General features: G+C 38.4%; 1 protein-coding gene across 3 annotated transcripts; it reads right to left on the bottom strand.

Moving 5' to 3' along the window:
- Positions 1–19,965: 19,965 nt before the first annotated feature.
- LOC115221768 (serine/threonine-protein kinase Chk1) lies at positions 19,966–54,681 on the bottom strand. Of its 3 annotated transcripts, none has more exons than XM_036510846.1 (14): positions 54,298–54,681; positions 48,805–48,873; positions 45,119–45,218; positions 43,108–43,231; positions 40,909–40,973; positions 40,213–40,282; positions 39,470–39,658; positions 37,569–37,673; positions 27,358–27,453; positions 26,218–26,314; positions 24,749–24,908; positions 24,003–24,134; positions 21,917–22,018; positions 19,966–20,094 (listed from the first exon to the last, which is right to left on the bottom strand). In XM_036510846.1, the coding sequence occupies exons 2-14, from the start codon at positions 48,867–48,869 to the stop codon at positions 19,969–19,971; spliced, it is 1,431 nt and encodes a 476-aa protein (XP_036366739.1). In that variant the 5' UTR covers positions 48,870–48,873; positions 54,298–54,681; the 3' UTR covers positions 19,966–19,968. The 3 variants fall into 3 exon arrangements, with proteins under 3 accessions (XP_036366739.1, XP_029647848.1, XP_029647849.1); XM_029791988.2 differs by having other exon boundaries at positions 54,380–54,679; XM_029791989.2 differs by lacking the exon at positions 54,298–54,681 and adding an exon at positions 51,980–51,998.
- Between the last annotated feature and the right edge of the window lie 6,267 nt (positions 54,682–60,948).

Below are 60,948 nucleotides of genomic sequence, written 5' to 3' on the forward strand. Positions count from 1 at the left end.
GCCTCTCACACCTATCCTACGATGTCAGTCTGATAATAAGCAATCACATCATGAAAATCTCTTAGCTACAACTTAATGCATGGTAAATTCAAAATGACCCTTCCTTCTATAGGCACAAGGCCTGAAATTTGGGGTAGAGGGCTAGTCAATTACATTGACTCCAGTGCTCAACTGGTACTTATTTTATCAACCCCGAAAGGATGAAAAGTAAAGTTGACCTCAGCGGAATTTGAACACAGAAGAGAAGACAAACAAAATACCAGCATGCTAATAATTCTGCCAGCTTGCCTCCTTGATTTAAAATACTGTTACTAAATAAACTTTACATTTGAGAGGGTAATCCAAATACTAAAGGGTTAAAAAACAGAGGGATACATTAAATAATGTAACCCATGATAGACTGTGTCCCCAATATAAAAAGGCAGCATGGTTATGGTGAGAATGCCTTTGACCATAGGCCTGCATGAACAAGGCTAAGCTTGGACCAAACAGCAGCAAGCAACCCCATCAGGTAATATACTTGAAGGGCTCTGGCCAGACTGAAAACAATTTCACCAGGATGTTGTTCTACTTTGACCATCATTCATCGAGTTACCAATACATGTTGCTGTTCTTTTACTCCCAAAGTTGGTTCTGATCAAATAGATCTATGATCAAAATACTCCAGCCAGAATTATCCCATTTTATTTTCATATAATTTATCTCAATTTAAGGCAGTTAAGTGTATTTGATGGGAAATTGGCTGCTATTTCAACCAGGTTAAGTGGCCACGTTGATACACATACACAATAACCAGTCACACAAAACACTTTAGTTTGTACTATAAGTTGTTGTTGTTGTTCTTGCTGCTGCTGTCCCTGCTGCCGCCACTACCAACACTGCTGTTGTTGTTGTTAAGCAACAAGATGGGTAAGGGTGATTAGGTGATGGTCTAGACCTTAGAAGCAGGAGACCCCAGACCTTGGAAAAAAAAAAACTTTGGTCGTCTTGTTGTAGCTGAAGGGCTCTTCATTGACACCCAACACCACTGGGAGGTCGCCTTCGAAGTCGCTGTAAATGGAGATCTCCAGGTCCAAATTCTTGAACGGCTGCCGATGATGATGATGATGATGATGATGTTGCTGCTGTTGCTGCTGCTGCTGTTGTTGTTGTTGTTGTCGTCGTCGTCGTCGTCGTCATTGTTATTGTTGTTATTGCTTAGCTCAAAGTCAGCCTTAATTGAATAGGTTTATAATCAAAAGCATACAAGCTAAGACCATCCCATATACCTAGAACAATATTTTCCAGTGTGTCTGCTTTTTTTTATGATAGATGGACATGCAAAGGTCAGCATGTTCTGCTGGATGGGTATTGTCAGCGAGCAGGTAAGACAGAATGTAAATGATTTAAGAATAAAATTGGGTATAAGAGGCATCAGATGTGTGCTAGAGAGAAAACTGCACTGGTATGGTCATGTGATGCATATGGATGAGGACAGTTTCATTAAGAAGTACCAATCTCTAATTATGGAGGGAACCTGTTTAAGGGGTAGACCCAGGAAGATGCAAGCTGAAGTGGTGAGAATGGTCTTCAGATATTGAACCTAAGAGAAGCTATGATAAGGGACATGACTTCTGGTGATTTTCTATATATGGGGGTGGTGTGTCTGTGTGTTTGTCCCCTACCACTACTTGATTACTTGAGAATTGATGTTTGTTGGTTTGTTTACATTACTATAATTTAGTGGATCAGCAAAAGAGATTGATAGAATAAGTACCAACCTTTAAAAAAGTAAGTGCTGGGGTCAATTTGTCATTCTAAAGTCATTCAAAGTCATTCAAAGTCATTCAAAGCAGCCCCAATGTGGTCACAGTCCAATGACTGAAACAAGTAACAGTTTAAAGGTAGAGTTACCTGTATATTTGTAAAATAAAAGATTCATTATTTTTATCAGCACTAATGTGCTTCCATAGAATCTTATGCACTCACAATTTGCCCTTGGCAATGAAAAAGTTTTTCACACTTAATATCAAGGGCTCCCCACCTCACCATGACAGGGCCATTAGGGAAAAGAAACAGGCATGGAAGGACTTGAAGTGTGGTGGTAGCAGGGTATTGTATCAGATTGCCAGAAGGGAAGCTAGGAGACAGGTTTACTTAGCCAGAGGAGAAGCAGATAAAAAAAATTGCCCATGTTCTGCGTCGTGAAGACCAGAGACTTGAAGTATTTTGTATTGTAAGACAGTGTGTGAGATAGAATCGTGTTGTCATAAGAGAGAAATGTGTCTGCATGGATGATGGTTCATTTGCATTTAATGATGCTGCAAAGAGACTTAGAGATGTCACAATGAAAGGTTTCTGAATGAAGAGAATGAATGGGAGAAAGAGAGTCTGCCAAATGTTGACCCAACAGAGGGACCAGCTATCCAAATTGACAGTATCTTGGTAGATAAAGCAATTAGGGGTATGAAGACAGGAAAAGCCCCCAGTCCATCAGGAGTTACTGCAAAGATGCTCCTCTGGGAGTGCCTCTATGCTGATAACCTTGCTCTAATAGCTGAGTCACTACCAGAACTAGAGAGGAAGTTTCAGGTGTGGAACCAAGGTCCAGAATTGAAGGGCCTTAGAGTGAATCTAACAAAAAAAAAAGTCTTCGTAAGTAGGAAGGCAGACAAATCCCTTCAGTTAGATGGCCTCACTTGATCTGCAGAAAAGGCATACATAGAAATTCCATAAGGTGTACCCACTGTACACTATGAACACATTAGAGGTGCAGCAATATCAAAGGAAGGTTAACTGGGAAGATAGTTTTTGTGTGTGGTAGATGCACTGGGACAATAAACACCAAAGATGTACAGAAAACAGATTCCATCATATGCCAAGGGGAAAAACTAGAAGTAGTTGATAGCTTTCATTACCTAAATGACCAAGTGAGTAGGAGGGGCGGAGACTCTGAGAGCATAGCTGCTAGAATAAGAACAGCCTGGGCAAAGTACAGAAAGCTCCTACCTCTGCTGGTAACAAAGGGCCTCTCACTCAGAGTGAAAGGTAGACTGTATGATGCATGTGTGCGAGCAGCTATGTTGCACAGCAGTGAAACGTGGGCAGTGTCTGCTGAGGACATGCGTAGGCTTGAGAGAAATGAAGTTAGTATGCTCCACTGGATATGTAATGTGAGTGTGCATGGTCGATGCAGTGCTGCCTGACTGGCTCCCATGCTGGTGACACGTGGAAAGCTCCATTTGAGTGTGGTTGATGCCAGTGCTGCCTGACTGGCTCCCGTGCTGGTGGCATATAAAAAGCACCATTCCAGTGTGGTTGTTGCCAATGCGCCTGACTAGCCCCCATGTCGGTGGCATGAAAAAAGCACCCACTACACTCTCAGAGTGGTAAACATTAGGAAGGGCATCCAGCTGTAGAAACCTAGCCAAAACAGATTGGAGCCTGGTGCAGCTACATTCTCTAAGGTCAAGCATTTTGGTTCATAATAGATGAATTTGATTTTCAGGGTCCTGGTTTGGGGTTTGGATATGGTTTTTGATGCTTTTTCTTTTTGTTTTATTTGTTTCATGTTAATCATATTTTGTAGACTACTTGTAGGGGTGGTGATGGTGGTGATAATGATAATTACCATATCAATTCTTTTCTACTTGTTTCAGTGATTTGTCTGTGGCCATGCTGGAGTACCACCTTGAAGGGTTTTAGTAGAACAAATCAACTCCAGGACTTATACTTATACTTATTCTATCAGTGTCTTTTGCTGAACTGCTAAGCTATGGGACATAAGCACGCCAACACTGGTTGTGAAATGGTGGTGGGGGATAAACACAAACTCAAAGACACACAAACACAATGGGCTTCTTTCAGTTTCTGTCTACCAAATCCACTCACAAGGCTTTGGTTGGCCTGAGGCTACAGGAGAAGGCACTTGCTCAAGGTGCCAAGCTATGGGACTGAATCCAGAACCATGTGTTGGAAAGAAAGCTTCTTACCACACAGCCAAGGATATATAATATGCAATTTTTTCTTAAGCATTTTTAAAACTAAGAGTGATGTACACTATACTTGAGAACTAAATGTTACCCATTTTGTTCCCATCCATACTTGGAATATCTAAGCTGCATGTAAATTATATCTATTGTCCAAGCTTATCACTATGTAACAAAGAGTTTAAATCACTATGATGATGTTTCTTTTTTCTGTGATAGTGATAATATCTTCCTTTCTTTTTAATCTTTTACTTTTTTCAATCATTGGACGGTAGCCATGCTGGGGTACAGCCTTGAAGGATTTTAGTCAAATAAATCAACCCAAGTACTTATTTTTTCTTCTGAGATTGGTTACTTGTTTTGTCAGTCTCTTTGCAAAACTTTTTTTTGTCCCTGAATACAAGCTTTAATCCTGCAGTCAGTTATTCAACAGGTCACATTTTAAATTAAAACATTTAAATACAAAGAAACATCCTTCAAAACTTCCATGCTTCCTGAGATTCGCCAACACTACACTTGATACACACACAAGCATGTTCACTTTCCAGACATTTCTACACTACTGCATGTACTTTATATGCACTTTCTGACAAGTTGTGGTGCACCTGAGCACTGTATACAATAATTTCATTATTATTATTATTATAAAAAAGTTTTTCAGAGTATTTTTCACAATCACTCTAAGAAACATGACTAAATATTTCTTTTCTCATAAGTATAACACTAAAGAAAAGTCAGTGCATATTAAATGCAAGAGATATTTTTTTCCAGAATTTCATAACCCATAATTAATGGTGTGCATTACATAAAAGTGTATATTATAGACATGAATTAACATGGTTAGCATAGTGATCATAAAATGAAGGTTCTGAGTCGACAATATGCATTGACATGGTAATAATAATGTTCTCTTAGACCAGTGATTTTCAACAACTTATTGTGAAGCATGTACTATATTTAGCTATTTTTTTTCTTTTGATGATAACCTTGGTTTTCAATAATTCAAATATTTAGGGATTTTGACTGAAAATAAGTGATTTCTGAGCAGCTTCTTGTGGTAGCCTAAGATGTTATTATTATTCATTATGTTTATTTAGCTCCAAATCAGCCCTGAGCAAGTAGATTTTTAGTTAAAGACATTCTAGCCATGATAGTCCCTTTAATATTTTTCCATCGACTTTGTATTTCATCCTTTCGGGGTCAATAAATTAAGTACCAGTTGTGTACTGGGGTCGATCTAATTGACTGGCCTCCTCTCCCAAAATTTTGGGCCTTGTGCCTAGAGTAAAAAAGAATATTTTTCCATACAAAGATTAACGAGGACTACATTATCTAATGCATTTTTTTAAAGATAAGGTTGTGAATGATATAAGTAAGATGTGGCTGTCATGTCTCGTAGATCAAGTGACCATGAAGAAACTTCCTCAACGGTTTGACAACTTAAGTATTTTGATACCAGGTGGCCTCAGTCAACTAAATTAGGGGGAAAAAAAGAAAAAAAGATACCAGATTAAATTTATGGCTAGGCAGTTAGTATTAGAAACTTTATCTAGCTTTAAATTCTTGCTCCAACAAACCAACATTACAGTCACTATCTCCTCCTTATAAAAGTCCTTGAAGAGGATATCTTTTTTCTTTTATCTTTCATTTTTTTTCTTGCTTCAGTCATTTGATTGTGGTCATGCTGTAGCATGCCTTGAAACAAATCAACCCCAAGACTTACTTTTTTAAAAAAAATCCTAGTACTTCTTTTGGTCTCTTTTGCCGAACTGCTAGGTTACAGGGATGTAAACATACTAACACTGGTTGTCAAGTAGTGGTGGGGGACAGACACAGCCACAAAGACACACATACATGTAGAGGTGCAGAGAAATGGATGCCTAGTAAGAAGCTGGCTTCCCAACCACATGGTTCTTGGTTCAGTCCCACAGTGTGGCACCTTGGACAAGTGGATTCTACTAGAGCAACAGGCCAACTAAAGCTTTGTGAATGACTTTGACAAACAGAAACTGAAAGAAACCCATAGTGTATAAGTGTGTGTGAGTGTGTTTGTTCCCTCATCCTTGCTTGACAAACAATGTTGGCTTCTTTATGTCTGCAACTAAACAGTTTGGCATAAAAGACTGACAGTAAGTGCCAGGCTTAACAAAATATGTATAGGTGCTGGTTTGTTCAACTAAAACCATTCAAGGCAGTGCCCCAGCATGGCCACAGTCCAGTGACTGAAATAAGTAAAAGATACGACACACACACACACACACACACACATATATAAGTATATTATTTATTTAAAGGTCACAATACATGTATTCAAGTGCTACTAGTAGTTTCATATGTTGAGAAAACTCAAACATATTCTTCAGGCACAAACCTGTTGAATTTTCTATTATGGATCATTATATATATACATACACTTGGAAATGGATGCGTGGCATTCACTCATATAATGATATAAATAAAATATATATATAGGCATATATACATACTGACATATATATGTATATATATATATATGCATATATGGGTACAGGACGTCACAAAATGTAGACAACATGAAAGATGAAAACATGAAGTCTGAAATACGAAAAAGAACATGAAATATGAAGACAAACCTTTTTTTGCAAACGAGAGACACAAATGGAAAACAAGACAAGTAACATAAAGAATGACCCTTCATTAGTTGTCAGCTGTTTATCTACATTTTGAGCAATTCATGATAATATGTGCCTTCGAGAAAACAGTTACTCCCACAAACCAAACTAAATTTTGGGATTTTGCAAAAGGTCAAAGTGGCTAACAAAAACAGGACAGTGAAACAAATAGTGAGGGCTGCTAAGTCAGATAGGGTAAGATGGCAAACGCTGAGGAACATTCTTTATCAGGAGAAAAGGTAGAAGAGGAGACAGGCAAGAATACATCTGGTCTGTGCAACAGACTGGAAGAAAGGAAAGAACACTTGTGGTAAAAAAAGGTGGATGATGGTCACGTGTGCATGCAATGAGAGAGTAAAGGAGGAAGAAGGAGAGAGAGAGGGACAGATAGAAAATGGTGAAGGGGACAAAAAAGAATTAGAGAAAGGATGAGAGGGAAAAAACGAAAGGGAGAGAAGGGGAAAGGAAAAAGAAGAATTAGGGAAAGGAAGAGAGAGAGAGAACAGTATAGAGGAGAGTCACATCAAAATTATTAAGATAAACTTACTTGGAAATAGATGCGTGGTGTTCACTCATATAATATATATATATATATATATATATGGTTAATGTGAGATGGAAGATAGAAAATACAAGAATTTTTATTCATCACCACAATTGTTTCAACCCATCTATATAATATATATATTCAAACAAATGCATATGTCTGAAAAGCTGAAAATAGTGAAAATGTTTACAAGTATGAAAACTTGCTTCCAAAAGGTTTGTGTTCTGTTTATTTTATGATTTTTTTTTTTTTCAGTAATCAAAAATTTTTAATCTTACAAAATCTCTCTTCGATTATTATGACAGTATCAAAAATTCATACACTCATATGTAGTGAATGAACAAACAAAATAAAGTAGTACTCAACACATTTTATAGGAGTTACTTATATTTTTAATAAAAGGTTAACTGTTATTAGATATATGTATACACATAATCTTCATCATTAACATCCATGTTCCATGCAGACATGGAACATGGTGTGGGTTGGATGGTTTGATAGGAGCTAATGGGCCCAAGGACTTCATTGTGCTCCAGTGTCTGCTTTGGGATTGTTTCTATGGCTGGATACCCTTCCTAACACCAACCACTTTACAACATGTACTAGGCCTTTTTTTCTAGTCACCAGCACAGGTGAGATTGCCATGTAGCTTGCAAGACTATGATTACTGAATGAGGAAGGGGAACTTTTATACTAGGAGAATAAGGAGTAGAGGAATTGAGTATGAGAGAGAAAGGGCTGTAGTACAGGTTCCTTGCTGTAGAAGAGTGATAAGACTATTCACATTTTAGAATAGCAGCTACAGGAATGGAAAGTGATATAAGTGGTGATGTGGTATCAGGGTGGACTTACAAGATATGAGGTGGGTAGGAATGAGTGGGGTTGGGGAGGCTGGAGTGAGTAGATAAAATATGGGATATCAAATGGAGCAAGGTAGCAGAATAGAAATGACGATACAGTAAACAGAAGGATGAAAAAGAGATGACATGCTTTTGGGTAGGTTGTGGTGATGGATGGTGAAGAGAGAGGCAGGTGTAGTGTATGATGAGGGCAGGATCTATGATGATGGAGGAGAGTTAATATAGTGACACTGTAGGGACGGGTGGTTAATGAAAGTATGGGTAGAGATCAGTATTAATGGATGAATGGTGGATAACAGATGAACTGGTTCTGTGTAGTAAGTGGTATCAAAAAAGAACTGTAGTTAGGGAGGTGCTGGGAAGGGGGTCTTGAGGAGAAAGGAAATTGGACAGAAGTCCCAGTTATATACACACACACAGAATTCTACTAGAACTCTGTTTTGCTGACTTGGGGTGGCTCTTCGCAAGAACTGAATATTGCCAGCTATCTTGTTCTTTTGTCATCTCCTTTGCAAGGCTGAAATTCTTGAGATTTATCTTTACCACCTCATCCATGTTCATGGATCTCCTGCTTCTGCAAGTTCTGTCCACATTCAGTGATCAGCACTTCTTTAAACAGCTCTTCTCATCATTACACATCACATTTCCATACCAGCACGGTTTTCTTTCTTGTATGCTACATCTGATTCCTCTTATTCCCAGATTTTCACTCTCCACCTTTGTACTATGTCTTTCACATACACTTACATTGCACATACAACAGAATTTCTTTCCAGTTTATTCAAGGTCCTCTGCAGTCAAAGCCCACGTCTAATTACTATGCAGCATTGTAGTTTTAACACAAGCATCATACAATCTTCTCTTTACTCTAAGGTAAAAGTTCTTTTTGTCAACAGCAGAAGTAGCTCTTTAAATTCTCTCCAGCCTGTTTCTACTCTGCAAATGTACTTTCGACAATCCTTGCTAATTACATCTCCAAGGTAACAATAACTATCAACAACATCTTGTCAGCCATCCAAGCATTCAAGAGTTCAATTTCTAGTCTGTTCATAGAACGTGCTGCATCTATCACATGTGAAGTTTATGTTCTCTCATAATCTGCATGTGATTCTAATACTTCTCTTCTAAGTCTATAGCTTACATTAAGCACAGTATATAGAATTTATACTTAAAGAAGTATGAATACAGTGTGGATATGAATAAAGGTGTTTCATAAATAAAAATTTAGTCTCTCTCTTTGAAACTATAACCAGTGAATAAATTCCAATCATTGGCAACTGAGGATGAGGATTGTACAACTATTTTCATCTTTCTTGAGATGATTTCCTTACCTTTCAATTATGAAAGTTAAGAAGAATATACAAGAAAAACCTCAGTTTACCTCTTTTCAAATTATGTCTTTTATTACTTTGCATCTTATTTTTCTTAGAAATTAATTGAAAAAATAACCCTCAACTTTATGTCAGTCTCTGTGAACATGTTTAAAAGCATAAAAGAAATAAAAGAACACTTAAAAACCAATACTGAAGTGGAAAATGAAAATAAATTTCTTCACCCTTTTGTTACCATATTTCTATGTAGTGAAATGAATATATTTGCTTCAGTTAATTTTTTTTAAAGCAATGAAGGATTTAGTAAAATAATTTTGTAGTGATTAAGATGGTGTTTAAAACATATATTAACAAGTAATTTTGAAGGAAGATTTTAATTTCAATTACTTTAAAACAGGAAGTTTGTTACATAGAACCAGGGAGAGTTCCAGGTTGGATGGTATCAAGAGTTAAAACAGGTATCATCATCATCATCTAGCATGGGTTGGACGGTTTGACAGGGGTCCGGGAAGCCAGGGGGCTGTACCAGGCTCCAGTCTGATCTGACAGTGTTTCTACAGCTGGATGCCCTTCCTAACACCAACCACTCCATGAGTGTAGTGGGTGCTTTTTGCATGACACCAGCACTGGTGCCAGGGGAGGCTGGCAATGGCCACGATCAGTTGGTGCTTTTTACATGCCACCAGCACAGAAGCCAGTCAAGGCGGCGCTGGCAACGGCCATGTTCAGATGGTGCTTTTTATGTGCCAAAGCTAATAAATTCTTTCTTTTGGTCTAATGTTCCATCGTTTTTCAAGTTGTCACATGTCTAAGAACCAACTACCAATCTAAGTCGAGGTATGCCTCTATTGCCCTACATAAAACATAACTAATGATTTACTGCTGTAAAACAACTGCATATAATAGTACAACGTGGCCAGCCAAGATTTAGTAAGAAAAATACCAACATATGATTATCATCCAGAAATAACTGTGTATGAAAAATATATTGAATCAGACAACCTTACAAATTTCATTATGCTAGAAATAGTTTGGTTACATTTTCCATAAGAAGTTGTTCTTCATAACTTCAGCAACAGAGATTACGTAAGCATCTTCAAACAGATGAAAAACTAATTGACCAATCCCCTCAAGCTGATGCTTGTGATTTATCCACAGGTTATATTTTCACAGCAAGGTCAAATATATGGTTATTAAACATGAATATTATTTCCATGTGCACATTGTGCATGTGTATAAACATATATATATATATATAGATAGATATTTATCTATATAGGGGAGAATTCATGAAAAAAACAAAAGACAAAGACAGGTGGTGTAGAAAACAAACGGATGTATTAGTATAATGGTCGATAATTGAAAAAGTCTTTAATGCTTCAAGCCTACGCTCTTCCACAGAAAGGAACACAAAAAGAAACAAGGCGAGAAAAAAAATGCGTGTAGTGGCTACTGATCTAACATGGCGAATGTGTGTATATATATATATATAATATATATATATATATATATATATATATATATGTGTATATATATATATATATATATATATATATATATACATACACACACACATATACATGCAAGGTATATTCCAGAAGTTTTGAGGCATTTATTAGTTTTGAAGTACAAAACTCTAATCTCCTTCAAAGTTGGACTTCAATGCACTTCTTGTAGCATTCCAGCCACAGTAATTTTTTCCTTCAACTTGGGGAACAAAAGTCACTGGAAACAAGGTCTATATACCTTGCTTTCAGTGACTCTCTCTAAAGAGAGAAACTATCCCTTACTCTCCCAAAAGACTATAGGGAGAGTAAGGGACAGTTTTGATGCCTCTCTCTTTCAAATAGTTGGTTAACCAAGATGAAACTATGGACTGGTGCATTGTCCTTCTGCAGGTGTTCTGGTCTTTTGTGTTGACTGTCTGACCAGAGAGAACCAAGATGTAGATGATACCCTTGCTGTTGAAAAAGGGGATCATCAAGAGTTTCCCAATGGTCTGCTTTGCCTGACTTCTTGTCAGATACTTGGCTCCTACAAGTTAATTCATAAGCAGTGTAAAGCATTTCATATGTTTCTGTAGCATTTTGCCCAGTTTAACACATAATGAACTTCTAAACTGTTTTCATGTCCCAACTGCATTCTGCAAACTAGTCAGTTCTGTGTCAAGCAGTATTTAGTAGGGTGTATTCAAAGTGTTGTTAATAGCTGTCTCCTTCAATCTGGAGTAACAAAAGTTGGCAGATCAGCTTATCACATGTATAGTAATGATTACAATCAAGGACTGTTATAACTTTTTCTACTAAAAAGGTTTCAAATCTTCTGGAATGCACCTATGTATATTGTACTTTGTGATTGAAATCTGAGTCGTATTTTAGCATGTAGTTGACACATGGCAGAAAATGCAGCACACCAGACCAAGTGCCTTACAGTATTAATTTTGTATCTGGGGTGGTGAGCTGGCAGAAACGTTAGCATGCTGGGCGAAATGCTTAGCGGTATTTCGTCTTCCCATACGTTCTGAGTTCAAATTCCGCTGATGTCAACTTTGCCTTTCATTCTTTCGGGGTCGATTAAATAAATACCAGTTACGCACTGGGGTCGATATAATCGACTTAATCCATTTGTCCCCTGTGCATGTAGCCCCTTGTGGTCAGTAAAGTATTATTTTCTATCTCTATATTTTGAGTTCAAATCTTGCCAACATTACCTTTCATCCCAACATCAATAAACCTAGCACCAGTCCTGTTTATATTGTGTTCACTTCACTTGACTCTACAGCTCTCACTTATGATTAAGAAGCCCATGTCAATCTAAAAAAAAAAGACACTGGTGCATCATCAGAGTTTGTAAAATAAACAGAAATATTACCTCTTTATTTTTTAGTAATTGAATTGCAGCCATGCTCGGGTACCACCCTGTAGAGTTTTAGTTGAATAAATCAACCTCAATACTTCATCATCATTTAACATCCATTGTCCATGCTGACATGGGTTAGATGGTACTGGCAAACTGGAATACTGCACCAGACTCCAGTCTGATTTGGCAACGTGTCTGCAGCTGGATGCCCTTCCTAACACCAACCACTCTGAGAGTGTAATGGGTACTTTTACTTATTTTTTAAAAATGATTTAGTCAGTCTAACTAAGCCATGGAAAATACAGTTAACTACATTATAAGCAGCAGGAGCACTGTATAAGTGTTATATGTATCAGGTGTTCTAGTTTGCAATGACGAACACACAGAACAATATCCATCCAAGTGGTGATGGTGGTGTCATGTGGTGGGGGTGGGGGAGAAGAACCATGATGAAAACTGGGAGAAAGTTTGAATATATTGCAACATTTCCTGTCAATGTTGATAAAGATATACTGTATTATAATGTTAGTTAGTTAGTTAGTTAGTTAATTTGGCTCAAAAGCAAATAGCAAGGCCATGTAGGGGGACATGGAGTTAAGTACAGGGTGGTGTTCATGTAAAGAGTTCAGGCCACTTGAGGTCCAGGGAGGCTTTGAACAAAGCGGTCGTCGGCATCTTCACCATCTCGTCTGGCAGCTTGTTCCACGGATCCGCAACCCGGACGGAGAAAGCTCCTCTCCTTCGATTGAGATGAAATCGTCGCAGGTAGAGCTTTTCGGAATGACCCCGCAGCCGACGCTCCGGAGCAGGAGTGAAGAACAGCTCTTTCGAGAGGTTACACTTCCCGCTTATGATGTTGTGGGCGAGAATGAGATCACCACGGCGGCGGCGTTTTTCAAGAGAACCAAGGTCGAGCGTCCTCAGCCTTTCTTCGTAGGACAAATTTTTGAGACCATGAACCATGCGGGTAGCCAGCCTCTGGACTCTTTCGAGGTGCTGTATGTCTTTGAGGAGATAAGGAGAAGAGGCTTGAATCCCATACTCCAATATGGGTCTCACCAGCGTGACATAGAGTGGCAGGATATGGCTGCTGTGAGCATTCCGAATGACCGTCGAATCAAAAACAGAATTCCACGCGCTTTGTTGGCAGCATGGACGCACTGGGCCGAAGGCGAAAAGGAGGAATCCACCAAGATACCCAGGTCCTTTACCTGATCGGTCCTCTCCAGCAGCAGACGACCCGGCTCGAAATCAAGTTGAGTTGCAGGAGTAGAGCCGACAGGCAGATGACAGCACTTCGACACGTTCAGACACAGGTCCCAATCGTTAGACCACTTCCAAATTTGGTGGAGGCATCGACGAAGATCCTCTATACTACCGCGAGGAGCGACCAGTTTGATATCGTCGGCAAATAGAAGGGTGTGTTGCGTAATGTCGTCGGGCAAGTCATTTATGAAGACTAAGAACAACAAGGGCCCAAGCACTGAACCTTGAGGCACGCCACTGCTCGCACTGGAGACGTCGGACCGCGAACCATTAACTTGAACTTGGAAGGAGCGATCTGAGAGGAAGGCACCAACCCATCGTACAATATCCGGATGGAAACTATATGCTTGAAGCTTGACAAGTAGTAGGCGGTGGTTTACCGAGTCAAAAGCTTTGGCAAAGTCCAATAAAACGATGTCAACAGCATCACTATCATCGAGGATGCGCGTCACCAATTCTTCCATTACTAGTAGGTTGGTCAAGCATGATCTCTTCGGCACGAAGCCGTGTTGGGAATCAGTGATCGAGGCTGTGTTTATGAGGTGGAGCATCATACTTTTCTTAAGGATGGTTTCGAACATCTTGCTGATTATTGATGTAAGGGAAACCGGTCGGTAGTTAAGCGGGTCTTCGCGGCTCCCTTTCTTGAAAATTGGGCAGATTATCGCTGTTCTCCAGTCTGCAGGTATAACACCCGTCGCCAATGACATATTGAATAGTCGTGTTAAGGGCTCGCAGATGACCGGAGCCAACGCTTTGATAACCCATGGGTGTATGCCGTCAGGGCCGTGACCCTTGTTGACATCGAGGCCTTGAATAACACGTTTGACTTGGTCCCGCGTGATGATCAATCGAAGCATTGGAGGTACCGATCTATCAAATGGAGGGGGTTCACGACCATCATCTTGTTTGAAAATAGTTGAAAAAGCCTCGGCAAATAATTGACTCTGTTGATAAGGGTCCTCAATCGATATGCCTGTTGAGTCTACCAACGTTGCAATCTGGTTGTTCAAGCGGGAATTCCGCTGGACATGGGCAAAGAAGGTTTTTGGACTGCTACTGGCATTTGCCGCGATTTTGTATTCATAACTGAAGCGTTCTTTCTTTTCAATTTTCACGGCTCGGTCTCGTTGAGTTTTGTACACCTCAAAAGCTGCAGTCGAATCCAGATTTTTGAATTCAGCCCAAGCAATATCTCAGAGTCGACGTTCTCGTTTAACCTTCTTCGTCACCCAGGGCTTGTGTTTCTTCCTCTTGGGAAGTCCAACGGGAACTGCCTGGTCAGTCAAACAGATTACATATGCTTTGAGGAATGACCATAGTTCGTCAACTGAGGACAACGTCATCAGGGAACGCCAGTCCAGAAGCGCGGAAGCCTCGGTTAGGATTTCAAGATTAATTGCAGAGAAGACTCTACGTGGCAGCGAAGTAATCGTGGGCGTGGAAAAAGTTGTGTGCATGACGAACTTCAGGACCGCATGATCACTCTTGGCAAGAGGGGCGCACACAGATACGTCTGACACTGATCTTGGATAGCGGGAGAATACCAGATCTAGCATAGATGGCTGCTGCCCAGACCGATGCCTTGTCGGATATTCAACATGTTGCGATAGAAAACAATCTTCAGCCACGTCAAGAAGGGCCTGGCCGAACCAGGAAGATGTTGTACAAATTGATGCAGGCCAATCGATCGTGGGAGCGTTGAAGTCGCCTAGTACCAAGCAGTCATGCGAAGCTGAAACGAATCTTATCGCTTCGAGTAGATGAGCATCGTCCTGGGGGTCGGCTAGAGGCGGCCTGTAGACAGCCAACACGGGCAGGCAAAACTCAGATAGGCTCAGCTTGCAATAGACGGCATCGAATTTGGTTGTAGGTTGAGCATTTGTGGGTAGAATACCGCAGGACGGTTTGTGCTCAGACTTAACATACACAGCAACACCTCCACCTCGCCTTTTTCCTCTGTCACATCTGAAAAGGACGTAGCCCTGCAGGTGGATCTCTGAGTCCTTTACTGCTGGAGTCAGCCAAGTCTTGGTGATAGCTATCACATCAGGGGAGTCGCGTAGGGCCAGTGTAAATAGTTCACTGAACTTTGGGAATAAGGAGCACGAGTTGGTGTAGACGATGCTGAGCTGTGAAGTCTGAGGGGCGGGAGTTGGGGAACAAGCAGAATAAAGGGCATCAGAGATAGCATCGTTGACGGGGGTATCAACTTCACTTCGATTTGCCCTCACATCACTTTCCCTGTCAGCACTACAGCATGGGACCAGAGGTAGGACTTGATTATCTGTCCATCTTGGATTCGTAAACCCTTCTCTCCCATTTGTTTCCTCATCTTTAGCTCGGATATCAGGTTCCTCCGGCGAATTCTCTCTCTTAGTGAGTATTCCTCGCGAAAACCCATATTGGGGTCCTCCCAGGCATGCGTCTGAGCTCTGTTCAGAAAGACTGAAGCCTCCCGATCAGAAGAAAAGATTACCCTTATTGGGCGTGGTCTAGAATCTGTGGTTGGGTTCGCTTGGAATCTTCCTAGCCGAGCGACCTTAAGAACACTGACATTTTCGTTCACAGAGAACAATTTTCCAACCAAAATGGAAACAAAATTAATGTCATCTTTTAGGCGGTTTATGCCTGTATCACAGGTGGATTCAGCCTTGCCATATATTATTGCCGATCTTGAGTGGGCAAAAAGTTCTCTACTATGAGCTGCGGTATTCGATTCTTCATTGGAGGATTTCGAAAGGGTGGTTTCATAGCCATCGGACTTATGTCGGCCTGTGGGGTCGATCGGAATGGATTTAGTGGTCATAATTTTCCCGCCTGGTTTGGAACTGCACTGCCTCTTCTTCGGTTTGGGGGAGCACCACTCCCCAGATGAACCCACATCGAGATCGTTCAGAATTGGTTGAGCAATGGCATTAATGGGAAGGACAAGTGAAGGAGAATCCAAACAGATTTTATCGTGATCAGGTTTCATAGCCAAATCTGCCCCTCTGGAGTTTTGACTACGTTTCTTCTTTTGGGGAGAACAACGGTCTTCAGGTGGGTTTGAGTCTACGCTCCTCGAACTAGGTTAATTGTATTTTTCTATGGCTTAGACTGACTAAATCATTTGAAATAAAATAAGTAAAATCACCCATTACACTCTCAGAGTGGTTGCGTGGTAAGTAGCTTGCTTACTAACCACATGGTTCTGGGTTCATTCCCATTGCGTGGCACCTTGGACAAGTGTCTTCTACTACAGCCTCAGGTTGACCAAAGCCTTGTGAGTGGATTTGGTAGATGGAAACTGAAAGAAGCCTGTCGTATATATGTATATGTATGTGTGTGTATGTTTGTGTGTCTGTGTTTGTCCCCCCAACATCACTTGTCAACTGATGCTGGTGTGTTTACGTCCCCATAACTTAGCAGTTCAGCAAAAGAGACCGATACAATAAGTACTAGGCTTACAAAGAATAAGTCCTGGGGTTGATTTGCTTGATTAAAGGCGGTGCTCCAGCCTGGCCACAGTCAAATGACTGAAACAAGTAAAAGAGTATCAGTGTTTCTCAGCCAAATTTTACCTATGGACCCTTAGATTCTTATTTTACTCTACTATACTTCCATAGTTATTTGATGAATATAAAAAAAAAGTTCTTACAGTATTTTTATAATTAAATATTATTAGGAATTGCATAAAAAATTTTTAATATTTTGTGTATTGCAGAAGTATAAGCAATTCATTGCACATAAATTTTGATAGAATCTTATATGGACCTCACCAAGGGCCATATGGACCCCAGCTGAGAACCACAGGTACAAATAGAAGAAACAGATAAAAGAAGAGATGTTAGTTCCCATATCCAAGATGATAAAAGAGACTAACATGATTGATACATTCACAGATATACAATGGGTACCACCAGAAGGATGAAGAAAGAAAGGGAGACCCAAGAAAACAAAGAAGATCTGAAGCTACCTTTGCATCACCAGGGAAGATATAGGCAAATATGCTCAAAATCAGGATTATTGGACATGCCTCGCTGTCCATTGAACAGGCCAAATGTACAGGAGGAACGAAGATAAAGACAGTGTAAAGATTGATGGTAACAGACTAGCTTGGTTACTGCAACAGCAGTAGCATGTGAGATTTTTCCTTATTTTACTACAGTTCTGAAAGGAAAAGTAAAACACAAGAGGAGGTGGGGAAACTTTCATTTTTCAAATCATTTTCACACCATTGATCATCATCATCATCGTTTAACGTCCGCTTTCCATGCTAGCATGGGTTAGACAGTTTGACACAGGACTGGCAAACCAGATAGCCGCACCAGGCTCCAATCTTGATCTGGCAGAGTTTTTACAGCTGGATAACCTTCCTAACGCCAACCACTCCGAGAAGGGCCAGTCAGGCGGTACTGACAACGGCCATGCTCAAATGGTGTTTTTTACGTGCCACCTGCACAGGAGCCAGTCCAGCGGCACAGGCAACGACCTCGCTCAATTATTTTTTTCATGTGCCTGTAAGGCGACACTGGTAGCGATCATGCTCAAATGGTGCCTTTTATGTGCCACCAGCACAGAAGCCAGTTAGCTGCTCTAGCAACGATCACGTTCAGATGGTGCTCTTAGCGCTCCACCAGCACAGATGCCAGTCATCGAATTTGATTTCGATTTCACTTGCCATTTCACCTTCTTTGTTTGTTCTATTTTTCTGAAAGAAATTTCACCTCTAACCCTTTAGCACTTACATTATTTTGTCAGAAGTAGTGCCTATTTATTCCCATTGTTTTGAATTGATCATGCATTATCTTGTAGCTTTCAGATTTCAATGAAGTGATTGCTTATTTTTACAACGACATTGTTAGGTTGATATGAGAGGCTAAATCTGGCTAATTTGAACATAAAACAGGTAGAAAATTCTAGTTTGCAATGACGAACACACAGAACAATATCCATCCAAGTGGTGATGGTGGTGTCATGTGATGTGTATGTGGTGGGGGTGGGAGAGAAGAGCCATGATGAAAACTGGGATAAAGTTTGAATATATTGCAACATTTCCTGTCAATGTTGATAAAGATATACTGTATTTTAATATAGTTAACTGTATTTTTCTATGGCTTAGACTGACTAAATCATTTGAAAAAAAATAAGTAAAATCACCCATTACACTCTCACAGTGGTTGGCGCAGGAGTGGTTGTGTGGTAAGTAGCTTGCTTACCAACCACGTGGTTCTGGGTTCATTCCCACTGCGTGGCACCTTGGGCAAGTGTCTTCTACTATAGCCTCAGGCCAACCAAAGCCTTGTGAGTGGATTTGGTAGATGGAAACTGAAAGCCAGATATGGCCTGTTTAAATGCTAAAGGGTTAAACTGATCAAGTTAAATTTTTGAAATATTTCTTCTTCCGAGAGATTTCTTTTTCAGAAAAGCAGCAAGTAGTTTTAAATTATATAAATGACATTTTTAAAAAATGATATAAAAGATGGAAATTTTTTTTTCTTATATAGATTTTATTAGAAAACAAAAAAAAAGAGAAAAAATGTATAAAATTATATTTGCCAGTATTTTTTTATAAAAGAATTTTGTAAAGATTTGGAAACAAAAGAAAATATTTTAAAAAAGTGTTATCTTCATAAAAAGTGGAAAAACAAAATAATAACAATGAAAAAGACACAATAACAAAACAATCTACAAAATTCATTTCAGTAATATACAAGGACAAATAAGGCACATAGTTTCCACAGTAGTGGTGGTCAAGGTAGATTAAACATAATTTGTATGGAATGGATATCACAAATAAACAGGAGTAAGTACTGCCTTGGTTACCAACAACACAGGTGAGCAAAGCTAGGCTCACAAAGGAATTTCAATTATACACACCTTACTCGTGACAAAAGTGAGGCAACTAGTAGATGTCATGGACCATAGAGAAGGTAATTAATAACTAAGAATCAATAATGATGATGAAAATGACTAGGAACATCAGGCATGATATTTTGGTTATGAGAAGAGGAACTAAAGCCTAGTGTTTTATATCTTGCCTAAAGGTATTTTCTTAACAATGAAAGGATTTCCAAAAGAGAGATTCAAACCAACATAGCAAATAATAACGATGCATATGTTGTTGGTTGATCTATTTGTAATACTGATTGTTCTTGCATGATAAACCTTAAAACCTTCTGATTATCTTCCAAAGAAAATAAGCTATTCGCCATAAAAGTGTCAGATAAGGGAGGTAAATACAGACGAGATTTTGAAACAAGCAGTAGTAATTAATTACCATGATTAAAATAGGATAGCTAACAATTACACAAAGGCAGACAGGCAGACAACCACTCCAAAGTCTTGTAACTGGCAAAACAATAACAAACACACTATCAGAACATTTAAACTAGTCGCATATACATAGAATTACAAAAAACTTCAGTACACTCTCTCACATTCACTTATAGCTTTACATTTACACATTTTTCATTTTTGGTCTATTTTTTCTCTCCATTCTTTTCAGTTTTCCTCATTGCGTAACTCTTTTACAGAAGACGCATTCGGCCAAGCGGACTGAGAGGAGACGATTGGTCGTAACAGATCACGGATTTTGGTGAAGTTCCTTTTGAATTGAATTCCATCACCCTGAAAATAAAATACATTAAATGAATCCATAAATAGAGTGGAATGTCAAATTATATTGAGGGAGAGAGCATGATTAGTCAAAATATCCAGCTTCCTCTACCCACAAGGTTACTTGCAGCAGGGAAAGGAGGAGAGGTGGTCAAAGACAATGCTCTGTTTCTAAGAAATTGGCAAATTCTTTATTACTTTTAATATTGAAAAAAATACAAGTTCTTAATTTAAATCTAGTCCAGTATCTTGCATACATCTGCCACATATTTAACCAACACTTTCCAGTCAGTCAGAAGTATTATTGGATAGCAAACAAGATGTGAGACCACAGACAATCAAACAAATACAACATAGCAGAATGATCGATGTGATCTCAAATCAGACTAAAAAGCATGAGAAATTTTCCAATATCATTATTTTTAATTCCTTAGTCAGCGAAGGCACATGGCTTAGCGGTTAGGGTATTCAGCTCATGAGTTTGATTCCTTGCCTCGTGTTGAGTCCTTGAGCAAGTCACTTTATTTCACATTGTTCCAGTTCATTCAGCTGGCAAAAATGAATTGCACCTGTAGTTCAAAGGCCCGACCTTGTCACATTTTGTGTCACATTGAATTTCCCTGAGAACTACATTAAGAGTAAGCGTGTCTGTGGAGTGCTCAGCCACCTGCATGTTAATTTCACAAGCAGGCTGTCCCACTGATTGGATCAACTGGAACCTTCATCATTATAACCAACAGAGTGTCAATCAGCAAACGATTTATAGAAAATCAATATAAGATCTTGTTAAAATAGTGAAGAGGCAGCAAGGTATAAAATACTATTACAAAACAATTCGTGCAACTGTCAACAACAACAACAAGACAAAAAAAACGGTAAGCAGGTGGAACAGTCTAATGATCCAATGGGATATGGGATATATTCAAGTTCACATAAGGCTAGTTTGGATTTTTTTTCTCTTTGATCTGAAGCCAATAAATACCAGTAATATATTAAGACCAATTCCAGCTACAACACGTCTCTTGTATTCTCTTTAGAAGTCACTTAACACACCAAAGATCAGCTGCCACCCCCACTGCAAGCTTCCATCTAATTTCTAATTAGTTTGGATTGCCAAGTCACCTTCCATAGCTTTCTTGACAAGAATTATCATTAACACCTGTTTTGGAGTGGAACTCAACACATAGGCATAGGTGTGGCTGTGTGGTAAAAAGCTTGCTTCCCAATCACATGGTTTAGGGTTCAGCCCTAGTGTGGCATCTTGGGCAAGTGTCTTCTACTGTAGCCTCAAGCAGACCAAAGCCTTGAGTGTATTTGGTAGATGGAAACTAAAAGAAGCCCATCATATATATGTGTGTGTGTGTGTGTATATATATATATATATATATATATATATATATATCCATGAGTGTGTCTTTGCGCATGTTTGTCCCCCATCACTGCTTGACAATTGGCGCTGATGTGTTTATGCTCCCATAACATAGCAGTTCAGCAAATCTAATGTGATCTGCTTTTTTTTAAAGATGCTATAGTATGATGAGAGATTTGGCATGTAGAAGCTTCAGAATTGTTGTTACTGAGGTTTAGCTTCGGGTCAGTTGTAAATCAGACAAACTATGTTCAAGGGCATTCCCGCCATGATTTTCTTGTCTTTTTGTATAGCTGGGTTTATGCAGTTCAATGTCAACATTTTAAATGTTAAGGTGTGATTTAACTGCCATTTCTAGCAGGTTGAGCAACCATGTAGATACTATAGGACGAAAAGAACAGCTATTGATAGTAAACACACTAAAAAGAAATCCTATATTAAAGAATACAATAAAGGTGTACTTACCTTTGATAACCGGAAATCTACCAAAAGATTCTCTCCCATCTTAACAAGAGCAGCCTTGAACGACAATGGACACTTCCTTCTGTCAAAGGTTTGTATTGTAAACTGCAAAGAAGAAAAAATACATAGCATAAACAAAATGAAATAAAACTCCTCTTCTTTATCTACAGCCTAAATAAACAATACCAAAGGTGGAAAACCTGCAACTTTTGCTGCTCTTAACTCTTCAGAATTCAGATTATTCTGTCAAATGTAATGCTTATTTATTTATTAACATTATTTTGAATTAATCATGCATTATTTTGTAGCTTTGAGATTTCATCACCAATCATCATCAACAATTAATGTCCATTTCCCATGCTGGCAAAGGTTGGACGGCTTGACAGGAACTGTCTGTTATGGCATTGTTTCTACCGCTCAATACCCTTCCAGACTCCAACCATTTTACAGAGTGTATTGAGTACCGTAAATCCTTGAGTATAGTCCGCCCTAGAGTATAATACGCAGGGGATTTTTAGGGGGTTGTACCTCTGAAAAACCTAAACCTTGTGTATAATATGCACCCCTTCTCTAACTTGAGTCGTGCGTAATTAAGCCAGCAGCACCTAATCAAACAAACACTTCCACACATGCATAATACAATAATGGTGATGTTCTTAACTGTTATATGGGAATGTAAATATGCTTTCAAATTGTTTCTGTTACATGTTATTCTGTGTTCTGAATACTTTTATTTTAATAAATGTTGCTAACTGCAAGTTATAGATGATTCTTCATTGCTTTCAGGCTTAGCTTAAGGTATTTTCGCGCCTGACATCACAAATTGCGTCTGAATAAACATTGCGGATAGCAAATAGAGACTCTGACATTGCTTACAAAATATTTTTCATTTTTAACCTCGTATATAGTATGCACTAGGGATTTTGACCTTTAAATTTGGAGGAAAAAATGCGGATTATACTCGAAGATTTACACTACTTTTTACAGGTGCAACTCATTTTTGCCAGCTGAGTGGCACCAATTTCAAGTATGATTAAATATCAACCCATATTTTATCAAATTTAGAAGAGCAAAGTAAAACATGATGCTAAGCAACATTTAGAATGTAAAGGGACATAACCAAATATACCCCAAGGTACTATGACAAACTCTCAACTAATTTTACCTTTTTACCCACTAATAATGGTTTCTAAGAAAGGCACAAAACCTGAAATTTTGAAGAGCTTAGTTGATTAAAGCAACCCCCAGTACTTGACTGGTATTTTATTTTATAGACCCCCAAAAGGATGATAGGCAAAGCTGACCTCAGAAAAAATATTGTAAGGCCCAACAAACTAACAATTCTGTGAATCTACCAATTTTTACCACCTGTTAGTAATCCTTTCTGGATCTTTTCGGTTTGAACAGCAGTTTTTTCTAGCGGTGTCACATGAAATTGTCACCCATAATTATGACCCTAGTATCGATCTATTGCATTTCAATCTGTGTTAGGGTTAGTTAGGGTATCTTGTTTTCTTCAGAAATGTAAATAAACCCAATCTGTTTCTTAAATGAGGGACATATTCATACGGTACAGAATGTTTTCACCTCAACAGACATCATTGATTGATTGAAATTGCAGAAATTGAAGAAACAAAACAACAAATATCTTACAAACTATAGAATTTTCTCAATAAAGCCAAGAGAAAAAGATGTTTTATAAACACATTCTACCAGTATACGAAGTTTAAAAGAGTTTAGTTATGTGGAAATTATTAAAAAAAACTGCCGTTCAAACCGAAAAGATCCTCCTTTCTACTATAATTTTGAAGGGGGCTAGTCGATTACATTGACTCCAGTGCTCAACTGGTGCTTATTCATAGACCCCAAAAAGGTGAAAGGTAAAGTTGACCTTGGCAGAATTTGAACTCAGACTGTTAAGATAGACAAAATGCTGCTAAGCATCTTGCCCAGGGTGTTAACAATTCTGCCAGCTCACTGCTTTTTACTACCTATTAATAATGGAAGTAGATAAGAAATGATCTGAAAAAGAAGACAAATACTTTTATTGCCAAGTGAAATAAAAATGATATACAAACTAAAAACTTACCAATCCTAGAGAATTCTTTTTCCAAGTGTAATTGAGAGTTTCAAAGGCTTTCGTTAATTCTTTAACTGTTGCTTCTTGGTTACATTTTACGAAAAAGCGAGTTAACCTTCGAACAAGGTGTGGACCAGATGACTGTAAAAGATAAAAATTAAACTGACTAAGAAAAAGGAAGCAACTTGGCAAATAATTTCATAAGAAAGTAAATACACGTAAGAGTTATAGAAAAAAATAAATAACAATCCTACTATTTCTACTTACAGCCTGAAACCATCTGATTGGAAAGCAAACTTCTTACCATATGAAGGCATGTGGTGTTGTGGTTGGGGTATTCAGCTCATGATTATAAAGTCATGAGTTTGAAAACTGGCTGCACATTGCATTCTTGAGCAAGACACTTTATTTCACATTGCTTCAGTCCATTCAACTGGCAAAAATGAGTAGTATCTGCAACTCAAAGGGCCAGCTTTTTCACAGTCAGAGTCATGTTAAATCTCCCTGAGAACTATGTTAAGGGTACACTTTTTTTTGTGGAGTACTCAACCACTTGCACATTGTCACAACCAGGCCATTCCACTGATCGGATCAACTGGGACCCTCCTCATTGTAACCATGGAGTGCCAACCATACCACACTGCCATGCCTGCACCTAAGTGTTATAAAACAATGGAACAGATGGTAACGTGGGGGTAGATATTTAGAAAGTCTACAGAGAAGGTCACCTAAATGTTGTTCGTAAGCAAGATTACCTGAGATTCTTGTGTTTGGTGTTGACTTGATAACATCATGTGATCTGGACGAACTGGCTGAGAGTATGTAAGTGCTTTGAGGGAATCACCAGCAGATGAGGGGCTCTCTGTGGCACGCAAAATAACATCAGGCTGGGACAAGGAGAACTGATGATCAAATCTAAGACAAATAAAGAAACAAGGGAATATATATTAGGACATTTATTTCTAAAAAAATATTTAGAAGAAAATTTTTTTTAAATAATTATACTTTTTTAAATAAACAAACACACACACATTTAGTACATTCCATTTGTGACCATTTCGCTGTTTTTAGAAGAATATATTGCTATGTATTGCAAGAAACAGCTAGGTTTTTTTTCTCTAATATTTTAGTTCAACCTACACAAATTAATGTGTGTAAAACAAAATATAAATTTTGTAAGAAATTTCTGTAAAACTAGTTTCAAACATCGAATGACTATGTAGGTCCACCAGAATAAAATAGTAGTCAAAAGGGCCTATAGATAGAAAAAAATGGTTGAGAACCCCTGTAATTAAACCCGTGCTTTGGAAGCAAACTTCTTACCACAAGCCAAATTTTAAACTTTAAGACAGTTTTTCTTTTCTTTAAACTTCTCTGCAAAGAATGCTAATTATTTTCATTATATCTCCAGTATTCCATGAAATTCAAGACAGCGAACCATGGCTGTATATCATAGGTTCCCAAAGCGGGCGCTACTACCCTCCAGTGGGCGTTGAGATAGTCCAGGTGGGCACTGGTGCCTAAGGGGGCCAGGGGAGGAGAGAAAAGGAGGCGTTGGGAGGACGGCAGTGGATTGGGGGATGCTATGAATTTATTATATTATTATTACAATATTGTATGAAAAATTATATAATATTATATTAAATATCAAATGATTCATAGTATATATAAATTAGTAAAATATAAAATATTTATTTATACATAAAAATAAGGGTGGGGTGGTGAGGGTATTATGTGGCGGGGGGGGGGCAAAAAGTTTGAGAACCTTTGCTGTAGATTAACCAAAGTCAACAACACTCAACTACAGAGACACCATCTTTTATACACACACACAACAAGTGCTAAAACATATACACACAAATGCTAATGTAGTGGTTTCAAATTTTGGCACAAGGCCAACAGGTTTGGGGAAGGGGCTGAGTTGATCAAATCAACCCCAGTGTTCAACTGGTACTTATTTTATCAACTCCAAAAGGATGGAAGGCAAAGTCAACCCCAGCAGAATTTGAACTCAGAATGCAAAGACAGATAAAATGCTGCTAAGTATTTTGCCTGGCATACTAACAATTCTGTTAGCTTGCTGACTTAGATAAATCCTAATTTATGAAAGGCCATACATGCATACAATCAAAAACTCAAGGACAAAGAGAGAGAGAGGGAGAGAAAACAAGATGACCATTTTATAAAATGTTCTACAGACTTTTGGAATTGAAATGAAACTTACTTTCCAACAGCGGAAGGAGAAGATTGGTCTAAACCAGAACATCGACGTTTAAATGTTCCAGAATCACCAGAAAGGTTCTCTAACCGTATTGGCATAGCTGCAAATATAAACAGAATCACATTTAGACACATAGTAATATAAAGCCTATGGAGGTGTGTGGCTTAGTGGTTAGGGTGTCAGCATCATGATCGTAAGATTGTTGTTTCGATTCTTGGACCGGGCGATGCATTGTGTTCTTGAGCAAAACACTTCATTTCACGTTGCTCCAGTCCACTCAGTTGGCAAAAATGAGTAACGCTTGCGATGAACTGGCATCCCGTCCAGCTGGGGAACACATGCGCCATAGAAACCGGGAAACCAGGCACATGAGCCTGAATAGGCTTTAAAAGGGCGCATTTATTATTTTTAATATAAAGCCTACTTGTATATGTCTACATATATATAAATAGGAGAAAAAAAAGAAGTCACTGCATGTAGGAGAGTTTATTTGTCAGATGATAAAGATTCATATTGTTGCTATCTTTTATCTTTCATTTGTTTCTGTCATTGGATTGTGGCAATGCTGGGGCACCACTTCGAAGTATTTAGTCAACTAAATTCACTGCAGTACTTATTCTTGTTTTTTGTGTTTGTTTTTTTAAAGCCTAGTACTTATTCTATCAGTCTCTTTTTACCAAACTGCTAAGTTACAGAGATGTAAACGAACAATAGTTGCTCTGAAGTAGTGGGGGACAAACTCAAAGACACCTATACAAGATATGCAATAGGTTTCTTTCAGTTTCTGTCTGCTAGATCCATTCACAAGTCTTTGGTCAGCTGACACTTGGTCAAGTTCCATGCAATGGGACTGAACTCAGAAGCATGTGGTTGGGAAGCAAATTTTTACCACACAGCCACATCTGCACCTATTAAATCAATTTAAATAAAATATTGCTTTTCGTTTTAATTTGCAATGGAAACATTCTGAAAATTACCATCTAGCAGGAATTATGCAAAAGTATATTCTTTTTCACAATTTGTAATACTTGTTAATACCTACCAAACTACAAGACTTTGTTTATTTTTGTTTTCAAAATTCTTTCTCTTAAAGCAAACTGAGCAAGCCCAAGAAGAAAATCAATAAACAAATAAAAATCTTACATTTTCTCAAGTTCTTTGAAAACCATTGGTTCTTTTTCATCTGTGGAACTGTATAACGTTTTTTGCTGTTTTCTATTAAGATTTTTCTTAAAAGAGCTGGAAAAAAAATGCAATATATATGTTATACTACAGAAATAAGTAAAATTATTAATACTGTTATTCTGAGCAGGATTGTTAGATCAATTTTATGATAAGTAGCACATTGTATTAAAAAGTAACTTAAAATGAAAATTTTACTAATCACCATTTAGCATCCACTTTTCTGTGCTTGCATGGGTCAGATGGAGTTTATTTGAGACAGATTTTCTACAGCTGGATGCCCTTTCTGTTGCCAACACTCACCTGTTTCCAAGAGAGGTAATATTTTTCCATGGCCAGACATATTTTCATAAAATACTGGAAATGAATGACACTGTTCTGGTATGGTTTCTATGGCTGGATGCCTTTCCTAATGCCAAGCACCCCATAGAGTGTATGAGCAAAACGCCCCACCGTCCAATGGACAGTGCTGAGTTGCCAAACATTTAAACCAAATTTTCTCAAAACAACTTGTCCAACCGTCCCATAGGCCTCCCCTTTGAGAAACACTGATTTAACCTAAATTTGAGACACCCGCAAAAGAAGAAATAAAGATAGACTTTTTTTCTATTCCAAAGAAAAACAACTTTATTCACACAAATATGCAACCGAAGAGTTTAAAGTACTAGTAATGACAAGGCTGTTGACTGGGAGAACACAAACATGGTTTAAACAGTAAGCTTGGCAGGAAAGAAACGTGACTTTAAGCAGTACAAAAACAACAAAAAATGGAAGGTGCAGTTATGTACAGGTTGACGGAAGAAAAGCAGGACAAAAACGGCTTTATCGATCACATTCTCACCTGGAATCGATTTCGGTAATTTTTTCAAGACTTATATACGCCCTGATACCGTCAGTATCTACATATCAAATTTGAGCAGAATCAGATGGAGGATGTCCGAGATCCGAGAAGACACACAGACAGACAGACAGAACGGATTTTATATAAGAGATCTGATGTGTTTTATGTAGCACATGCACCAGTGTTTTTAACATGACACCAGTGTTTTTAACATGACACCAGCAGAAGGGCATTGTATGTGGAACCAGCAGAGGTATCGATTCTGCTGTGGCGGACAGGAAAAGATGTTAAATGATAATTTATCATTTAACATCTTTTGAATAAATAAATGGAAAGTCTCAAAGCAGTTGCATCCATGTTATGTATGTGAATGTTGTTACATGTCACTACCATAGCTTCATGTTAGAGCAAACTTTTTTGAATAAAATAGAGTAGAAAGAAACAATGTGGAAGGCTGTAAACCGAGCTTTATCTGTAATTCAACAAGCCAACTTTGACCCTGTATCAAAATGATTTTGCCTGAGGATCAAGTAAAAAGTCTTCAGCTATAGCACCATGCCAACCAAAACCTTGTGAGTAGACTTGGTAGATGGAAACTGAAAGTTGTGATACCTGTGCTGGTGGCACGTAAAAAGCACCATCCGAACGAGGCCGATGCCAGCGCCACCTTAACTGGCTTCTGTGCTGGTGGCACAAAAAAGCACCAACCGATCATGGCCGCTGCCAGCCTCCCCTGGTACCTGTGTCGGTGGCATGTAAAAAGCACCCACTACATTCACAGAGTGGTTGGCGCTAGGAAGGGCATCCAGCTGTGGAAACACTGCCAGATCAGACTGGAGCCTGGTGCAGCCTCCTGGCTTCCCAGACCCTTGGTCAAACCATCCAACCCGTGCTAACACGGAAAACGTACGTTAAATGATGATGTATCTTCATGTTTGTTTCCCACCACTGCTTGAAAAGCGGTGTTGATTTGTTTACAGCCTTGTTCATGTGTGCGTGTATGTATGTGTGCATGCAATTGTGTTATTGCGTATGTGTGCATGTATCAAGTAACCATTCTCAATAAGCAGCCAGTATTGCTCCAGTTATTGTTGTTTCAAAGAACAGTAAACAATAATTTAGGTCAGAGATAATGATCTAATTAGCCACAGTAATAACCTGTTAGTCTGTCAGGGCTTGTGCAAACAATTACATGCAAGAGTTCTAAAACACTGTTGCTGCTGATGGGCGGAGTGGAGTAGGGGTGTGGTGAAAGTAAAGCAGGAAGGGTTTCTTAGTCAGCCATATGTTCACAGAATGAACTTTTACATCCAATGCTGCTTTCTAAAAGGTTGCTTCATATGCTAGAAATAGTAGCAAAATCTCCCTCAAAATCACACCAAACTCTTGGGAAAATGCAGGAATGTATTAGATATTGTAGTCCTCGATTAGATACAAAATGCTCAAATGAAGGACAGGAAGCTGATCGGGGGCTGTGCAAGGACAACAATGACAAAAAAGTAGGATAGTATAAGCTGGTCAATCGACAAAGTTGTTGATGTTGGATAGAATATTTTGTGGCATTTATTCCAAATCTCTGTATTCCGGGTTCAAATTTTATCAGGATCAACTTTACCTTTCATCCTTCAAGGATTGGTACAAGCAAAATGCCAGTCCAGGACAATGGATTGGTAGAATTCTTAGACTGTCAGATGGGATGTCTTGTATTATCTTATTTATCTCAGTGCATTCAGAGTTCAAATTGCACTGTCACTGAAAAATGGTGACACTTTTAACAGGAATTGCAACCAGCAAATAGTATCAGCATTTTGAAAAGTCAATGGAAGTAGTTTCCTTGGTTCAATCAGAAGACCAACTGTTACCACCAACATAATACATAGCTCAATAACTTACTTTTCATTTCTTTTAGTCTGACCATTTCTCCCCCCCCCTCCTCCCCAAACTAACCCTGTCCCTCTCCCTATGTCTTCTATATGCCCCCGTCTTCGATAACCACCATCGCCATATATAAACCAGCGACCGCAAATCGCTAAGCCCACTCGCTTTCAACTCCACTACGAATGCACAGCTCATGAACGGCTAAAAGTTAAGATTTCTTCTTTCAACCTCGCTTCCTACTACCCTCTGCACGTATAATCACTATTCCTTCAGTTCCTTCAATTTCTCTCTCATATTTTCCTTCAAATTGACTTCTCTGATACTTTCAAACCTACTTTCTTGCTATCACGATTTTTCAGTACCCTCTATTCATATTTTCTTTCAGTTTTCAACATACCATTCATGTAATGTTTTTCGTTTAGCCTTGCTCGTCTCCCTATTTGCTCCCGTTTCATAGCCACTCATCGTCTCCCCTAAAAATTTGACTTCTCTGATACTTTCAAACCTACTTTCTTGCTATCACGATTTTTCAGTACCCTCTATTCATATTTTCTTTCAGTTTTCAACATACCATTCATGTAATGTTTTTCGTTTAGCCTTGTCTCGTCTCCCTATTTGCTCCCGTTTCATAGCCACTCATCGTCTCCCCTAAAAATTTGACTTCTCTGATACTTTCAAACCTACTTTCTTGCAATCACGATTTTTCAGTACCCTCTATTCATATTTTCTTTCAGTTTTCAACATACCATTCATGTAATGTTTTTCGTTTAGTCTTGTCTCGTCTCCCTATTTGCTCCCGTTTCATAGCCACTCATCGTCTCCCCTAAAAATTTGACTTCTCTGATACTTTCAAACCTACTTTCTTGCAATCACGATTTTTCAGTACCCTCTATTCATATTTTCTTTCAGTTTTCAACATACCATTCATGTAATGTTTTTCGTTTAGTCTTGTCTCGTCTCCCTATTTGCTCCCGTTTCATAGCCACTCATCGTCTCCCCTAAAAATTTGACTTCTCTGATACTTTCAAACCTACTTTCTTGCAATCACGATTTTTCAGTACCCTCTATTCATATTTTCTTTCAGTTTTCAACATACCATTCATGTAATGTTTTTCGTTTAGTCTTGTCTCGTCTCCCTATTTGCTCCCGTTTCATAGCCACTCATCGTCTCCCCTAAAAATTTGACTTCTCTGATACTTTCAACCTACTTTCTTGCAATCACGATTTTTCAGTACCCTCTATTCATATTTTCTTTCGGTTTTCAACATACCATTCAAGTAATGTTTTTCGTTTAGCCTTGTCTCGTCTCCCTATTTGCTCCCGTTTCATAGCCACTCATCGTCTCCCCTAAAAATTGACCTTCTCTGATACTTTCAAACCTACTTTCTTGCTATCACGATTAACAGAATCCTCTTGCTAGTTTGGGGTTGACCCGCCCACCCACCCCCTCCACACATGCCGGAAGTTCCTATTCTTTTCATCCCTGGGTTGCTTCCCTTGAAGACTGCAAATGCTCTTTCACCATCCCTACCCCTAGTTTCGACCTAGGTAAGGTAATGATCATACAGTGCAAAATATGAATGGGTAGTGTTATGCAGGTTGAATTGAAGGCTACTGTATTACTTGCTCATGAATTCTGCCAAATGCGAGCTTTCTTTTCAGGTACATGAAGCTACTGTCCACCGACGCAGGGTCTCTAGGGCCCATACCTCCCACACCCTCAGGGTTGGCACACTGAAAGGTAGGTCTGGCGAGATAGTTGAGATGCTTGAACGGAGACGTGTGGATATATGTTGTATGCAAGAAGTAAGGTGGAGAGGAGGTTCTGCTAGGTTCCTCACAGGCAAGGAACACAGGTACAAGATTTTCTGGGCAGGGAACACTGACGGGGTTGGAGGCGTGGGTATACTTATCGCTGAGAAATGGGTAGATAAAGTAATTGAGGTAATCAGAGTATGCGACAGAATACTTAAGATGAGATTAGCGCTTCATCATAGTTTAGCAACCATTATATCAGCCTATGCTCCTCAGTCGGGGCTACCTGATGGACAGAAAGACCGATTCTATGACACTCTACTGCAGACTACCTCGTTGACGAACGACAGAGACCTTCTCTTTGTGGCTGGTGACTTCAATGGTCACGTTGGACGACATGCCGGGGGCTTCCACGGCGTACATGGAGGCTATGGCTCTGGTTCCCGCAACGAGGAGGGAACCAGGCTGCTGGAGTTCTGCGATGCAAATAATCTTATGATTTGCAACACTAACTTCAGGAAACCTACCAGCCACCTAGTCACTTACCGATCGGGCCAACATACCAGCCAAATTGACTACATCCTTGCCAGGCAAAGGGAGAGATGGCTACTTATAAATGCCAAAACCTTCCCAGGCGAAGAATGCACCCCACAACATAGACTGGTAGTTAGTGACTTTAGGATCAGGAGTAGGAGGACAACCAGAAGACGACCAACATGGAGAAGAAGGATCTGGAAGCTTAAGGATCCTGTGAATGGACAGAGATTTAGAGACATGTTACTTGAAGCCTTTGACGAAGTAGAAGGGGATAGTGTATCACATGGGGTAGAGGACAACTGGACGTTTCTAAGGGACAACCTGCTGAGAGCCACTGACCAGATCTGTGGCTGGTGCAAAGTCCCCTCTCGTCCAAGGTAACGTGGTGGTGGAACAGTGTCGTAGACAGGGCTATTAGAGAAAAGAGACAGACTTGGAAGCACTGGAAGAATGGTGGTAGCAGGGAATTGTATCAGACTGCTAAAAGGGAAGCTAGGAGACAGGTCTATCTAGCCAGAGGGGAAGCAGATAAGAAAAAATTTGCCAATATTCTGCGCCGTGAGGACCAAAGACTGGAGGTGTTTCGCGTTGCAAGACAGTGTGTGAGAGAGAATTGTGATGTGGTGGGAGAGAAGTGTGTTCGCATGGAAGATGGTTCACTTGCGCTAAACGAGGATGCAAAGAGAGAGGCTTGGAGACGCCACTATGAAAGGTTGCTGAATAAAGAAAATGAATGGGATAAAGAGAGTCTGCCGAACGTTGACCCAACAGAGGGACCAGCTATCAGGGTTGATAGTTCCTTAGTAGCTAAGGCAATTAGAAGCATGAAGACAGGGAAAGCCCCAGGCCCATCAGGTATCACTGCAGAGATGCTCAAAATATCTGGTAGTGTCGGCTATAGCCTAGTCACCTGTATAGTTAATCAGGTGATACATGAAGGAGTCATACCCAATGACTGGTGTAGCAGCATAATAGTCAACTGCTACAAAGGTAAAGGTGATGCCCTAGATACAAATAATTACAGAGGTATCAAGCTGTTGGATCAGGTGATGAAGGTTACAGAGAGGGTCATAAGCCAACTAATTAGAGAGAGAGTTAGTTTAGATGAGATGCAGTTTGGTTTCGTGCCAGGGAAAAGTACCACTGATGCTATATTCCTGGTAAGGCAGCTGCAGGAGAAATACCTAGCCAAAGATAAGGCCCTGTACCTGGCTTTTGTTGACATGGAGAAAGCCTTCGACAGGGTCCCCCGATCCCTCATATGGTGGTCAATGAGGAAACTAGGAATAGAAGAATGGTTAGTGAGAGCTGTGCAAGCCATGTACAGGGACGCTGCTAGTAAGGTGAGGGTTGGAAATGAGTACAGTGAAGAATTCCGGGTAGAGGTAGGGGTCCACCAAGGCTCAGTCCTCAGCCCCCTCCTATTTATCATAATCCTCCAGGCAATAACAGAGGAATTCAAGACAGGATGCCCCTGGGAGCTCCTCTATGCTGATGACCTTGCTCTAATTGCTGAGTCATTATCAGAACTGGAGAAGAAGTTTCAGGTGTGGAAGCATGGTTTAGAATCGAAGGGCCTTAGAGTCAACCTAGCTAAAACCAAAGTCCTAATAAGTAGGAAGGTAGACAAATCACAAACGCCTTCAGGTAGATGGCCCTGCTCGATCTGTAGAAAAGGTGTAGGTAGAAACTCTATAAGATGCACCAAGTGTAAGCTATGGACACATAAGAGGTGCAGCAATGTCATAGGAGGCTAACTAGGAAGATGGTTTTTGTATGTGGCAGATGCTCGGGAGCATTAACCTCTGAAAATCTGCAGAAAACAACTTCCGTCACTTTCCAGGGGGAAAAACTAGAAGTAGTTGATAGCTTCCGTTATCTTGGTGACCAAGTCAGTAGTGGGGGTGGGTGTGCTGAAAGTGTAACGGCTAGAGTAAGAATAGCCTGGGCAAAGTTTAGGGAGCTCTTACCTCTGTTGGTGACTAAAGGCCTCTCGCTCAGAGTAAAAGGCAGACTGTATGATGCATGTGTACGAACAGCCATGCTACATGGCAGTGAAACATGGGCCGTGACTGCTGAGGACATGCGTAAGCTCGCGAGAAATGAAGCTAGTATGCTCCGTTGGATGTGTAATGTCAGTGTTCATAGTCGACAGAGTGTAAGTACCTTGAGAGAAAAGTTGGACCTAAGAGGAATCAGATGTTGTGTGCAAGAGAGACGATTGCGCTGGTATGGTCATGTGGTGAGAATGGATGAAGATAGGTGTGTGAAAAAGTGCCACACCCTGGCAGTTGAGGGGACCTGTGGTAGAGGTAGACCCAGAAAACCTGGGTCGAGGTGGTGAAGCACGACCTTCGAACTCTAGGTCTCACCAAGGAAATGACCAGAGACCGAGACCTATGGAAGTATGCTGTGCGTGAGAAGACCCGGCAAGACCAGTGAGAACAATCAAAATCAAATCATATATCAGAAAGCAGGGGTTAAGTGACCCATCCGTTCGTGTCCGCTGTCAGCCTCGTCTGGCACCCGTGCCGGTGATACGTAAAAGCACCATTCGCTCATGGCCGTTTGCCAGCTCTGCCTGGCCCCATGTCGGTGGCACGTAAAAGCACCATCTGTTCGTGTTCGTTGCCAGCCTCGCCTGGCCCCGTGCCGGTGACACGTAAAAGCACCGTCCGTTCGTGGCCGTTTGCCAGCTCTGATGATGATGATGATGATGACTGGAATATGGCCATACAGGGACACTGCCCTGAAAGGTTTTGGTTGAATTCACCCCTGCCAGTACCTTTTTTTTAAAGTCTGTTACTTATATTGTTAGTCACTGATGCTGATATGCTTGGTTACAGTGATGTAACCAAACCAACACTGGTTGTCAAGTGGTGGCAGGGAACACTGACATATATGTGTGTATGTCTCTCCCTGTGTCCAGGATTCTTGCAGTTCAATAGATTGGGAGTTTATTAAGCTCATTTGAAAACAGGTGGGGGTTAGCAACAAGAATAGCTTCCAACAATAAAAAAGTGTCCCACTACACCCTCATCTGACCTCTGCAAGCACAGAAAAGTAAATTTTAAAACAATGATGATGTACATATGATTGTGTGTGTGCGTGCGTGCATGTGTTTGTGTTTCGTTGTCTTCCAAGAGGTGTCCCTTGTTTCAAATCTTCCACGAAAACATTCCAGCCATGGGGAAATATCTTGCTACAAAATAAATTAGGGTTGGTGAGAGAAAGACATTTAGTTACAGAATGTCTGCCATAACAAATTCTATCAGACCTATGCAAGCACAGAAAAGTGGACATAAAAATGACAATGATGATGATGATGATGGTGCATAAAAAAACAGAAGCTACGACAGCATTCACTCACAAGTGAATATGATCTGCTATTATGGACTATACTTTCATTGTTTTAGATGCCTATGTAATCACAATGAGGCATAGACACTCTCTTGGCCTTTCCAGTCTTGTCCCTGCCACAGAAGATTGAGGATGTGACAGTCAGAAGGAGAAAGGGCTGCACCAATATTACTCTAGTTTACTCATTTCAGGTGAGTAAATTAGAATAATATAAAATAAAAGGGTTTACTTAAGGACACAACACACCTCCTGATCCAGAGGTTTGAACCTCTGACTTAATGATTGTGAGTTCAACAGTGTAACCACTGGGACATATATCTATACACACTCACACATACATACATACACTGCTATAGTAATAATGCACATTCCTCTGTGAGAAACTCAAACAAGGTTTGACCAACAAAAAGAGAGTGGAGGTGCAAAAGAAATTAAATGTGAAGTAAATTAGATATATAAAACCCCAACTTCTAAAAGATTGTGTTTGCAGTCGTCAATAGAAAGAGTGTGACATGTTACTACAGCAACATGTAAACACTGTGCTGTGCTATGTGAATCATCATCATCATCATCATCGTTTAACATCAGCTTTCCATGCTAGCATGGGTTGGATGATTTGACTGAGGGATGGCGAACCAGATGGCTGCACCAGGCTTCAATCTTGATCTGGCAGAGTTTCTACAGCTGAATGTCCTTCCTAATGCCAACCACTCCAAGAGTTAGTGGGTGCTTTTACGTGCCACCGGGACGGGGGCCAGTCAGGCGATACTGGCAACGACCTCGCTCGAATCTTTTTGCACAGGTGCCAGTAAGGCAATGCTGGTAACAATCACACTCGAATGGTGCCTTTTACATGCCACCGGCATGGAAGTCAGTTCGCCGCTCTGGCAACGACCATGCTCGGATGTTGCTCTTAGCACCCTAATAGCACGTGACACTGGTAACGATTACTCGAATGGTGTCTTTTATGTGCCACTGGCACGGAAGCCAGTTAACAGCTCTGTCAACAATCACACTTGTATGGTGCTCTTTGCACCCTGCTAGCAAGGATGCCAGTCATCGAATTTGATTTTGATTTCACTTGCCTCAACAGGTCTTCCTTAGCAGAGTATAGTGTCCAAAGAAGGAAAAGGTACGCACAAGTGGGCTGATTACGCCCCTGGTATAGGCCACAAGGTTATGCTCTCATTTGGCTTGCCGGGTCTTCTCAAGCACAGCATATTTCCAAAGGACTCGGTTACTAATCATTTCCTTGGTGAGGCCTAAAGTTCAAAGGTCGTGCTTCACCACTTCATCCCAGGTCTTCCTGGGTCTACCTCTTCCACAGGTTCTCTCAACCGCTAGGGTGTGGCACTTTTTCACAATGCTGCGTGTCCTTCTTATCACATGTGGCTCTGTGAATGTGACAGGCACTGTGAACATGATACTCTGGCACTCTGAAAGCTTTATGAAAATGCAATATTTACATGAATAGTATGCTCTGCAAATGCATATGTCAACACTTTGTCACTGAATGCCTAAAGAAGACTAGACCATGCCAACATTGAGCCACCCAGTTACTCTGCCTTTGGCATCCAGATTATTCTGTCAAATGTAATGAAATTGTTTTGAATTAATCATGCATTACATTGTGGCTTTTAAATTTCAATGATGTAATTAATTTTAGAATGACATTGTAGAGTAAGCATGTGAAGCCAGATCTGGCAAGTTGAACATAAAACGGGTACAATATTTAGGCCTCATATGGCCAGTTTAAATGCTATTGTTGAAGAAATACAACACAAGAAGAATGAAAACTTACACAAAGCCATATTTTCAATTTTGTTCCACGGGGAAGATAAACTACAGCACTTGACCCAGTCCGAGTATTCACAGCATTCATTTGATGGCTCATCCCATGGCAATTCTGTCAATGAAGCAAAACCTCTCAATCAACATAACTATCATTATTTTGTATAGAAATCATGTGATTCTTTTGTGGTATTACATCCATTTTTCCAGGCTAGTTTAGATAGGAGGGTTGATTATTTTTGTTACAGCAACTGTTTTTAAAGCTGAATAACTTTCCCACAGTTAAACACTCAAGCATGCAGTACAGAACCTTGCTTTTCTTTAATTTCAAAACAATCTTATCTTTCTATGCCAATGAATGTACAATTCTGTATATTTTCTTAGTCATTTCAGAAAGTACAATAAGGTGTTATCTCCTTAGGGAGAGTCAGATTTTTAAAAAAATAAGACATGTTAGGGTTGTCTCCTATATTTGCTGAGAAAAATGATAACAGTAACTCTTATTGTAGGAACAAAGGCAAAGATTTGAGGGAGAGTGTAGTCAATTGCATCAACATCAGTATTTGATTGGTACTTTATTTTATCAATCTCAGAAGAAACAAAGGCAAAGCTGATCCTGCAAGATTTGAACTCAGAATGGACGGAACACATCTTAACATTACAAGACATTTTTCTTCAAAGCTCTAACAATTCTGCCAATTTTAGTAATAATGTTCACTAGCTTTTATTATTTATTCTTTTTCCTTGCTGATATTTATTTCTAATTATGATTTAATGTTTTATGAATTAAATATGTTAACACTTATCTACCAACTGTATTGCTCAGACAAGCTGGAGTAAAGTTACATGAATAAAACAATGCTTCCTCTCCAGATAAGGTTTAAACTTCTGACCAAGTATTGCTTTGTGACTAAGAAATTCACGTTGCAATATTCAAAGAACTTTGAGTGTCTTCTACCACATACTTTACAGAAGCCAGTTTCGTTTTAGCAATTGTTACTCATTAAGTTTGCCATATCATAAGAGGCAACTAAAATGTCATCCAGTCATAACACAATGCTTCAAAAAAAAAAAGAGCTATGATGAGTATGACTGTTATAAAGCTTGCAAATGTTGATCACGTGTTTTGCTCGTAGTGAATTTACCTTCGGAAGGGAGAGAATCTCTTCTAGGTTATATTCTATAACACTGAAGAATATGTATATTTAATTCATAGTTCTGGTATGCAAGGGTGACTGCTGGTCTTCCATACACAACCTTGCCCAAACTTGTACCTCAGAAGGGGAACTTTCTAGGTGCAATCTCATGGTCATTTATGACCGAAGGGTGTCTTTTAAATTTCTGTGAGGTTAAGGTGGTAGGTTAATGACTATATAGTCAAGAGTTCAGATCTTTCTGGTGTCTATGTTGTGCTTTTGGGGAAGGAACATATCACATATCTCTGCTTGACTGTCTGAGCATCAGCAATAAACAGTTGTAGAAAGAATATTACACAGTTATAAAACAATTCTCCAAGTCAACAAAGGAGTTTTCATGTGGTGGCAAAACTTGCGTTAGCAATTAAATTATATACAGTTATCACTCTACCATATGAAATCATTGGTATGCCAGAACAGTACTAAACAAGAGCTAGGTAAAGAAGGTTGCTTGACTAGCTAGAAATAATAGACAAGCCAAATTTCTGTCTTAAAAAAGGACATATTGGTTAATGTAGTTCTACATATATGTTTGTAATGAAGACAAAATGGTCTTAGCCAGAACATTTTTGATCATAGCTTTGCTGGATCAGAACAGACAAGGAGATAATCAACATAACTATTTCAACAACAAATAGAAAAGTGGATATTAAAACAGTATTAAGAAACAAAAAAAAAAAACCAAGAGTTCAACAGGATTGGATTAAACACTTACCTCCAGCCAACATTGCTACCAAGATAATACCACAAGACCAAATATCTGCTGGTTGAGCTGAATAAGGACGACGTCTGATAACTTCAGGAGCAACATATGGAAGTGTCCCACAACATTTTTCCATTTCTCTCTCCTCTCCCTGATAACGGAAAACAGTAGCAAAACCGAAATCGGAGATTTTCAAGGTATCTAAAATGAATTGAAAGAAAACAAACATATTTAAAATGTAATGTAGATACCATAAAAAAAAATTATGAATAATAGATATTTACATTCCTTAATATTTTCACTAATTTCAAGGCAGCAAGTTGGCATAATTGTTAGCATGCCAGGCAAAATGCCTAGCATTCATCTTTACGGTTTGAGCTCAAATTCCACTGACGTTCACTTTGCCTTTCATCCTTTCAGAGTCAATAAAATAAGTACCTGTTGAGCACTGGGGTTCAATGTAATTAACTTAGCCCCTCCCTCGAAATTACTGGACTTGTGCCAAAATTTGAAACCAATAAGTTTTGGAGATCTTGTGAGTGCATATGGTAGAAAAAAAAAACTGAAAGAAGCCTGTCATATATATTAGTAGTGATAATTATAATTATATTAGTAACTGTGATTTTGATAAGGATAATGGAAGCAGAGATGACAAAGATTATTATGAAGACAATGAGAACAAAAGCAAATTTAAAACAAATGAAATGTACAAACACATAATCTGGTAAACAATATCATTTAGTATATTTTTTTACCATTTTCGTCTAGAAGAAGATTCTCTGGTTTTAAATCCCGATGTGCCACACCTCTAGAATGTAAATATTCCTACAATAAAAGACAACATAAAACAAAAAAAAATTTTTTTAAACTAAGCAAAATGAGAAAACAATGTGAGAAAACAAAAAATGAAAAAATATTTGCTGTCACAGAAATTAGAAGTTTGAAAAAATATCTTTTTAAAATATTTCTCATTTTTTTTATAGCATGTGAAAATATACAAAGACTAAAAGCTGACACCATGAAACCAATGGTAGCCAACAAAATAAATCAACTTGTATTCTAATGAAAATAAAATTCATTACATCTGTGTACTGGGTACTATACAAATTCTTGTATATTTTTTATATTATTCATCAAGCATAAGTGTGAGTATGTGCATGTGCGTGTATGTGTTTGTACATGTGTGTGTGTGGTATATGTGAAGAAGCAGTAGTAGTAGTCTTTATATAGAATTCAGGATACAGAAATGGCTGCTTTAGGTTTCTTAAAGTTATCGTTTCTCTTTCCTCATTACTATATAAAAACTCTAGCTTTCTGAACAGAGTTCATTTTAATTGTAATTGCCAAGACAACAAGTCGCCTCATTTGTCAGCAATTGACATAAACCACCTAACACATCTCAGCAATACCAAGAAAAAGGAAAAGAAAGAAAGGAAAATAAAATACTTTACCAGTCCTTCAATTAACTGTCGGAAATAATACTGAGCAAGTTGTGGAGACATACCGACATCAGGCTCTGAAATATGTATTTTAACAATTGTTAGAATTCTCTCATTAAATCTATTTGATAACAACAACAGCAACAAGGGTATAAAACTAAATCATCATCATCATCCATTTTCCATGCTGGCATGGGTTAGACAGTTTGATTGGAGCTGGTGAGTTGTACCAGCCTCCAGTCTGTTTTGGCTTGGTTTCTACAGCTGGATGCCCTTCCTAATGCCAACCACTCTACAGAGTGCACTGGGTGTCTTTTATGTATCACCAACAAAGGTATTCTTTATGTGTCACCAGCAGAGGTGCCATTCACACGCCACCCACACTAGCTACAACCACGATTTCACTTAGCTTGACATGTCTTCTCAAGCACAGCAATTCACCAGAAGTCTCACCCACTTATCATCACCTCCATGAGGCTCAACATCCCAGAACTAAATATCTAAAAATATTTTGGCCTAGTACTTAAGCAACTGGAATGTTACAGAGGAGAGCAATGCTCACTACACTTCCTAACACCGGGATAGGGTAAATACATGAAACAGATAAAGAAGCCGTTGGTGGTAAAGATAAAGATTATGATGATAAGAACAGTATCACTGATAGGAATAAAGATGTGTGTTGATGTTGTTGTGGTTAAGTACAAGCTGAGCTAGGACTTAACAACTAATAAAAATAGTAAAAGTGCTGGTAGAGCAGTTAGGTAATAGGAATAAGAATGCTGTAAGTTGAATGGACAATAATCATAATGATCATCATCATCATCATCATCGTTTAATGTCCGTTTTCCATGCTAGCATGGGTTGGACGATTTGACTGAGGGCTGGCAAACCAGATGGCTGCACCAGGCTTCAATCTTGATCTGGCAGAGTTTCTACAGCTGTATGCCTTTCCTAACGCCAACCACTCCGAGAGTGTAGTGGGTACTTTTACGTGCCACTGTCATGGGGTCAGTCAGGCGGTACTGGCAACAACCTCACTCGAATCTTTTACACATGCCACCGGCACAGGTGCCAAATGCTGATGATGGTGGTGATACTGACGAGGATGACAATGATGATAGTGATGACGGTGTTGTGGATGACGATAACAATCAAATTTTTTTAAGGCACTCTGTCAGTTACAACGATGAGGGTTCCAGTTGATCTGAACAAGGGAACAGCCTGCTAATGAAATTAACATGCAAGTGGCTGAGCACTCCACAGACATGCATACCCTTAACATAGTTGTCTGGGAGGTTCAGCATGACACAATGTGACAAGGCTGGACCTTTGAATTACAGATACAATTTATTTTTACGAGATGAGTGGGCTGGAACAATGCGAAATAAGTGTCTTGCTCAAGAACACAACATGCTGATGGAAACTGAACTCATGCCCTTGCGATCGTGAGCCAAATACCCTAACCACTAAGCTACGTGACTTCGATAATAACAATGATGATGATGATGAACACAAGAAACAATGAAATAAAATGATCAGGGCTACAAAGGGCATAAACACATGACACCGATTACTCCTAATAGTATTAATCAATAGTACCTCATAAAATACCAATTCTACAAGAAATATGAAGAGCAAGAATATAAGGAACATTGTAAATCCCATACTGCTCACTGGTTCTACTGAGTAATTAAGAATACTTATTAATTCTATCAGGAGCATAAAGAGCATCTGATTTTAACAGGGGTATAAAGAGCAGTGTAAATCATACTACACAATACTAATTCTATAAAGAACATATAAAGATCAGTCAACATTACACCACAGAACACAGAAGAATATGAGCAATGTGAATCACACTACAGAATATTAATTGTATCAGGCATATAAATGATTGGTGCAAATCACATCTCAGAATACTTTCCAACTCTAAAAGTCATACAAAATGCTAATTCTATCAGGAATATAACTCTTTCACATTTAGATTACTCTGTCAAGTATAATATTTATTTATTCACAATATTTTGAATGATTTATGCACTGTCTTGTAGCTTCAAGATTTTGATGATGTGACTGTATTTGTAGAGTAGGTGTGGGAGGCCAGATCTAGCCATTTTGAACATAAAACAGGTAGAATATTTGGGTCAGATATGGCCAATTTAAGTGCTAAAGACATAAAGACCATCATAAATTACACCACAGAACACTTACCAATTCTATCAAACAGTTCACCACCGCAGGCATACTCCAGAAACATGAACTGCTGATCTCCAGCTGTGCGGCTCCCATAAAAGCGGATTACATTGTCATGTTTCAGGAGTTTGTGAATTGCAATCTGTAAGAAAAGATTAAAAGATTAATACCTGTTCATAATTTTTTATTTTTTTTATTTTTAGGTTATCAAGCGAAGATAAGATCAGTATTGGTAGAGCATCAAATAAAATACCCTGTAGTATTTACAGGCCTTTATGTTCTAAGTTCAGTGGAGGTACATGGCCTAGTGGTTAGAGCAACGGACTTGCGGTTGAGGGATCACAGGTTCGAATCTCAGACCGGGCGATGTGTGTGTTTATGAGCGAAACACCTAAGCTCCACGCAGCTCCGACAGAAGGTAATGACGAACTTCTGCTGACTCTTTCGCCACAACTTTCTCTCACTCTTTCCTCCTGCATCTTGCAGCTCACCTGCGACAGATCAGCGTCCAGTCCAGGTGGGAAACTAGGACACCGGCCCTATGAGCCAGGCATGGCTTGAGAAGGAACAAACATGTTTTAAGTTCAAATTTCTTCCAGGTCCACTTTCCCTTTCATCCTTCCAAGGTTACTGAAATAAGTTGCATCAGAAAACTGTTTCAAACAACACTATAGAAGAAAGTAACATAATAGAGACAGCCTCACATACAATATACGAAAACTCAAACTGAAGCAAAACTACTGCAGAACCGATCACACAAGAAACAAACAAAGCAGGAAAGCAAATCCAAAATACACAAAGAAAAAAAGCAAAACCCTGAAAAGATTATGGAAACCATAAAAGCTCCCATAGAAACATTTAACCAAATACACAGGCACAGTGAAAGTATGCTCCAGCTGCCACACTTAACAGGATACAGAATAAAAACACATCACAAAAAAAATCAGAGTTAACATTGAAGAACCTAACAGAAACAGTAAAAAAATATATATAAGAGAACATTACAAAAGCAATGAACATCTTCAAATGACTAAACAGTTCTATAAAAGAATAAGCATAAAAGGCGCTTACAAGAAATTCTTTCCAAAGTTTTGTTGGCACTCTGTCGGTTACGATGACGAGGGTTCCAGTTGAACCGATCAATGGAACAGCCTGCTCGTGAAATTAACGTGCAAGTGGCTGAGCACTCCACAGACACGTGTACTCTTAACGTAGTTCTTGGGATATTCAGCGTGACACACAATGAGACAAGGCTGGCCCTTCGTAATACAGGTATAACAGAAACAGGAAGAAAGAGTGAGAGAAAGTTGTGGCGAAAGAGTACAGCAGGGTTCGCCACCCCTCACCCCTGCCAGAGCCTTGTGGAGCTTTAGGTGTTTTCGCTCAATAAACACTCACAACGCCCGGTCTGGGAATCGAAACCGCAATCCTATTACCATGTGTCCGCTTTCCATAGATACTAACTGCCCAAATATCAATTTCAAATTTTGGCACAAGGCCACTAAGTTCGGGCGAAGAGGACAAGTCGATTACATCAACCCCAGTGTTCAACTAGTACTTATTTTATTGACCCCAAAGGGATGAAACACTGAGTTGACCTTGGCAGAATTTGAACTCAGAACATGAAGACGGATAAAATGCCACTAAGCCTTTTGTCCAGCACAGTAACGATTCTGCCAGCTCGTTGCTTTTAACTGCCCAAATATCAAGCTGAATAAGTTGATTTATTCAGTACCACTGGTAGTATGCAGGGAGAATTGGGTTTTATTTTAACCCTTTAACAGTTAGATGACTCTGTCAACTGTAATGCTTATTTAGTTACATTATTTTGAACTAATCATACATTATCTTGTAGCTTTGAGATTTTGACTGATGTGATTGTAGGGTAAGTATGAGAGTCAGGATCTGGCCAGCTTGAACATAAAACAGGAAGAATATATATGGCCAGTTTAAATGCTAAAGGGCTAACAGAAATAGAAACTCAGCCAAACCTCACCCAATCAAAAATGGAAAGAAATTAACAACTCACCTCTTTTCTAACACTTTCTCTTGCATGGATATCTTTTTTGAGATTAATAAACTTCACTGCCACTTCTTCATTTGTTGTAGTATTTACAGCCAATTTCACTCTGAAACCAATTCATACATGTTATCAATAACTTTGCAAAGTGTAGGACAGTTTAAATTAATTATTTCACAAGAAATATAATTTTTTCTCATTTTCATTTCCTTCTTTCAGGGTACTCAAAGATAGTAATGGTTAAATATAACATTTTGTTCTTTTTGAGGGGGTGAGAAGAAATTTTAAAAATTACACCTTGCTACATTGATTAAGAAAGCGATATATGAATGTGTATATAAAACAGGCAAAAGAAAAAAAATCTTTTTCTTATGGGTAATTTTCCAACTTATTTCCACTTTAAATAAGTACAAAAACTATAATAATATTGTGTAACACAATTTCTGTTCTTGGGTAGCAACTGTTATTTCCTATCTGTTTATCTCTAGAACGTATGAAAAATGGCTAATTTTTCCTTCAGGCTTCCTTTAGATTTCTAGATAGAAGCAAATAGGAAATAACACTTACTGACTAAAGACTAATAAAATAAAAAATTTTAATTTTGTTACACAGTGATAATTGTTGGTCTTTTGCACAATAAAATTTATAATCATATTGAAAAGTGCTATAAAATATTCACTTTCCTATAATGATGTCTGTGTTCATGTAAACTTTTGGAAACATCAATTGATACATTATTTACATTTGATGGATATTTGTCCTCATCTTTGTTGTTAACACGTTTCAGCTGATAAACCCTCCAGCCGTCATCAAGTATCCTGGGGAAATTTTGAACCTGGGTTCTCATTCCTAAGGTATTTTTCGATGTTGTTGTTGTTATTATTAATATTATTATTATTATTATTATTATATGCCCACGGGCATATGGCATAGTGGTTAAGAGCGCCCACTACTAACCCCAAGATTTCGAGTTCAATTCCAGGCGGTGACCTGAATCATAATAACATCGAAAAATAACCTTAAGAATGAGAACCCAGATTCAAAATTTCCCCAAGACACCTGTTGAAGGCTGGAGGGTATATCAGCCGAAACGTGTTAACAATAAACAAGATGAGGACAAATATCTGTCAAATGTAAATAATGTATGTAATTCCTCATCTCTTAAATATAGAACTGTAACATCAATTGATGTCCACTGTTTAACAGTTAAGTTGTAATATTAGGTAGGATTGAGCATTTTAATATATAGTAGCCTTATTTATGAGGGGAGTTAACTTTGAGAAAGGTACTCAGCATTAATGTGTGTATGCATGGATACACATCTTTACTAGTAATTAGTACAAATTACAAGTAAATAGATGTTCTTTATGTGGATATTTACAAGGTTACTTGACCTGCTAAAAATACCATTTAAATCACTTCATAAGATCACACTGAATAGCATAAACGTATCCTACAAATGACAGCTATTGTTTCCTGCATGATAGAGGAATATGAGAAGTAACAAGGGATATAACAAATGGTGAGATACAGTGCTGCTTTTAAGTATAGGTTTGCTTGGCCAGCTGGGGCAAAGTATACCATCTGCTAATCATGACTGTTGTGCTAAAACAGTGAGGCTAACCTCTTTAAGATAGACCTTAACTATTGTTAATAAAAGAATCCAGCATAATAATAAACTATTATTAACTATTGTTAATAAAAGAATAAATAATAATAAACCATTATCAACTATTGTTAATAAAAGAAACCAGATCTGTATAGACTGGGTTATAACTGATACTTTCTTTTGAGAATTCAATAACAAGTCTATTCTGTGTAAGAGATCTCCAGCAGAGCATCTCACCACTTTCATTCTCCCTTCTAAATGTGAGTAGCTGTACAGCTCCCCTGCAATATGAAACCTATTCTGTTCTGAACACTTCTCTCTCACTCTAACTTCCTCAACACCACCACCATTGCATAGCAAAAGTTGTCTCCCTCTCTGTTGTAGCTCCACTGTCTGTCCAATGGGATCTTAGTCAAATAGATAATAAACATTATCTTGATCATTTTACCTTCTACTTTTCCATGTTTGTATAGGTCAGATGAGAGCATGCCAGATAAAGTCCTTATGGCCAGATGCCTTTAATGTTGCCAACTCACTCTTGCTTTCAAGTGAGGTAATACTCTTCCAGTCTACTGAACAAAAAGCAGCTTTGACATACAGTAGAACCTTGCAGTATGAGTGCACCATTGTACAAGTAATTTGCTGTACGAGTGGAAATCTGTAGTATGAGTGAGATTCATACAAATGATTGCCAGTCAGTGCTGAGCTCTCACACACTCTCCCAACAAGTGTGGTCTCTGCTTGGTCAGTTCACGTGTTTATCATGTGGCAACATCCCTGTTATGCTTTTCCCAGTGTTTTTGTTTAGTTTTGTGCATTTTTTGCTATTATTTTATAATAATTAGTTGTATTAGCCATGGGTCCTAAGAATGTTAGGGCTGAGAAGAAAAAGCTGATTATGATAGAATTGAAGAAGGAAATCATTGATAAACATGAGAGAGGAGTGTGCATAGTGGACATAGCACGTTGACAATCTGCACCACCCTGAAGAAAAAGGATGAGATCAAGGCCATTACAACAGCAAAGGGTGTCTCCATGCTCTCTAAGCAAAGGATGGAAAAATTGCTTCTCCTGTGGATCAACGAGAAGCAACTGCAGGGGATACAATTACAGAGACCATCATCTGTGAGAAAGCACAAGTGCTGTATGGGGGATCTCCTGAAGCAGAATCTGGGATCATCAATGGAGGAGACATCAGCAGATATATTGAAGACCAGTCATGGCTGGTTCGATAATTTCAAGAAGAGGACTGGCATTCATAGCGTCATCAAGTATGGAGAAGCAGCGAGTTCTGTCACAAAAGCAACCAAAAATTTCATGCGTGAACTCCATTAACTCATTTCAGCCGAGGGGTACACCGCACAACAGGTATTCAACTGTAATGAAACTGGCCTTTTTGGGGAAAAAATGCCCACGAGAACCTACAGAGGAGAAGAAAATGCCGGGCCACAAGCCTATGAAAGATAGGCTAACTCTTGCTCTTTGTGACAATGTGAGTGGAGACTTGAAAATTAAGCTGTTCCTTGTCTACCATTCTGAAAACCCACGAACATTCAAGTCACACAAAATCCTGAAGGAGAAACTGTAAGTTATGTGGAGGGCAAAAGTTTAAGCTTGTGTCCAGGCAATTCTTCTCCGAGTGAGTCAACCCTGTCTTCGGACCACCAGTGAAAAAGTATCTTCTGGAGAACAATCTTCCTCTCAGGGTCTACCTCATCCTCAACAATGCTCTTGCTCACCCTTCTTGATCTTGAAGCGGATATCCTGAATGAATTTAAATTTATAATAGGAGGCATAGGAGTGGCTGTGTGGGAAGTAGCTTGCTTACCAACCACATGGTTCCAGGTTCAGTCCCACTGCGTGGCACTTTGGGCAAGTGTCTTCTAATATAGCCTCGGGCCAACCAAAGCCTTGAGTGGATTTGGTAGACGGAAACTGAAAGAAGCCCGTCGTATATATATATATATATGAAAGCAGACATAAAATGATGGGGATGATGAAACTTATACATCCATACTTCACCATCCTAGTTCTATTAAGATCGAAATAACAGACAATGGTAATGGTCAATTACAAGAATACTTACTCTCCATAAGCACCTTCTCCAAGAGTCTGTACTAAATCCCAGCCTTCAATAAAAGAGGATACCATTTTCCTGGTAAGAAGAATAAAGAATAAAAAAAATTAGAAGTAAAAACAAACTAATTATATTAGGTATCACTATAGAACGACATACAATGGAAAAAAGCACAGTTTGAACACACAGAAACACTTTTTGCTTCATTTTCATGTCAAAATAAATATTTCCCAAGGAAAATTATATATCATTTGAAAGTTCTGGATGTGAACCTTCTTGCATAGTTCTAATTAAAATCTGACAGTTACAAATCATATCAGGGTCCCTCAAACACCCTGGTATTTCCACACATTTACAACGTTTGTCCCATATTTCTTTGACTACTGAACAGTAGCCCTCATTCTAGTTCAATGTGCTCAAGTGTCATAGCTGAAGTTGTATTAAAAATCATACTGTCATAAGGAGGAAACTTTTCACTTTATTTTTATATAAAAATCGATGGGAGTAGGTCAGATATTTGTCATGAAATATAAAAGTTAAAATTCCATTGTTAATTTCCACTTAGAAAAGGACATATTTTCTTTGATATTTTATATCATATGAAAAAAAATTTCTTATGGAATTTATATAGTTATAAATAATTCTGGCCACGATATGGTGAAAAAGCGCAAAGTCACTAAAGAGGGTGGTATACTCACCCTACTTGCCAAACTGATGTATTCATGTGCGGTGAAAGATCAATTGGAACACAAATCCAAGGTTTCAAATATCAAGTTTGAGCCAGGATTTCAGGAAATGAATGAACTAATTACTAAGTAAACATATTTATACAAAAAATGCACTAAATTGAGTTTAATAAGACTTCTAGATCCCAAACTTAGCATGAAATTGTTGTATTGGGAATGTTTTTTTCCTCTTGCTGTTTTAACATGTGGCAAACCTAGTGGATATTCTTGCAGATGTAAATTTCATTTGCTTTGAGAAATCATCATCATCGTCATCATTTAACATCCATTTTCAATGCTGGCATGGGTTGGATGGTTTGACTGGGGACTGCACCAGGCTCCAATCTGATCTGACAAGGTTTCTGCAGACTTGGTCACCTAGGTAGCGGACACTATCAACTACTTCTAATTTCTCCCCCTGGCATGTGATGGAATCTGTTTTCTGAACATCTTTGGTGCTTATTGTCCCTGTGCATCTGCCGTACACAAAAACTATCCCGATTAATTTTCCTTTTATGTTGCTGCACCTCTTATGCGTCCATAGCTTACACTGGGTACATCTTATGGAGTTTCTACCTACACCTTTCCTACTAATCGAGCAGGGCCATCTACTTGAAGGGGTCTGTGATTTGTTCGCCTTCCTCTTACTAGGACTTTGGTTTTTGCAGCATTGACTCTAAGGCCCTTCGATTCTAAACCTTGCTTCCACACCTGAAATTTCTTCTCTAGTTCTGGTAGTGATTCAGCTATGAGAGCAAAGTCATCAGCATAAAGGAGCTCCCAGGGGCGGCCTGTCTTGAATTCCTGTTATTACTTGGAGAACTATAAAGAATAAGAGGGGCTGAGAACTAATCCTTGGTGAACCCTTACTTCTACTTAGAATTCTTCACTGTACCCATTGCTGGCCCATACCTTACTGACAGCATCCCTGTACAGCTCTTACCAACTTCTCATCAATCCCTAATTTCAGCATCGCCCACCCGATAAGCCAAATATAGGGGTTTATCTTTGGCTAGGTATTTTCCTGCAGTTGCCTTACCAGAAATATAGCATCAGTGGTGCTTCTACCTGGCACAAAACCGAACTGCATCTCATCTAGGCTGACTCTCTCTAATTAGTTGGGCTATGAAATTTTTACCATTAAGACTATTCTGCAGAGATCTGAATAAGTGGAAATCCAAAGGAGCAATATCTAGTGAATATGGAGGATGGGGTAACACATCCCAGCCGAGCTGCAGCAACTTTTGTCTAGTTCCCAAAGCATCAAGTGCCGTGAATGAACTTTCTTATTTTCCATTTTAAAGGGTTATAGAATTAACACAGATTATAGGAACATAAACCTTCTTCCACGAAACGATAGCTTAAACTGTGCTCTAAATGGAGGTGTAGTCAAATCCTATTTTATGGACTCAACCATGTTCTAAAATAGGTTGAAAGGTAAGCTACTATAAATCGGCACGAACTTTCCAGACAGCCCAATCGAATAGAAGCTTAGACTTCAGTATACTTGCCAAACTAGTTTAGTTAATGAACACCAGTAGATGTAGGAAATTTTAACCATTTAGCATTTAAACCAGCCATATCCGGCCCAAATATTCTACCTGTTTAATGCTCAAACTAGCCAGATCTGGTCCCTGGCACCTACCATATAATGTCCTAAAAATACACAATCACCTGAATGCTAAAGGGTTAAAGTTTTAGATAATAAATTTATTCAGAAAAATTACTCTGGACGCCATCCACATTGTTCTGGGTTCAGTCTCATTGTGTGGCACCTTGGGCAAGTGTCTTCTACTACAGCTTCGGGTTGACCATAGCTTTGTAATTAGATTTGGTAAGCAGAAACTGAAAGAAATCGGTCGTATGTGTGTGTTTGTCCACCACCACCACTTAACACCCGGTGTTGGTTTGTTTACGTCCCCGTAACTTAGAGGGTTCGGCAAAAGAGACTGATAGAATAAGTACCGAGCTTTAAAAAATAGTTCCCGAGGTCGATTTGTTCGACTAAAAATTCCTCAAGGCGGTGCCCCAGTATGGCCGCAGTCTAATTACTGATACAAGTAAAAGATAAAATATTTAATGTCGTTAGGAATAATAAAAAATACTTATGTAGTGAAGCAAAAGATATTAACATTTAAAACGTCAATTACTAATAGTATTTTAATTATTCCTACAAAATCGAGAAACAACTTGAACATGTTTCGCCCTTTATTTGACGTCTTCAGCAAATCAAAACTATGCTGTATTACAAGTAAGTGTCGAAGTGGTGATTAGACCGCCAACAGAGCACATATAGCATCGATTATCCGAAGTTAACACTGCTTATATGCTTGCGATGTAATTTAACTTTTCCTACATGAATCGTTTTATTCATTGTTTTATACTTAACAAAAGAGGAAGGGGAATCACGCTTCCGTCTGTATGAAGTGAAAAAAATCATTAATAAATTAAGAACTTACACTAAATGTCCTATAGTAGACTACTGTTCTAGTCACTAAAATAACTATGTCGATATATTGATTTAGCATGAGATTGTATGATCATTCCTTACTGATTGTGAGTTAGTGATATGAATGAAGATACTTTAAAAAAAAATATTTAAAAATATTGTAGTTAAAAAAAAAAATTGGGCGAAAGTAATTTAATACGCACACCAGGTGTTTAGGGTTAGGGTTTAGAATTAGGGATTTTTGTTACAACGAAAACAGGTGGTGTGCGTATTCTTTACCGCCGCCAAAAAATTGCTTGAACATCATTACCATTGCAGTGTAAGCTTTCACTTTTAGTTGCTAAAAATAGCAGTCGAATCTTCCCTCAAATAAACAAACAGATAATACGATTAAACTTTTTGTCAACTTGAATTTCAGGACGAAATTATTCAAGTCGTTATTATTTATTTAGCCTTTAAAATTTATTTAATTTAGTGATAGACATTATTTCGAAATTTCTTTTCTTATACCGATTCATGAGCTTCTTTTCATGTTTATCTAGTATAATTCAGTTATTGATTTACCATTTTTCACTTAATAATAAATGTTCAGGTTGGACAATGGCTACATGAATCAGTCTCACCAGTTTAGGAGAATTCTGTAAGAGTCACAAGAGCTTCCCTCCTCTGATTAACTCTACTGAAAAATAATAATCTACAATAATAAAAAACAAACTTATAGTTGCGGATCCAGGACATAATAAATAAGCATCGAAAGCTTACAGAGTTATTAATAAATATATTTTCATAACAATTTTCCAATTCTTTTTTCAGTAGTTACCCAAAATATATTTTCGCAATAAAAATTAAAATCTTCAGCGTCACTGTTCAGGTTTTTGTTTTTCATTCTTGGAGTCACGGGCAGAACTTCAGACATTCATTATTCAACAATTGTGAAGTTTTTTAGCCATGGGTCAACACATAGCGAGCAGGCGGCTTATGATCAAAGGCATTTGAGCTGTGACCATCTCGTCTTTATATATATATATATCTTGTGTCTAGGGAGGGTCATTATACCAATAATAAACACAAATAGTGATTCAATACAACTTCTTTATTTTTTGTGAATCGGTTAAATGACCTACCCTAGACATAAGATTTGTTTCAACACACGAATTCACATGAAGAATTTTGCAAAATAAATACAAAACGATATATATATACACACCCATGTTGATGTTCTGACAGTAACAAAAGAAAAACAGAAAAAAGAACAAGAGAAATGATACTAAAGATATTACACAACTAAAATGAGATTTTAACCACTTTTTTTTTCTATTTTCTTCATTCTTTCTTGTTCATCTTACCTATTTATAAAACCTATAAACATCACAAGTTGTAAAAATAGTTTTGAATCATCTAGTCAACTTCTTTCGTTCATTGTCTTAGCCTCGATGGGGAAAAAGTAGGGAGAAGTTTATTTATATTTTCATTACATTTCATTTAACTAACATTTCAATTAAAGCAAGGATGAAAACTTATCTCATAAAAGTAATTTGGGGGACCTTGTAACTTCCTTTAATGCAGCACAAGTCCGATGTAATAGAAACGTTTAACAATTCAAAGGATCTAAAACTTCGTAGGTAAACATAACAAAAGTTACTAGAAAGATGAAATATGTAAACAGTAAGCTTGTAACTCAGAAGACAGAGATAATAACAACGTTGTAAATAATAAATTTAGTGATGATTTTCAACAAATTAAGACATGTTATTTCTTACCATTTTTACCAGTACTTACAAAATATTTCGATTTCTCTATTACATCGGACTTGCGCCACATTAAAGGAAGTTACAAGGTCCCCAAAATTACTTTTATGAGTTAGGAAGTTTTCAACCTTACTTTAATTTAATTTTTTTTTAAAGTTTTTATTTGCTATTTATTTTGCTAAATAGAATATTCATATTCTTCAAGAGAGATTTGTGCATAATAAATCCCTATCGTAAAAAGAAAAATGTCAAAACAAGAAGTAATCACGCTTACAATCCTTATATTCCAGAGACCTTGATATTTCAGTTTCCTCTCTAAATGCCGAGATAGCAAACTTAAAAATAAAAACATGCAGTAAATTTATCCAAATATTGTTTGCAAAACAACTCAGTTGTAATGCAAGTAGTTTCATCATTCTAAAATTAAACATTTCAATGAACTTAACACGGTTGTCAGCCGGCTGGCCTATTTTCTTACACATTATAAAGAACACTTTGTGGATGAAGAACAAGAAAGAAAAAAAAAGAAAGAAAACGTGTTGAGCAGAAAAGGCTTATTAGATAGCAAGTGGATATTTAGAGGCGTAAAGTGATCTATTCCAATAATTGGTAGAAGAGGGTTCCAAGAGCGGGAAAATAGCCAGAGAAAATCGTTCGCATACCTGCTGATTGAAAATATATCATAACACTTGGTTGTTTAAAGGTCCTGTCGGTTCCTGCAGGTGGTAGACTTGAAAACAATTTGTAAATAAAGTCATGCGTTTACAAACAACACTTGGGTACGAGATCACACACTAACAAGCGATTCGAATGAGAAGAGTAAAAGAAACTAATGTTATAGAAGAAAATGAAAGTTTGGTCAAAACAAGAAACAGTCTTCAGTTACATGGTAATCTACCCGGCCAACACGTGGTGGTGTCTGACAGGAGAGCGTTAGAACTGAACGAGGGAATATATAATTCCGGTTCATTCATTGTTCTGTCCTTGTTTCCTTAATCTGTGTACTTTTTTCATTCAGTGATGGGATTGGCAATTAGCCTGTCCGCTATTTTTATTTTCAGACGAGTGATTTTTCAGAAAGTTTGACAGACTTGGTGGAAATACATTCGTTGTTCAGCCTCAAATCAACAGATTGAGGATAGCTATAATCAAAGACGACCCACTCATGACCAACCCTTCTTATATATCCAGAATACAGTGCCTAATGCGCCCTTTTTAAAGACGGTAGAGTGTGTTTCGAGAGAGGTTTAGCTGAGAATTTTTTTCCCAATAGATACTCTTCAAAGATATTAAAGGTTATCCCTGTTAGATATATTTCATCATCATCATCATCATCGTTTAACGTCCGTTTTCCGCGCTAGCACGGGTTGGACGGTTCGACCGGGGTCTGGGAAGCCAGGGGCTGCTCCAGGCTCCAGTCTGATCTGGCAGAGTTTCTACGGCTGGATGCCCTTCCTAACGCCAACCACTCCGCGAGTGTAGTGGGTGCTTTTTACGTGCCACCTGCACATAAAAAAAAAAAAATTTTAATATTTATCTATACTTAATTCTATACTAACGGGAATAATCAGGAAAACTATCATAATTATATAGACTTCATATTTATTTCTAGGTGTTCTTTCTTTATCATCAATATCTGTATTTAATAATTTAGAAATGAAATGAAAAGATCCATAATTTACCTTGCGCAAGTCTGATAGGATATTGGTACCTGTCAAATGATATTTATATAATACAAAATTTTGTTTTATGACCTGGGAAAGATTTCAGCACCCCACTCCCCATTTTCTCCCAAATTTGTTTATTTAAAGAATTTTTTTGCCAAAAATCCCCGCTTTCGGATATGGAGGTTCCAGAAAATTGCCAAAAATTGGCATTGTGAAAATCCCCCCCCCCCCACTTTCCCCCAACTTCTTCAACTTTGACTTTTTTCCACAACACTAACCCTAAAACCGTAACCATAAGTACAGAAATGTTTTGAAATTTTTGTCTGAATCCCGATGTCCATATTTTTCTGCCTATTTAGAAAAGAAAAAATTCTTAAAAAAAATTTTACAAAGATTTTTGGAAATTTTTTTCAGAATCATAATCTCCATATTTTTCCGCATATCTTGAGGAAAAAATTCTGTAAAAAATTTAAAATGAAGGAAATAGGCAGAGGATAATTTAGAAATGTCAGTTTTTGCAAATTTTTTTGCAGATTCATATTCCCCATAGCCGAAAAGTGGGGTTTGTGTGGGAAAAAAAAAAGTTTTACAAAAGGGTGGGGGGAAGATGTCGTGCCATGACCTGTTCCTTTAATACTGTTGATAATTCCTGTTCTCATAGTAGTACTTCATTTGTGTCATACAAGGTACCAGCATTTAGGTTATGATTCAAGCACCGATGTCTATTCCACAAATGCCAACTCACAATGGTAATCTAGTGTATGTGTGAAATATATTTCTCTCGATGGTGTAGCATGGATTTTGGTAGTACCCTTCCTTAGACGTAGCATACCTATGACTACAGGAAACAGCTGTTTTTAAAGTGGCCGCTCTGTGCACGCTACATCATTGATTTCATTCTGCAGACTCCACAGATGATCAAGTGAATCACACAAACAAGAAATAGAAACTCGACATCAGTCTCTGTTTCTCTGGGAGTGCAGACTGTCTCACCAATCCTTCCTAGAGCCATTCTGTGCACTTTATCTATCTCCCTTTAATTACCTATACCAGTTATGGGCAACCTGTGTCCCACGGGACATTCTGAATGGCACACCCAATGAAAAATAACCTTCAATGTTTTCATCAGTACAGTACGTTTGATGATGAACCATGTCTCAATGTGGCCCACAGATCGTAAAAGGTTCCTGACATCATATTTAATATGAGCTAACGAGAGATCCTCTAAGTGGTCCCGCAAGAAGTAGCTGCCTAATCTCCCTCGAACCACATTCTAATGTCTTCAAAAAGAATACATTGAATATTTTAGTCTGAGATACACTATTCCACTCCTGACACCATATTTAATACGAACCAACAAGGAATCTCCTGAGTGATCGCTGGACCTGCAAGAAATAGTTACCAAATCTCCCACAAACTATACCCTATTATCTTTAAAAAAGACACATTGGATAATATGCCCTGAAAATAGGCATTTGATCAAAAGTCTGCTCAATTTGGGCTTATCTGGGATTAAACAATGACAACAATCATAACAAACACTTCATTCAATCGTTTTCTCCACAAAATTAAAAATCTCTTGAACATTTTCCCAGGCAATGTCATTCTGCTAAATAATGGTCAACTGTAGTTCAAGCTGTAATTCAACAACATTAAACTCATCAGTACAGAAATTTGCTCGACTAAAGGCAGTGCTCCAGTATGACCGCAGTCAAATGACTGAAACATGTAAAGAGTATATATATATATAATAAATGCAGAATAAACCACAATTCAAATCAACTGGTCAAGAAATAGGATAAGAGCCTGTGATTGTAAACATGGCCTCTAATGAACTGGGAGAGAAGTCAAAAAGGATCGCGACTGGCCACAAAAGAACTTTGATGAAAAAGAAGCAGAAAAAAAGCTAAAACCAAATGAATGACTGTTTAACAAACACGTTAAACGATCAATTGGATAGATATTTAATCGACTGACTAATAATAAAGGAGTGGAACTGTGCAAGTGTTATTAATACTGGTATGTGTTATTAATGCTGGCGTAATGACTCTCCCTAGACACAAGAATTTTGCAAACCAAATACAAAAAGAACATATTGTAATTTTTATGAAATTATAAATGCCATCCAATTATTTCAGTTAGTTAAGATTAAACTGTAAAATGCATTCTTTTATAATAAAGATTTAGTTTGTTTAATAACTTATTCACAGACATAGGTGTGCACAGAGGAAATTTGTTTCACAGATAAGTGGTTCTGGGTTTGATGCCACTGCAAATCATCTAGAGCAAATGTCTGCTGCCAGAGCCTCAGGTTGTTCAATAGCTTATGATTAGAATTTGGGAGACAAAACCTTCACCCAAACCTTCCTGGTTCTTCTTTTATCAGTGCTCTCACTCTTCTATTTACTTTCTCAGTTTCATTGCCTCAAATGAACATGCATATCAAAGAGTAGTGAGAACTCTTTAAATCCTATGAGGAATAAGGCAACTTCGCTAGTGTTGGTGAAAGAGTGGAGACAATGTATGGTTGAGAAAAGGCTTTAGTTTTGTTGAGGACATGATGACCTCTCTAGTGATTCTGCCATGATAAAATGCACCCAGTGATAAGAAGAGTATGCTGCCATAGAAAGCAAGTCAAAAGAAAACGAGCAAAATGTGTTCTGACAGGTCTACAAAAGCAGTAACTAAATAAGAACTGAGTCAGATTGTGATGACTTGTCTAAACCATGCTAGCATGGAAAGTGGGATCAAGATAATGATGAAAATTTTTTTTTTGACCAGGCTATCAGATGTTGCTACACATCGCTGGTCACAATGCACTTCACATTGTTTTAGCCTTCAACTGACGGCACCCCGCTGGCTAAGCGAGCAGGCCAACAGAAGAAAGTGTGAGAGAAAGTTGTGGCAAAAGAGTACACCAGGGATTGCCACCGCCCCCTGCCAGAGCCTCATGGAACTTTAGGTGTTTTTGCTCAATAAACACTCACAATGCCCGGTCTGGGAATTGAAACTGCGATCCTACAACCGTGAGCCCGCTGCCCCTAACCACTGGGCCATTGTGCTTCCACGATGATGAAATTACTCTGTATATATATATATATGTACACGCAATGTGTATTTACATAGATAAGTCTCTCATTAAAGGTTAAGATTTCATAAAAAAGGATCACTGTCATTATGTTTCTGACCAGAACATTTTATCCTTACGTTGCTTCAATTCACTTTGTTACTATGAACAGACACCAAATCCCCTAGGATATATTCAGCTTCAGATCAGAGTCAATTTGTTTTAGTCTGAATTGTCATTCAATCTGGGTTCTAGTGTTGATTGTGTGCTGTTGGGGTTAGTTTGTAAGCAACATTTCTGTTCTTGTAAAATTCATCCACAAAAGCTACATGCCACTAGGTGAACTTATGATATCAAGACAAAAGAGCGTGTTTTTCTATATTGATTTGCTTTAGAACAGTGACGCACAAACTTCTTTAGAAGGTAGTCCACATAATTCATAAGGAAAACTTCATGAACCACCAAATATAAATTTAGTTTTAATTGCATTATGCAACATAGAACATAAATATCCTAAACTAAGAAAAAGACACATGGAAATTAATTTACTCTTGATTGACTTATATTTTAGATTGTCTTATGTAAAAAAAAAGTTAGTGACTTCCTAGGTCTTGTGAAGATTGCCAGGACCACCAAAATTTTGGTGTTCTTCATTTAGGTCAAATTGTGTGACACTAATCAAGAAGGGTCTGTGTCTGTTACTTCTGCAGCTTTTGTAGGCCTTCTGTGACTAGGGAATTTAATGAAGTGAATGTTTCTCTTGAAAATTTGAAGTCAATGACTTCAGGAAAAACATAAGAAGGACTAGGCATAGTGGTTAGTGCAGGGCCTGGGGTGGAGGACACAGTATAGATCATGAGACACCAGTGAATCGGAATGCCTGAGGCCATTCAAGAATTTGGACCTGGAGATCTCCATTTCCAGTGACTTTGAGGGCCATCTCCTAGTGGTGTCAGGCGTCAATGAAGAGCCCTCGACTACAACAAGACGACCAAAGTTTTTTTTTTCCAAGGTCTGTGGTCTCCCGCCCCTAAGCCCTAGACCATCACCTAATTACCCTTACCTGTATTGTTGCTTAACAACAACAACAATGCCTGAGTGAAAGTTGGAACAAGGTCAGTCAGTTTCAAGGAGAAGAGGCCGTTATAGTTGCAGTAGAAGAGGCAAGGAGAGGAGACAGCACATTTGTAGGCCAGTGGTCGGGAATATTGGTGAGCAACTTCCTGCAAACCAGTCCAGTGGTCTTTCTTTGGATGCAGTCTAAGATGTAGATCAACATCATCATTATCATTTAGCATCTACTTTCCATGCTGGCATGGGTTAGACAGTTTGATTGAAACTGGTAAGTTATAGGGCTACACTAGGTTCCAATCTGATTTGACATGGTTTCTATGTCTGGATGCCCTTCCTAACACCAACCACTGCAAGAGTGTAATGCGTGCTTTTACATGTACAAGTTACATGACACTAGCATTGACCATGACAACAATTTCACTTGGATGCTGACGTACTTTTTGCTTTTGAAGAGAATAACAAAGTCTTTTTGTTAAGATATGTATTTACCTGAAAAAATCCTTGATGATGGTGAGAGCCCAACATTTGAAGCAACCTTGAGGGTTCTAGTCAATCATATTTAGCAGGGTGGAACAATCATGTTTTCTTGTTAGGTGTAGCAATTGTCTATGGCTTGAAGGTAACACGACTTGCATGAACCAATTGGAGGATATTTTGTGGTTACTTGCCTCATTAAAGATTATAATACAATCTCCCTGAAATTATACCCAATCATCTTGAAAACTGAGGAACATCCATTGTTCAAGAAAGCAGTGTCTGAAAGAATGGGAGCTATAGCTGGAAAGATTTGATCACAAGCCTGCTCTATCAAATTAGGGCTGAGCTGAATAACTACAACTAATTATATCCCATTTTTTAAAATGAGAGAATGATGCTGATGATAAAGCTTCTTTTGCTATTAAAAACTTTTATATATGTACATATATATATATAGAAAGAAATGAGTGGAAATTTTACCGTGAGTGTGTTAAATTATAAGGCATTAAGAGAATGACTCTCCCTAGACACAACAGCACATATATATATATATAATATATATATATATATATATATATATATATATAGAGAGAGAGAGAGAGAGAGAGAGAGGTGGCTATGTGGTAAGAAACCTGCTTCCTAACCACATAGTTCTGGATTCAGTGGCACCTAGAGGAAGGGCCAACCAAAGCCTTGTGAGTGGATTTGGCTGACAGAAACTGAAAGGCTGTTGTATATATATATATATATATACAGGGTGTAATGGGTAAATTGTCGCCATATTATATTTTCAATTTCATGCATGCACATTTTTTGCTTTTGATTTTATCAATTACACAGTATAGTAGGGTTAGTTGGGCACTGTCTGTGAGAAAAACAGCTCCATGACACAATTCACTCTGCCAGAAATTTGGAAACAACATGCTATACTGCTTGGCATTTGCCA

The sequence above is a fragment of the Octopus sinensis genome, linkage group LG18, assembly GCF_006345805.1.
Source record: "Octopus sinensis linkage group LG18, ASM634580v1, whole genome shotgun sequence".
Taxonomy (NCBI): domain Eukaryota; kingdom Metazoa; phylum Mollusca; class Cephalopoda; order Octopoda; family Octopodidae; genus Octopus; species Octopus sinensis.

Excerpts from the sequence above, each read along its gene's own strand:
- LOC115221768 (XM_036510846.1), bottom strand. The coding sequence starts at position 48,869 with ATGGTATCCTCTTTTATTGAAGGCTGGGATTTAGTACAGACTCTTGGA. Across the intron at positions 45,219-48,804 it reads GGAGAAGGTGCTTATGGAGA|AGTGAAATTGGCTGTAAATA; the intron begins GTAAGTATTCTT and ends AATTGGTTTCAG. Across the intron at positions 24,909-26,217 it reads TCTCCTTCCGCTGTTGGAAA|ATTTGATCATCAGTTCTCCT; the intron begins GTAAGTTTCATT and ends TATTTGTCTTAG.